General features: G+C 30.8%; 3 protein-coding genes and 1 long non-coding RNA gene across 8 annotated transcripts; 1 reads left to right on the top strand and 3 right to left on the bottom strand.

Annotated features, from left to right (window-relative positions):
• The first annotated feature begins 2,120 nt into the window (after positions 1 to 2,120).
• On the top strand, positions 2,121 to 14,731 carry LOC18428022 (triose phosphate/phosphate translocator, chloroplastic). Of its 4 annotated transcripts, none has more exons than XR_016043283.1 (12): positions 2,121 to 2,987; positions 3,114 to 3,167; positions 4,631 to 4,696; positions 5,373 to 5,451; positions 5,826 to 5,946; positions 6,928 to 7,023; positions 7,144 to 7,256; positions 7,599 to 7,676; positions 7,782 to 7,898; positions 8,023 to 8,445; positions 9,296 to 9,396; positions 14,376 to 14,731. XR_016043283.1 is itself a non-coding variant. In XM_011622804.3 (12 exons), exons 1-12 carry the CDS (start codon positions 2,671 to 2,673, stop codon positions 14,379 to 14,381), a joined length of 1,248 nt encoding a protein of 415 aa, XP_011621106.1. In that variant the 5' UTR covers positions 2,121 to 2,670; the 3' UTR covers positions 14,382 to 14,731. The 4 variants fall into 4 exon arrangements, 2 of the variants coding, with proteins under 2 accessions (XP_011621106.1, XP_006837125.1); XR_016043282.1 differs by lacking the exon at positions 14,376 to 14,731 and adding an exon at positions 9,966 to 10,110; XM_011622804.3 differs by having other exon boundaries at positions 8,346 to 8,445.
• Positions 14,732 to 15,362: 631 nt separating this feature from the next.
• LOC148779983 (uncharacterized) lies at positions 15,363 to 18,565 on the bottom strand. The gene is made up of 2 exons (XR_016043435.1): positions 18,292 to 18,565; positions 15,363 to 15,918 (listed from the first exon to the last, which is right to left on the bottom strand). It is a non-coding gene; the product is annotated as an uncharacterized LOC148779983 (long non-coding RNA).
• Positions 18,566 to 20,498: 1,933 nt separating this feature from the next.
• LOC105420177 (NAC transcription factor 56-like) lies at positions 20,499 to 27,950 on the bottom strand. 2 transcript variants are annotated; one of them, XM_020663515.2, is made up of 4 exons: positions 27,599 to 27,950; positions 25,947 to 26,153; positions 22,476 to 22,774; positions 20,499 to 20,755 (listed from the first exon to the last, which is right to left on the bottom strand). In XM_020663515.2, exons 2-4 carry the CDS (start codon positions 26,131 to 26,133, stop codon positions 20,699 to 20,701), a joined length of 543 nt encoding a protein of 180 aa, XP_020519174.1. In that variant the 5' UTR covers positions 26,134 to 26,153; positions 27,599 to 27,950; the 3' UTR covers positions 20,499 to 20,698. The 2 variants fall into 2 exon arrangements, with proteins under 2 accessions (XP_020519174.1, XP_088706433.1); XM_088850307.1 differs by lacking the exon at positions 27,599 to 27,950 and adding an exon at positions 26,739 to 27,591.
• Positions 27,951 to 42,059: 14,109 nt separating this feature from the next.
• LOC148779982 (F-box protein At5g49610-like) lies at positions 42,060 to 43,251 on the bottom strand. Its single transcript, XM_088849566.1, has one exon. The coding sequence runs from the start codon at positions 43,228 to 43,230 to the stop codon at positions 42,106 to 42,108; it is 1,125 nt and encodes a 374-aa protein (XP_088705692.1). The 5' UTR covers positions 43,231 to 43,251; the 3' UTR covers positions 42,060 to 42,105.
• Positions 43,252 to 60,948: the final 17,697 nt, after the last annotated feature.

The following is a 60,948-nucleotide window of genomic DNA, read 5'->3' as shown; positions in this document are numbered from 1 at the left end:
AACCCTATTAAACTAGTAAAGCCTCACCTTAAAACCTACCAAAAATTGTGGTTATGGTGTTAGAAAACCTTCAAATTGATCATCTCAACCTTTACAATTATAGTTAAAAAAATAAGAATTCAAAACCCTAAAAATAGTGTATATTATAACACATTATCTAGATCGTCTATTTCGCTGTAAAAATAAATATTTACATGTCCGTAATATTTATACCATTTTGAGCTTCAAATTTTATAGTAGATTTTAAAAATCAATTTTATGGCATTACGGAAAGGGAAAAGTTTCTATAAGGATGCAACTTTAAAATGTAGAATTACAGATGCACCTCAAAAATCTATTGCAAAAGTTGTTTTAATGTTGAAAAGCCCTCTAGTTGATCATCTCGGCATCGAGATGTATGAATATAAAAATAATAATAATTTAAATCTCAGAAATAGTGCATCTTCCAACACATTATCTAGGGCGTCCATTTTCAAGATTTTCATATGTTTATAGATCTCCTTGATTTTAACTATTTTTGGAGTTTAAAAGATTCTAATTAGATATGAAAATAGATTTTAAGATAATCCTAATAATTTTTTACAACAAAATTACATGTATGATAAATTTTGGAGGTGCGTCTTAATTGGATTGTTTAAGGTTGCAACCTTATAGAAACTGCACCGTTACAGAAATTCTCGATACTCAAAGTACTTTCTGGATATGGATTCAAGGTCAAGATTTACTTTGTTTTCCTAAAACTTAAGACTTATAGAAACTACACTTTTTTTCTAAAAAAAAGGAAGAAAAAAGAAGCATGTTTGGGTACTCACACATATGAGTATTCTATTGATGTATTTATCTTTTTTTAGACACTTATATACTTGTTTTATAATATAAATATATTTAATAGAGAAAAATTTTATAATTAAGAAAGGTAAGATAGATATTTCTATAGAAATATAGTTATAGCTATTAGTGGTTAAGAAGTTATTATTGCTCTATGTGGATGATGTCATGATACTATTATTCTTTATAAATAATAAAAATAATGTCATTCTCTACTATAGATAACAAATTTTGTTTGTTTGTTTGTTTTATAAGAATTTCAAATTTATCTCTGTTTAATTACCTAAAAATACCTCTAAGCAAAAAGTTACTACACGGTGGAGTACAAATATTGAAAGTAAAAAATGTTAAGTACATTATATAAAGAAAAAGTTTATACAAGGTTGCAACCTTAAAATGTAGAATTCCAGATGCACCTCAAAAATCTATCGAAAATGTTGTTTTAATGTTGAAAGCCCTCTAATTGATCATTTCGACTTCGAGATGTATGAATATGAAAAAAAAATGTATCTTGCTACACATTATCCATACCATCCATTGTTTATAGATCTACTTGATTTTAACTATTTTTGGAGTTTAATTTTTTTTAATTATATATAAAAATATATTTTAAGATAATCCTAATATTTTTTTACAACAAAATTACATGTTATGATAAATTTTGGAGGTGCATCTTAATTAAATTGTTTAAGGTTGCAACCTTATAAAAACCACACCCTTAAATAGGTACTCATATTTAATCAAGGAAAATTGTTTCATGCGGCCTAGATCGCATTTCTACACATGCGGTCCAGAAAGTGTAAAGCATTCATTTTAGAGATGGATGCAAGTAGGTATTTCATCTAAAAACAATAGAAACTAACAGTCCAAATGTTTTTTTATTAGAATTATTATTTTTAATTTTTAAATATTATTTTATTTTCATGATCTCCATGTTAGAGATTATATGTCTTTAAAAAGTAAGTCTTAAAATCCATTTAAAAAATAGATTTACTCAATATTTTTTATTAGAATTATTATTTTTAAAATTTAAAATTTATTTTATTTTTATGATATCCATGTTAGAGATTACATGTCTTTAAAAAGTAAAGCTTAAAATCCATTTCAAAAATGGATTTACTAAAAGGCCCGTATTTCTATGTGGGCTTGGCGGTCCTATAATCTATTCTAACATAATCCAAAAAAGGAAAAGATAAATCCTTGATGGGATATATACGTCTTTGATAGGGTTGTCCTGCCCTTTTTGGCTCTATATAAAATGCTTAAAAAAGATGGAATTTAGACATTAGAAAGGAGCCAAAAAAATAAATACGGTTTGGTTTCGCGAAGAATCTCTTTCTCTTCTATGTTCTCTGCAACTCCTCTCTGTAATCTAATTCCTCGGTTCTTCTCTTCCATGAATTACAGGGATTTTCACATGGGTTCCTTTTCTCTCTAAACCTAATTTATCTGTTTTTTTTTTCGGAATTTTTTGGCTCACCATCGTTGAACACAAAGTTGTCTTCAACTTTTTTTTGGCTCAGTCCTGACCAGAGAGCTTCATTCTATCGATCATCGGATTTTTTTTGTTCTTCTAGGATTTCTTGTTCTTGCCTCTGTTTATTCTGTTTTCTGCAGTCTGTATCTTCCTGAAAACTACCCCCTTCGTTTCTGGGTTCCTGGTTTATTTGAGTTGTTATTATTATTTTTTTAAATTATAAAACTTCAGATTTTTCCTTTGAAACTCTCTAATTGCATCTCATATTCTTCCGCAACTTGTTCTATTACCAGTTTTTTTGGCTCCATTAATTCTTAGCCTATTTTTCATCTTATTCTTGGTAACTGTACGCTGCTGGTTCAGTTATGGCTTCTCTCAATTTGTCAGCTTCACTCCAGCCTTCTCAGTTCAAGCTATCTTCCGTTTATATAGCTTCCAGAAGGCAATTCCCTAGAGCTCTGAGCTTAAAACCATATAGGATTAGTGATATTCGGGATCTTTCTTTCTCACCTTTGCCGGAACATCAGAGAACGTACGTACAGTCGAGGTTTCCTTCAAAAACTTGGGGGTGTTCCCTTGATGGTTCTTGGGGTGTTAGGCGCCATGAAAAGGAGTATCAGATTGTGTGCTTGGCCGCTGCTGCTGCAGATGCAGAGGATCACGAAGTTGCTTCTTCTAAAGTGTAAGAACATTCATGGTTTTCTTTACTTTTCCTTTCCCCTAGAATTTCACTTTATTTGGGGTCCTTTATTTTTTTTATTTTATTTTTGAAGGTATTTATTGGCTATCTCTTCTTTTTTTTTTTCAGGGAAAATTCTACACAGAAATCAGCTTTGGTCACTGGCGGCTTTTTCTTCATGTGGTATGTAAATACGTCGTGAAATTAGACTGCTTATTTTTCTTTTTCTATTTTTTGAATAAGAATTCATGGTTAGGGAACTGGAAATTCATGAATAACAAAATAGATATCCTATTTATGAAAAATAATCTAAAAAAGTTATATTTATTTCTTTTTATTTTTACTTGGGTGGTAAATTGAGTGATCCAAAAAACAACCCGCCTAGAACGAAAAGCCCCATGTGGGCATTTTTCCAAAATAAAGGGGAAGGGGAAGGGGAAGGGCAAGGTTTATAAACCTTAAAACTATTTTGAGTGTTAAATTATTTTGATGGTTAAAACCAAAAGAACTAAAGAAAAAACTAAAATTTGAATTTGGATATATTCAACTTCGAAGTTTCTATAAATTGATCCAAATATCATCTTTTTGTTTTGGGTTCAATTTTTTCCATTTTGGACAAACATCATCTTTTTGTTTTGGATTCAACTTCGAATTTGAAGTTTCTAAAAAAAATAGATTCAAAATTTTCCATTTTGGAAGCTTACTAATCGATTGATCCAGGCTGCTCATTGAAGACTAAAGGGTCTTCTCGTCAAGTCTAGATTTGTGGATTATGAAATGGGATTGTATGGACTATGGAGTATGGAATATGGTCTATGGACTATGAATTATGGATTGTGACTGTTATTATATTTTATTTCTGGTTGTGTTAGTAGTCTAGTACTTTGGTTTGGAATTTGGATTATGGAATTTTAATGTGTTATGATTGTGTTAATGTGTTATTTTCATATACTTTTGGATTGGATGTGGCATGACTCCACATAAAAATGTATGAAAAAATGCCAGCCCTTTTTATACAAAATTTGAACTTAAAATAAGATTCATTTTCATGATTTGATCATTTGGTGATTGACTTTAATTAGCAATTGACTTTCTTTGTTTATATTTGTTTATTTTATTCATATTTAAATTTAGATGTTTGAATTTGGGAATTGTTGTTATTCTGAGTTTTCTGTGAGAAAGTTAAAAAATATTTGGGAGTCAGTGTCTATATATTTATTTAGCACTCCGGTTGAATCAGGTAGCACTGTGTGGATGATAGTAGGTCATCCGTTCAAGAATGCATATCTTTTAACTCCAAAGTCCAACTGACTATCTCTTTGACCAATAGCTGCATGAATGTTGAAATGCATGCAGCATAAAACTTGAAAGACATTCAGATATGACATGAACTTTTGACATGCATGCGTACGTGCATACACGTATATGTCCATGTAAACACACGAGCATGCATGCATGCACAGAAGTGTGCATGCATATGCTCTCTTAATACCTGATGAAACTTTTCGATGTAAGTTAATTGAGTATATTCTACTATTTGACCATATCATTACCAAATATCTGTCCATTAATTCTTTTACTGTTTAGGAAGAAAAATATCCAATCTCTTGTTATGTTGATTAATCTCTCCGTTTTGCTCTATGCAGGTACTTCTTGAATGTAATTTTCAATATACTGAACAAGAAGGTTTATAACTATTTTCCATATCCATAGTAAGTTCTCTGTGCTCTATGTAGTTCTATGTTTTCCTGAAAAGGCTTTTTATTTTTATTTTTATTTTTGAAAAGACTGTGTAGTTCTATGATCTTTTGATTCTTTTTTATTATTTTTTCCAGTCTTGTTAGCATTGACTAAAATGTTATCGTTCCTGCTACATATGTATTTACGGTTGGAGTATATTCTTGGGATCTTGTGAAATTTTTATGAACCGATGAGCTCTTGATAGTGAGACCCTGTAATAGGACTTGGAAGTACTTGGATTTCCTTCTTTTGTCTTCTTCCTTTTTTCTTTAACGGTTTTTACTGTGAGTAATTGACGAAGCACAATGCTTTCTGTAGTTCTAAAGGCAACATCAATGGAATCCCCTCTGTAATTGTTTCGACTCTCAATAGTCTATTTGATATTTAATGAAGATTTCAACTGAATCTTTGGTTTTATTTATTTATTTATTTCGAAAGTCCCATGTCTTTAATGCTTATGAGTGTCTACCGAGAAATTTTAACGTAAGTTTGAGTGGGCTCTTAGACTACCATGGTACTAATCCACTTATGAACCCTAGGTTCTTCAGCAAAGGATTTTTGTAGATTGCAGAGCTCTTTTCTCATAGTTCTTGGAGTACTGAGTTATAATTTTGTGTTCCTATTAACTTCTTGGAGTGCTTGCTACAGTTTTGTCTCAGTCGTTCATCTTATGGTGGGGGTTGCTTATTGCCTTGTCTGCTGGTCTGTTGGGCTGCCAAAACGCGCTGTAAGTATAGTTGGATGACATTTGTTATATTGCTTTACATGTGCTCTTATAGTCATATCTATTTACACATGTGTCCTAAAATAGGTCACATTAATACTCTTACATTTGCATGCATCTATAGATGCATATACACTTACATTCGCATGAATGATGTACCTATGCAAATGTTTGTCAAATGAACATTTTGACATGGCATTTTGAGATGATATTTACTCGTAGTGTTCCCATATTGTGATATCAAAGTATATCTTATATTAATCAGCAACTGATCACGAGTCTCATTTTCTGGCCTTTTATTTCTTAGAATACATCTCGTGACTGTTACAACATTATCTAGCTTCTTATGATGTGACTTTGTTTTAACATCCGAGCAGCCAATTGATAAGGAGCTGTTTTTGCTTCTCACTCCTGTGGCGTTTTGTCATGCATTGGGACACGTTATGACGAATGTCTCATTTGCCACTGTTGCCGTCTCTTTCACACACACTATTAAAGGTATGTGTGTTTTTTTTTTCTCTTCATATTAAGTAGGCCTGGATGATGATGATTAAGTAGGCTCTTTGTTTTTTCCTTCTTCTTCTTCTTCTAATTTTAAGTAGTTTTTTTTTTCTTTGTTAGCTATTGAGTCAAAATAATTGAAACTCTGACAATATTGAAGCTCTCATCTGCCATGTGATTTGTGAATTTTAAATCATCATCCAAGCCTTGTCTCAATTATTTGGGGTCGGCTACATGAGTCTTGTTCCTCTATTATAGGTTTAGGATTCATGATAAGATGTGGCAAATTTGTACATTGATTGCTGACCTAACGCAACCCACCTCCTTTGTCGGGGCTTGGGATGTGTTAAGGGAAAGTTTAAGATCCTCACCCTTATTAGACCAATTTTAAATCTAATGCCAAATGGAATTGTGTAGATTGCCTGTCAATGCGTATGGGTTTTCATAGTCATTTGTGATCATCCTGAATTGGGGTGTTCCTTGTGAACCAATTAATGAATTGATAATGAAAGGAAAATTACTGGAAGAATAGAGTGAAGCCCACTTAGAAAAGCCCACGCTTGACGCTATGAAACTCGAATTCGGGCATGAGATTTAATTTTAAATTTTTATCTTTTTAATGAAAGTGGTCTTGAAACTGAAACTTTTTAATAAATTTGGGGAAAATCTGGTTGTTAGAGTTCTCGAACCTTCTTCACAACACTTATTTTCTCAAAGGCCCTTGCTCCTTTGAAGTATTTTATTCTCTAAATCTGCTTATTCCCTTAGTTTTTTTGCTTTGTTTAACATTTCTCAAGAAAAACTCTTCTTTCAATATTGCTAAATAGTTCAAAAAGTATAAATTGCTTATAATATACATTACATAGTTCCTGTTTCTTAGTACTAGCACTTTGTTGAGTAATTCATGACATTATTAGAAGAGTTATGCAATTTTTGTGTTTGCTAATTAAAATCATTATGGTGGCTGCACTTTCATAGCGTTGGAACCTTTCTTCAATGCTGCTGCTTCTCAGTTTGTTTTGGGTCATCAGATCCCCTTTGCCCTTTGGTTATCATTGGCTCCTGTTGTTATTGGTGAGTCATGGTGCTCTATGGCCTTCCTTTTCTCTTTTGGGGTACAAACTACTGGTTTATCTTCCAGCCCTTGCTTTTACAGTCTATAATTCAGATATTTTTCTTCTTCATGTACTCTAGGTGTATCTATGGCTTCTCTTACGGAGCTTTCCTTCAACTGGACTGGGTTCATTAGTGCAATGGTTTCAAATATTGCATTCACCTATAGAAGTATCTACTCAAAGAAGGCTATGGTATGATACATATTTTGATTTTTTTTTTTGAGGTGTAGTTCCATGTCAACTGGGATTATGATATGTGAGAGAGAGAGAGAGAGAGAGAGAGAGAGAGAGTAGAAGCCACCATTGGGGTCATGTCCTGCAATGGTGGTCTCCACACTCCTTCCAGGTCCTTCATTTCATCAGACAGTCAAGGTCGTAATGGAGTATGGTTTTCCATATTCCATTGGACTACTGTATTTTCTTGTCAGCGTGGAAAATGAATCATTCTTACCGGTACAAATATGACTGTAATTGCCCTTTTCTCTGTTTTCATCATCTAACACGTGCTTACCTTGTCTCCAATAATTGAAACAGACTGGCATGGACAGCACAAATGTATACGCTTACATTTCGATAATTGCACTTCTGTTTTGCCTACCTCCTGCCATAATTGTATGTTTCTTTTTTGCTGTTCTTTGATTTTACCTGGGGCACTTGGCTTTGGATATTTTGTTTATTTATGTGTCGCTTATTGCTTTGTATCCAATACTCTTGCAGATTGAGGGGCCCCAACTGGCGCAGCATGGTTTTGCTGATGCAATTGCAAAAGTGGGCCTTTATAAGTTCCTCTCTGACCTATTCTGGATTGGCATGTTCTATCATCTTTATAACCAGGTGTGTGATGCTATAGTTATTTTTTTCATGGGTACATTCACCTTTTTTACCCTCTTTTTTTGGGGTAACTTAAAAGGAGAAGTATATTATTGTTCAATGACTCTGAGAATCATAGTTCATTTAGGCCTTGGCTGTTCGATGAAATAAACTGTGATGGAACGAGTTGGACCAACTGGAACAGGACGTGACCATATGATGCGTCTGAGTCTCAACATCATCATCCATTCATTTCATTGGGCTGTCATGATCACAATGGAATATGATTTCCCACTTGCATTGGGCTACAGCATATTTTCCCTTCTTAGACCAAGAAAACAAGCAAGGAAATATCCGTCTCTAATTCTCTCTAGCTTCATCTCTTTCTTGTTTTAGGTGGTAATAAATCAATTTATCTTCTCACATTGATGGTAAATCTTTATTTATTGGCTTCCAATATTTTGACTGCAGGTCGCTACAAATACTCTTGAACGAGTTGCGCCCCTCACACATGCTGTTGGCAACGTGTTAAAGCGAGTGTTTGTGATAGGATTCTCCATTGTGGCATTTGGTAATTGAAGTCCTCTTTCCTAATCTTTGGAATTGTTTTGTTGTGCTCTGTAATGACAACGTTTGTTAGTCTTGTCTTTTACTTTCTTATAAATTTCTTTTACTTTTCCAAGGCAAGCTGCTTTTTGCATGCTCATCCTTTGTCTTTAAGCTATAAAATAGTATATAAGTATGCAATGATCCTATGCCTTATGGAAATGCATAGTTCATTTGGGACGTCACCTTCTGATGAAATGATGGATGTTGATAGGGAGAATGAATGGGACCCTCCAGAACGTGCGACTCTCTCCATCACTGTCCATCATTGCTTTTGATGGTGATGGCCCCAATGGGTTATGGTTTCCTTCTTCCATTGCATTATGATTACAATCTCATATCCTCCTATCCTATGTATGACCTTTCACACTCAGGTCCAAAATCTTGAACTTCAAACAGTTTTGTCCTGTGGTATTAATTAAAATTTGAGATTTTACGATGCATTTCATCCAAATTTCAGACATATATCGCAAGTACCCAGACAAAAAGGAAAAACACTAAAAAATGAGTACTTAGACGTAAAATGGCTGGAAGGGCTAATAGAAGCCCCGCCGGCTCACTGCTTCCTGGCAATGAAGTAGAGACTTCCCATTTGGCTGTGAATTTGAAGAAGTATATTGTGTTCTTGATTTCTTGGTTTCAAATTTCTTGACGGAAAAATTCAGTTGATTTTCTGGTTTTCTAACCAATCTATGGATTTTTGAATTATACAGATATCTTTTTGTTTACTGTATTTTAAGATTCTCATGCTTGCAATAATTTTTTGATTGTTTTTCTGAATCTAATTTTGGTTGTCTTTTTTAAAACTTATACAGGGAATAAGATCTCTACCCAGACGGGTATTGGTACAGTGATTGCAATTGTAGGTGTCGCGCTCTATTCTCTCATTAAGGCAAACATGGAGGAGCACAAAAAGGTATGTTACTTTAAAGAGAAAATATATATGTTGTACAGAGTATGTTACTTTAGGGAAAATATTAGATGCACTACAAATCTTGCCTGAAAACACAATTCGTGTGGACAAACCTGCAAATTTATTTTCTTGACCTTGATAATCATGGATATGAAGAAAAAATGGATTTCAAGTAACACATTTTTTGGAAAATATCCTCTTGGTCATATATCCGTCAGATTTATACTATTTTTGGAGCTTCAAAATTCCATTATCAAGGGCAAGCCATCACAATTGTTTCTTGCATTAGAACCACATAGTCCACTGGGGTTTTGGGGTGTGGGTTTATCAACTATGGTAAAGCCATGGCCATTTGAAAACCACACGTATAAATTGATTTTCTGTTCTTTTAGGTATATCAGCCTAAATAGTGCAGCAACATTGCGAAATGCAAAACCAGCATCATTCTTTAAGAAAATTTGCGGTTCTTTCTTTGAATGTGAAATACTAGTGCCAATTACCTTCATACCAGTAGCCCTTCTTTCTCTCTCTAACATATTTCTTGTTTTTTTGTTTTCTGATAATTTCAAAAGGCTGCTGCTTCCTGAGGAACTGTAAAATATTTTTGGCGTTTGTATCTATTTTCATTCACTGATGAAGAATTGTGTGAATCCCCCACCAATTATGGCATTCGGGGCATGCTCAATAATGAAAGCCTTTTAACCATTTGCACGGTTATATGGAAAGCTTAGTATTCTTTCTTGGCTAAATGTATGAACGCCTTTAACAAAAATGAGTCTATAAGGCTTATGCGTCATAAAAACAAAATAAAGCCTCCTTGTCTGGAAAATACTTTTGGTGACGACGGCTCTAAAATCAATTTCCAACACCGATAAAAAAAATTGAAATTAAAACATGGTGTAGATCTTGTGGATATGTGAATACTTAGTTTTAAAGCAAAATGGACAGTCTAGATAATTAGTTACAATATCCACTATTTTTATAGCTTGAAATCTTAAATTTTTTTTTTCACAATGGTAATGTTCAAGTCGAGATGATTGATGTAATGGCTTTTGAATGCTTGGCTTGCAATTTCTGATGAGTTATGAAGTGAGGATTTACTTATTTTGATAGGGTTGCAACCCTATCAAACCATTTTCTATTGTCTTAATTATTCATGCTGTAAGTTTTTGGCTTAATGATTGCCCTTTGGCAAATCATCTCATCATAAAAGTTATGGTTTCTCAAAGAAAATAATTTTTTGGCTTAATGATTGCCCTTTGGCTATTCATCGCATCATAAAAGTTATGGTTTCTCAATTCTCAAGAAAATAAAAAACTTGTTTTTGTCAGGTGGAAACCTTTTGGCTTTGATTGTCTAAAAAAAGTACAAAAAAACCTAAAAAAGAGGGAGAATATGTTTAACGTAAAATCAAACAGAATAGGTTAAAAAAATAGTGAAAAAATAGATTTTGAAAAAGTTGATTTATGAGGGGGGAGTTTTAGAATAATAAAAAAGAAGAGAAAATGTAAAGATAAGTATTCAGGCCAAAACACTTTTCAATATTCGTTAAAATGATAGAAAATACAAAAGAGATATTACAAATGAACTTCTTATTTTTTTAAATTTTTTTTTGAACTTTTTCTTTTAATATCCTTGAGTCAGATGATCCAACTCAAGGATACTAAGACTCACCAAGGTGGCGAGTCTAAGTTGGTTCGGCCATGTTTTTGCACACTGGTTGATATCGGGTTTTTCTATTTTCTTGTTTTTTCGATTTTGATACAAAGCACTATATATTAAAAATTTGGGAAAACACCTCAAATCTCAACGAAAATATCGAAAAATGTAGTTGTGGGTCGAAAAGCAAATTCTTCATCTCTACCGCTCATGGATCTTTTCTTTTTTGGACAAGGTTTACAAAATACAATCCTATGGGCAAATAATTGTCGATTACAAATTTAGAAGCATTCATGCCTAACTTTGCAAGAATGAGCTATAGCCATATCATTCGCCTCTCTATAAACATGTCAAAAGTCTAGTTCTAGACTAGTAATTTCATCCATTAAGTGGAACCAGAGGCCTTAAGTGCCGTGGTGGTTTCCAAATCTTTTTACACCAAGCAATACAAAATTGGCCACCACATCGCTCTTTAACTACTCGAATGCCATGGAATAAAGCATTAACTTTGCATTATTTGTTGTTCTTGTCAAAAGAGGAGTTCATACTCTCTCTGTTGGTTATTTTATTTATGTAATCTTGTATTTTTGCTCGAACATCTTGTATTTTATGTATGAATTAATGATAAGTCGTACGTTACCGTTCAAAAAAAAAAAAAAAAAAAAAAAAAAAGAAAAAAAAAACTTAACGTTATTTGCTGTCTCTGTTCTACATGGCCCATAGTAACAACACCCATCAAAGTTGAGCACGCATTCTTGAAGTGGTGGTTTCCATCTTTCTTTAGCTCTTGACAAAGAGTTAGCTTGCCACATAAGTCTCTCAAATTTAAAATAATATCAACCTTTAATACGCCTGCTACCCTCTTTTGTTATTGAGAACCATAATCATACTGTATGCATAATCTTTTCTTGGATTCATTGAAAAGGCAGTACATCTCCTCCAAAGTTCCTTCGATTATATTCCAACATTTTCTCGCAAAGCAATGATCCTTTAAAAATATTCCAAATAACTTCCCCCCTTGTTGGAAGTCTTGAAATACATATAACTTCCCCTCTCTTTGGAAGTCTTAAAAGACACAGATTTTCTATAATCACCATATGGCCTTGTGGTAGAATTAGGGGTTTCTTATCAAAGACAGGACCACTTCAAGAGACTACTTGAAAGGGCAATGAAGGAAAAGATGTTTGACAATAAAATTTCCCCTTTTTCTCATATTATCTACTGTTAGAGTTATGCAACATAGGATTCAAATAAAAATCCTAACCTTATTCGGAATAGCCCATTTTCAAATCCTATAAATTCTCCTGTCACTCCATCTTAAACGATCATGAAATAACCTTATATATACATATTTGATCGAGAAAAACTCTATCACTTTCCTCCTCCCAAACCACCTCATCATCTCCCTCTCTAGAAACATGCATCTCTTGCAATGAATTTAACGGCTCAGATCTCTAGAAACATGCATCTCTTGCAATGAATTTAACAACTCAATCAATTGGGATGTGATCCTATTTGACTGAAAAAAACACTATTGCGATTTTGTCGGAGGATATATTTTTTTATTTTTTTTATTTTCATTATTTTTATTTTCTTTTGGCAAAGATCACTTACATGTAGTCTTATTACAATAACTCTTGCTTCAAAGAAAATAAAACTAAAAAATCCAAGATCTTAAAAACCTTGATGTCTTTAAACCAATTTTCTTTTAAACAAAAAAAATATCCATATTTCTTATGCTCGGGAATATAAAGACAATAAATATGACAAGAAACAAAATAGAGTGCTGGAGATTACTTCAATCGAGATTATTACACTCACATCGAGTCACCACCATCCGATGGCAAGGGATCAATGATCAATCTTCAATCTCAACCGGGAAAGCAAGTTTAGGACAAACCTTCTAATGGAATTATGAACTCCTTTATCACAAAAATCAAACCCTTAAGTGAATCCCCTAACAACTTAGTTTGAGAGATATGCTTCTCTTTTCTACCACAACCCTATAGTTTAAAAACCCTAATTACAGATGAGAGATTATGAGAGAGCTAGGAGAACTACCATGAGAGAGATATCAAATATGAGAGAGTGGGGCATACCCTTTTGGGTCTCTTGAGAGAGAGAGACTTTCTTAACAGAGAAGAGAGAAATTTTAAGTGGGGCTACCTCTTTGTGGGATAAAAGAGATCTATGGGAATTAGGTGTAAGAGATAATGTGCAGAGATTTTGCGTAGAGACAATTCATTTTTATAGGCTTTGAATAAGATTAGGGTTTTTTAGAGTTTTTCTTGACTTGCCTCTACTTGTGATATTGAATACGAACCATTGGTCTTGGGTGACTTGTGGGGTAAAAGTTTTGAGCCATTCATTTCATAGATGGGCCATCAACATTATGAAGGTGCTAGAACTTTTATCTTCCATTCCTAAATCATTTTTCCATCAATAAAAATTCAATAAATAATTCTATTCATTATATAGTGCTTACCAAAATTATGCACAAGCTTTCTCATGCTTTCAAAAAATCCTTTGAAAGCTTCCTCAAGGTAAAATCTTTCCAAAACACGTCAAAACTTTCTCTTCAAGCCACATCTTGAAATAACACAAGGAAAATTTTATTAGGGTGAGGTGTACCACCCTAGGTGGTACTTCATGGGCCCCACCCACATGCAATGGTTGAACCATTAACATATTGGGCTTCCCATGCAATATTAAAATTATTAAAATTAATTATATGATTTTTAAAAATCTATAAAATCAAATTTGAGTATTTAAATCAATCTAAAATCAATATATCTGTTTTTATAAATCCAAATTTGATAAATAAAATAACTAGAGATCTAGAAAAATTCAAACAATAATTCTAAAAATCATATATCATATCATATATCATTAAAACAAATACAATTAAATTCATTAGATGGAAAAATGATCCATATGGTTTAGGAATTAAATAAATAAACGTTAAGGCACTTCACCTTCAACTGTGGACTACGGTCCACACTTACTTTATCAAACCGACCCAACGTTTTTCATGACTTACTGTCTATATAGGGGCTCATTACAGTCCAAATGTTTGAAAATATGCCCCACGCATTTGATTCCATTTTTGTCTTGATTCAGCAATTCTTTTCATACTTTGACGATTAAATTTTGGATCAAGTGAATGATTTATTGTTATTTTCAGTATAATAATTATCTGATGATAGGAAAGGCCGGAGTAACGGTTTTGTTTATTTGATGATTTTTTGTTCTTTTCATAGCTAAAGGATTAAATTCTATTGAGTAATGGTTTTATTTGTTTGATCTATTCTCTGCCTTGCTAGACTTGAAGAATTAGGATCGAGAATTGGGAGATTCACAGCTTACTCTGCGTATTTTGAATGGGGAACTGTATGGGGCAGTGAGAGTAGAGGCTCTGGTTTGAAGTTTTGTGATGAAGATATTTGGTTCAAAGCAATAAAGTAGAAGTCATGAGAGCTTCTCGCTCATGTATTTTCAAGGCCAAAAAATATTCTTCATAGAGAGAGAGAGAGAGATGAAACAATGTTGTAATCATATAATTCGAATTTGAATTTTATGCAAGCAATGCTAATGGAGATCTCACTCTCTCTCTCTTAAATTTCAAAACAATTGATGTATTTTATCTTGTGCCTACATGAGTAAAGTTTTTCTTATTCAATGGGAAGTGTTTTGGCCCTCTCTCTCTCTCTCTCTCTCTTTATATGCCTTGTATATGTTATTGGTTATGAATAACATTTGATACGAAAATGGGCCTAAGAATAACTTGATGGAAAAAATTACTAATTTTATTGTAATTTTTCTCTCTCTATATATATATATACACACACATATCTTATGTCCATGTAAATTAATATGAATTTCTTATGAATATAGCATATGGTTATCTTCTTGCAGCTGCATGAGTCTAATGGAATGTAAAAAGAGAAAGATAGCATATAGCTGCATGAGTCTCAATAGAAGCACATCTTATGCCTTCTTACAGCTGCATGAATTTCTTAGGAATATACCTTATAGCATTTGTGCTTGGGTATCGTCCAAGAAACATACAATGCTTAAATCTTGGTATTTTAGGGGTGCCCTTATGATCATGTGAGTTTAAGAATCTAAACATTGCTCCAGTTGTGCCTGCCATACCTCAATATCAAATTGGAAAATGCAGTCCCTGCCCCAACACATTCACAAGGAACAAAGAGTGATGCTTTGCTTGAAATCCTATTCAATGACTTATATGTGTGAATTGCAATTGAAAGCATAACTTGCTTTCCCTCCAACCTCTATTAGAACAATAATTAGCAAAAGATAGAGCATGTAATCAAGTAAAAATATGTTTGTTACATTTGATGCACACCTTCAATATTGCATCCACATTTAAGCCTTCCAATAACTTCTCAACAAAATCACTAGGACAATAATCATTATGTACAACTCCAAAATTATATATACAAAGTTGTCACATGTAAATGCTAAAAAATCTTGTAAGTAAAGTAGTCATTTCTAGCCCCAAAATTGTGTCAACACCACACCAAGAATGGTGTTCTCTAACATATAATCATAATGATTGTGTAAATTATCGAATGTTACAACACGCCAATATGAAATATCCGACTCCATGACTTCTGTGACGCTCATATGTGCTCCACAATTGCATCTTCTCAATGATTGATATCCGACTGCATGACTTCTCTGACGCTCATATGTGCTCCACAATTGCATCTTCTCAATGATCGATCTCTTTCTCCTTTATTTTCAGACAACTCTTTGTTTGTTAAGTGGCTGCCCTATGGCAAACATAATATCTTCTACTTGTGTACCCGTAAAAAAGTACTCAAGTTTGATTTTGAGTACCTGCAAAAAAATGACTCAAATAGATAATATTGATACAATAGAGATTTTTGGGGCTTGTTCATTAAAAATTATAATGGCTATGTAAATCAAAGCCACAAGGACTTCCATTTGGGCCAAAACTGGCTGAATTCAAGCAAATATAATTCCAGTCATACAAACAAAAAGAAACCTAAATCTGATCCTGCGTCTAGAATTTAATGATGACAAAAAGTTAAACATGAAGTTAACTGATCCTGTGTTGACGAGAGCATTTAGGGGATATATTCATAACAGGTAATATATTCATCATTCCTGGGTGCAACAACTAGCCTAAAAGTCTGTCAAATTTAGATTTAAATGACATTAGCAAATTTAGACAGTTTCTATGAGAGATATCAGCAGCATTTTGCAACTTGCAACTTGAATGTTAATTTAAAGATGCCAAATATAAATATTTAATGTCCATGAAAGGGAAAGAGCAAAGTATAGATGGGACTGAAATTGATTTAGCTCACTATGGCACCTTTGGATGGAAGGCCTTGCATCCAAACCTTGTGGTATATTCACCTTGCAAGGACTTGTACCTGTGTTCGTGATGCACACAGGTATGGGGCATCAGATTCACCTTGCTGTGATAAACAGGATTTGGCCATGCGATTGTATTATTAAGAGACAACAAAGTCCAACACTAGTTACTAATATCCATTTGATGATTGAGTAGCCAAAAAATGAATAATGACTTAGTTGGCTGAATGTGTCTACTGAAGCAAAACAGAAGATCAAGTCGCAATCAATTTAGTGAATGGTTAGTGAACAAGATGAAGAGTTCAGAAGAATCTGTGCTAGTATGGGTGATATGTCTAACACAGGTATGACATCCAAACAGAATCATCCATGTAACATAGAAAACAAAGAATACCTCCTGCCCCTGTTCTTAGGCATACAGTATTCAAAATTAAGTTTCATTGTTCTCTATGTCAGTCCAATCCAGACCTTTGCATATTAGGACCCAAAAGAGCAACCAAATTCTAGGCTCTCAATAGGAGGTTCACCACCCAAACACAGTAGCTCCTCATGACTGTGGTCTAAAAGGAATAAGAACCAGCCACATCCCCTAATCCTCTCCTGAATGACCAATGCTCTCTACCTGCCTGCCTCAAAAATGGCAGCAATTATGCTTGTCTCATATACACCAGAATATAGGAATGCTACATAAATTTCACAAAGGAGAGGCCCTTGTTGCCAACATGTCAAAAATGGCCCTACTGTATAGGGCATCACCATCTCCAAACCAAAAAGATGCAGGACGTAAATATCAAATGACATAGGCATACACAAAATGGATGACATGATTGTATTATCCATAAAGTACAACTACCTTCAATGGATATGACAACTACATTTAATCAGTTCCATGCGAACTAGAGTGATATTAGAAGAGTTTTTCCAATTAACATAGGGATTCAACGTCACTTTCGCACACTGCAACAGAGTGTAAATCTCTCTCTCCATTATAAACCATTTAAGGGAAAAGCATGAACGATTAACAAACTAGCCTAACCAATATTCTAAGCCTCACATCCTTTCTCCAATGCCATTGGAAAGGCCAATCATAAGACTTAAACCCCCATTTTCTAAGTCAAAACAATAACAACAAATGAAATATGTAAAATGCTTGGATGCATAAGAGTGCTTCAATATGGGTAACCTGAAATCCTAGTATGCAAAATACTGAAACTGTATATTTAGTGTTGCTGCCAAAGAAAACTCAGGAAAGTAGGCCCCAATTCCAAAGAAGGTGATCAAGAGGAGGCCTCATTTCAGAATAAAAATAAAAGAGAACCCCAAGTAGGCCTTGATTTCGAAAAGATAATCACAACAAAAGTTCTCGGATTTCAGGAAGAATTCCAAGGGAGAACTTCTTAAACAGAGCAAAGGAAACAAAACCGAAAAGAAAAACAAAAGAAAACACAAGATTGTCGAAGTTGAATTCAAGCAAAACCTCAAAACAATAGCATTTTTCTTGGGCACTTGAACTAGAGTGAATTTATTGATCTACGGGATTTAAAACACACAAATCACAGAAACCGAACAAAACCCACGTCCCCAAATCCATAGAGAAAAACATGCTATGAAGAAAAACCCACAAAATTCTGAAGTTGAATCCTACCTAAAACAGAAAAAACCTAATTGTAATGTATACAATTTCGCTTTTGCAAAGTAAAAAACCTATATAGAAAATCACACCAACCGAGACAACGCATTTACAACCAATCCATGGGTTCTCAGAAATGGTAAGAGTACACTTGAATTTTACAGATTATTCCCATCATTTTGCTTATAAAAAATGAATTGAGAGAGAGAGAGAGAATGGCAATCATAAGATATTCTTACCTGGTTTGAATGGAGATCTCCTGGCTGGCTTTTACAAGGCATGAGCTGGGTCCACATCCATGGCTGGAAGGGCGAAAATTAGGGCTTTCTCGAGTTGAAAACCAAGGTCTCGAGCTTTCTGTCGATGGAGGGAGAAAGACGGGAGGGAGTCTTAGGCGAGGTTAAAATTTTAAAAGTTGTTCGCTTTTTATTATTGTGAAAATAATTGTCACAATAAAATATAAGGGCTGAGTAAAAATGTGGTCACCAGGGGTCTTTGAATTGGGGTCGTTAACATCCCAAATCTCATATATATATATATATATATATATATATATGCGAAAATAAGGAGCGATTTCATCTATCTTCATCACCATCAAAAGTTTATCGTACAGTTACAATTATCTAATAGTGTCTCATTTTTTATTTATTTTTTCTACAAATCAGAATGTCTTCGAATTTTGTATTAATAAAAAAGAGGTGAATTTACGGAAAATATAAAAAAAATATTTTACATAAAAAAAATTGATCAAAATACCCTCCAAAAGTTTCAAAGGTATTTTTGTTATTTATTTTTTATAAATTTTTTTTTTATATATTTTTATTAGGTGCGCTTTACTAAGATGTTTATACATTCTAAATTTCAAGTAATTCTGATTTATAGAAAAAAAGAAAAGAAAAATATGACCGTGCGATGAACTTTGGACGGTGATAGAGTAGGTAAAATTACTGTTTATTTTGTTAATAGGCGTTGGGAAGAGTTTTCCTATATATATATATATATATATATATATATATATATATATAATCATAGATCCACCTAAAAAATCTATCAAAAACGTTGTTTTAATTTTGAAAAAGCCCTCTAATCAATCATCTTGACATTGAGATCTATGACTATGAAAAAAAAAAGTTTTTGAATATCAGAAATAGTGCATCGTGCAACATATTATCTAGACCGTCCATTTTCAAGATTCTCATATATTTATAGGTCTACTTGATTTCAAGTTTTTGTATAAGGTTGTGACCTATAGAAATCACACTCAAGTTTTTGTATAAGGTTGTGACCTATAGAAATCACACTCATATATCTATATATATATATATATATATATATATATATATATATATATATATATATATATATATATATATATATATATATATATATATATATATATATATATATATATATATATATATATGTGTGTGTGTGTGTGTGTGGTTTGTATAGAACCGAGGCTCTAAACAATCAAATTAGAGCTTACCTTTAAATAATGTCAAGAAATGTGGTTTCAATACTAGAAATCTTTGTGATAGTCTTAAAATATATTTTCATATTTATTTATAAAGTTTAAAGCTTCAAAAATAGTGTAGATCGACAAATCTATGAAAACTTAAAAATCTTGAAAATTGACGGTCTAAAAATACCTATTTCCAAATCTTGAAATCCATTTTTTTCTCATATCCATGCATCTTGATGTCGAGATGCTCAATTTGAAGATATTTGGGCATCAAAATAACCTCTTCCAATAAATTTTTTGAGGTAGGGTCAAATTTGATCCTTTAGAGCCTCGGTTCTATATAAACTTTTCCCGCCTTGTATGAAAAAGTTCATATAAGGTTGCAACCTTAAAATGTAGAATTAATGTGCACCTCAATAATCCATTAGAAAAAGCTATTTTCATGTTGAAACACCTTTTGATTGATGATGATCTCGACATCGAATTGTATGAATATGAAAAGAAAAAAAGATTTTGAGTTCCAAGAATAGGGCATCTTGCAACACATTATCTGTACCGTCTATTTTCAAAATTTTAATGTGTTTATAGATCAACCTGATTAAAATCATTTTTGGAATTCAAAATTTATAATTAAATATGAAAATGGATTCTCATGCTATCCGGATAATTTTTTACACCAAAATTACTTTTCATGATAAAATTTGGACGTGCCCCTGCTATTGAAAGGGGCAATTTAATTTCAAAAATTTTGACTGTTTTGAATTGGGGGGTTAAAAGCAAGAAAAAGCATCATTGGGTTGTGAGTGTAAAAGTCTTTTAGAAGTCGAGAATGTCTACAAAGCTCACTTTTGGGGGGAGGAGGTGGTAAACCCTACGGTGAGAAGTAGCAATGCAATGTAAAATTGTAAAAAAAAAAAAACAAATGGAGAAACCAATTAAATAAGAACAACAAAAAGAATAATAATCAAACTCACAGAAAGCTTCACTACACAAAACCAATAACCATTCATTTCATTGATAACCAAAATATCTTCTACTTAGAAATAAAGCAGTATTCCCCATGTCAATATATGCTTTATGATGATATCTATTCCTCTAATCTGATTAAAAAATCAATTTCCTATATTCAAATTCCTTCAAGCTCCAATCAAATGCAGTGATGGGAAGTCTGATACTCTCTGGCTTTAATCGCCATCGTTTTCGTCCTCGTCCTCGTCCTTGTAGATTTTGCATATCACCCACTGATTCAACAAAATAACATGGGTATTGGTTTAGATGTAGAAGTGATAAAATTACAGTTATCATGTTCTATCAAGGTTTAGAAACTTGTCTCGGCTAAGCTACTCGGCCTTTCTCCCAAGTAACTAGGCTTGAGTCTTGGCTTCAGCTAAGGTACCTGCCCTTCTTCCAAGTAACTAGGCTTGTGTCTTGACTTGAGTTTGAGTTGTACACCCAAAAAACGTTAAAAAGGGTAAATGTTTAAAAATAGTTAAAAATAAAGAGATTATAAAAAGGAAAAAGTTTATATAAAGCCGAGGCTCATGAACAATAAAATTAGAGCTTACCTCAAAAATTTTACTAGAAGAGGTTGTTTTGATACTCGAATATCTTCAAATTGATCATCTCGACATCAGGATGCATGGACATTAGAAAAAAATGGATTTCATGTATTGAAAATAGTGCATTTTCTAATATATTTTTCGACCATCAATTTTCAAAAATTTCAAGTTGTCATAGATATGTCGATCTACACTATTTTTTAAGCTTTAAAATTTATAAATAAAGATGAAAAAATATTTTAAGGCTATCACAAAGATTTTCAGTATTAAAACATAATTTGAAGGTAGGCTCTAATTTGATATGTATTGAAAATAGTGCATTTTCTAACACATTTTTTGAACATCAAATTTCAAAAATTTCAAGTTGTCATAGATATGTCGATCTACACTATTTTTTAAGCTTTAAAATTAGATGAAAAAATATTTGAAGGCTATCACAAAGATTTTCAGTATTTAAAACTTAATTTGAAGGTAGGCTCTAGTTTGATTGTTTAGAGCTTAGGCTCTATACAAACCGCACCCTATAAAAAATATCCTTTTTTTTTGGTTATTGGAAAAAAACCTCAAATCTTCTAAAATGTCATTCATACCCCTTTCATAAGTTATGTTGACTAACATACCCTTCACGGTAGTGTTAGATACATGAAGGTCATCATGGTTATCTCAGGGCCATGATAGTTATAGAGGGCTCAAACCCTCTTCGTGTTGGGTTTAAGTCATCACGGCTATTTTACCTTCTAAATCATTACGGTACTTGTAGAAACATGATGGTTGAATAGAGGCAAAGCCAACACGGTTCTCTTACATCCGTGATGGTTAAAAGTTTATCGTCACCTTCAATTACCATCATGGTTCTGAGATAACCATGATGATCTTCATGGACCTAACACTATGGTTCTGAGATAACCATGATGATCTTCATGGACCTAACACTCCATTGAATGGCATTTTAATCAAAATAATGCAAACAATGAAGAAAAGGAGTATGAATGAGGTTTTAGAATTTATAAAAAAATATGCATTATAGAAAAATTTGACATAAATTTTGAATATTTGAGAAAAATTTTAAAAAGGAAAAATATGCAAGTTCTCAAATCATCTTTAAAACTACCAAAATCATCTAAAAATTTATTTCCAACAAATACAATGGTGTTTCATACGATGAATTGTATATAATAAGTTCATTGACTTTTAGTGTAAGGAGGTCATAATCACTCTTAATAATCAATCCGACAAATTGGGTGTGTCGCAAAATTCGAAATCTTTTTTTCCGACTTTACGCCTGATCAATGATACACATCCAACCACTCAATTTCTTATCAAATAGTCAACAATAAATATGACCTGATCATACCAAAAGTAAATGTTCTTACTATGAAACAACATATATCAACACACTTACCACTGTGTCAGTTTTTTCCTCATTGTTTTGGTGGTGTTCACATGTTTGCTTGTGACCCTCATGCTGTCCTATTAGAAAGTGCTCATCCAAACACCAATCGGTCATTGTTTCATTGGGATCTCTGAGAAAATGGACCAGTGTGTTCTTTGTGCCAACCAAATTTCCATTGCTGTCATGGATGGGTTGATCAGTTTCAATTGCCCTCCAGCATCCTGTGGTTGTATCACACTCGTTGGGCTTCTTATCACTTGTTGAGGTTGAATAGAAGTACCACTCATTCTCTTCAAAAAGATCTCTATCTATTCAAGTTTCATCAGTAATCATAAAAATTAAATCACAATACATCAGTAGATCAAGTTTCATCAGTAATCACAAAAATTAAATCACAATACATCAGTAGATCAAGTTTCATCAGTAATCATAAAAATTAAATCACAATACATCAGTAGATTAACGTGCGTTGCACATATAAATGTAATGAGATAGAAGAATGACAAAGACACTTGAAAGAGAAAAATAAATCATATATTTTGATATAAAATATAAACACATGAAAAGCAAAAATAAATTAAAAGAACAAAAGAAATGAAATACCCTTTAAACCAATATTATTTGCTTTCGAGTGGCAATATTTGTCACATTAGTATCATCTCTAATGGAACATGAAATTCGTTCTTGTGATGGCTATGCATGGTATTTCCGATCGTGACTTCCATTCGTATGAATATCAAATTCCAAAGTTTATCTTGTCACGGGCCAAACCAAACAAGAAAACTTAGAATCTTTTCCCTTTTTACTTACCTTACCCCGATAGACAAAAAAGGAGATAATTTTCCATTTTTTTGTCCCTGTACCCATTTGTCATGAAACAAGTAGCTCATAAATCGAAATTGGAATTGGCTCAATTTGCACAGTTAGAAACCTTTACACGATTCACTTCTGATCTCGATAAAGCTACTCAAAATCAATTGGCTCTCTCTCGTACAATAATGTTTCATATTTTTAATGTTATCTCTATACATATTAGGAACATATGTCTTGCTAAAATCTCTTTCTCTCTCAACCCCCGCACAAATGAAATTTTATATTTTTAAAATTTTAACTAAAATAAGTAAAAATGTTTAGAAAAAAGCCAATGAAAAGAAAATTAACCAAAATGCCCCAAAAAAAAAATTCATTGATAAAAAATAAACAAAAAATAAAATAAAAATAAAAATAAAAATAAATAAAAGAAATAAAAAAAATTAAAAAAATAAAAAATAAAAAATAAAAAATAAAAAAAAATAAAAAAAATAAAAAAAAAAATAAACAAAATAAAAGAAATAAAAAATAAAAAATAAAAAAATAAAAGAAATAAAAAATAAAAAATAAAAAATAAAAAATAAAGAATAAAGAATAAAGAATAAAAAATAAAAAATAATGAATAAAGAATAAAAAATAAAGAATAAAGAATAAAGAATAAAAAATAAAAAATAAAGAATAAAAAATAAAAAATAAAGAATAAAGAATAAAAAATAAAGAATAAAAATAAAAAATAAAATAAAAATAAATAAAAAAAATAAAATAAAAAAAAATAAATAAATAAAAGAAATAAAAAATAAAAAATAAAAGAAATAAAAAATAAAAAAAATAAAATAAAATAAAATAAAAAAATAAAAAAATAAAAAAATAAAAAAATAAAAAAATAAAAAAATAAAAAAAAAAATAAAAAAAAAAAGTAAAAAGTAATAAGTAAAAAGTAATAAATAAAAAATAAAAAGTAAAAAGTAAAAAATAAAAAGTAAAAAGTAAAAAGTAAAAAATAAAAAAAAAAAATAAAAAAAAAATAAAAAATAAAAAATAAAAATAAAAAATAAAAAATAAAAAATAAAAAAAAAATAAAAAAAAAAAAAAAAAATAAAAATAAAAAATAAAAAATAAAAACTAAAAAATAAAAAACAAAAACTAAAAAATAATAAAAAAAATTAAAAAATAAAAAATAAAAAAAAAAAAAAAAAAATAAATAAAAAAAATAAAAAAAAAAAATAAAAAAAAATAAAAAATAAAAAATAAAGAATAAAAAATAAAGAATAAAAAAAAATGAATAAAAAATAAAAAATAAAAAATAAAAAATAAAAAATAAAAAATAAAAAATAAAAAATAAAAAATAAAAAATAAGAAGTAAAAAATAAAAAATAAAAAATAAAAAATAAAAAATAAAAAAAACGAAGAAATCGAAAAAAACGAAAAAAACGAAAAAAACGAAAAAAATGAAAAACACGAAAAAAACGAAAAAAACGAAAAAAAGGAAAAAATGAAAAAATGAAAAAAATGAAAAAATGAAAAAATGAAAAAATGAAAAAATGAAAAAATGAAAAAATGAAAAAATGAAAAAATGAAAAAATGAAAAAATGAAAAAATGAAAAAATGAAAAAATGAAAAAATGGAAAAAATGGAAAAAATGGAAAAAATGGAAAAAATGAAAAAAATGAAAAAATGAAAAAATGAAAAAAATGAAAAAATGAAAAAATGAAAAAATGAAAAAATGAAAAAATGAAAAAATGAAAAAATGAAAAAATGAAAAAATGAAAAAATGAAAAAATGAAAAAATGAAAAAATGAAAAAATGAAAAAATGAAAAAATGAAAAAATGAAAAAATGAAAAAATGAAAAATTGAAAAAATGAAAAAATGAAAAAATGAAAAAATGAAAAAATGGAAAAAATGGAAAAAATGGAAAAAAATGGAAAAAATGGAAAAAATGGAAAAAATGGAAAAAATGGAAAAAATGGAAAAAATGGAAAAAATGGAAAAAATGAAAAAATGAAAAAATGAAAAAATGAAAAATTGAAAAAATGAAAAAAATGGAAGAAATGGAAAAAATGGAAAAAATGAAAAAATGGAAAAAATGGAAAAAATGGAAAAAATTTAAAAATGAAAAAATGAAAAAAAAAAAAGAAAAAAAAAAAAAAAGAAAAAAAAAAACTAAAAAATTAAAAATAACTAAATGAGGCAATGTAGATTACCACATTCTTACTTCTCTAAATGGGACAATGTAGATTACCACATTCTTACTTCTCTAAATAAAATCTATTCCGCATGTTCTTGATGAAAACTATTGAAAGATATAATTGGAAGAACCAGTAAATCATACCTGTGGAAATTGTCTTCTATGTGGCTATCTCCAATTGAATTGGAGAATATAGATTATTATTATCTTACTTCTAATGTAAAAAAAGCAGAATCTATATTATTTGTTTTATGATGAAAATTATTGAAAGATATACCTTGAAAAACCCATAGATCATAACTATAGAGATTATCATCTATGATAGAATCAATTGGTAGCGGCTTCGAGGCTTGTTTTTTAGTTATAACTTATCTACACCGTAAAACTGAATTGGACGATATAGATAACTACAACCTTACTTCTGTATGTAAAAAAAGTGGTATCGATATGCCATTTTAATTATGAAAACTATTAAAAGACATACCAGGAAGAACCCATGGATCATAACTATATAGATTGTCATCTATGATATAATCAATTGGAAGGTGCTCTGAGGCTTGTTTCTTAGTGAGGAAATAGGTAACGAGCTGTTCATCTGTTGGAATGAATCGAAATCCTTGGGGAAATCTCACTTTTGGTAGCCATCGATCAGGAATCTGCATCTTAGCCATTCAATCGACGAGAATCCCTCCTAAATCACCAATATGCAAAAAAATCAATATCTTCCATTTTCTCAAACAAACCCAACAGATATAAACCACAGTAAATTTACTTTACGAATTACAGACAGTCTAGTGGGTGGGAACCCAAGCTCACCTGGTTCCCACTGGTTTATTTCTTCATATTATTCTTTTTTGTTTTCTTTCTAATAATTTTTCATAGAAAATCGACATTTTGGTTCCGTTGCGGTCCGGGTTTTACAACATTGTCCTCAAATGAGGGAGATATACAATACTACATCATGTTAGGGACTCCCAAAACCGATCAGAATATGTGAACCTACCCTATCTGGTTCTTTGAGGAAATGTTATATTGAACCTAAATAATAAACCAAAGAAAAATCTATCAAAATACCCATAAAAAAAGAACTTTTTATCATTCTATCTATTTATTCCAACTCAAGGTAATCTGTTTTTTATGAGTATTTTGAAATTAAATCAGAAGACACAGGTAAGGGATTAAATTGTTAATCTCTCATGGATAATATGATAAAATTTCCTAAATTGAAAAAAAATAGAACTAATGAAAATCGAGCGAGTCCGTGGGGTCTATTCACCCGAATCGATATCCCAATGGTTTCCTTTTGAACAGGGCGATCAGCCATTGGAAATTCCTTATTCGACTGGATTGTTGTCTGCCATAACAAAAAATAGTTCACCTCAAACACTTGTTTTTGTCTGCAGTAATCCTCGATTCACCAATCCAGATCGGCAATTCACCCATCCGTGTTGATGTATACATACAACTAAAATTAAAAAATTGAACACCAGTGGAATCAGGCAATTATGGGCTTCCAAGGCCCCAATAACCCGGCTTACCGACCCGGTCCCGAGCCAAACCCATCCATATTGGGACTGGCTGGTTCTATAACCAAAATTTCTACAGGCAAAAAAAAATAATAAAAAATAAATGGTGGGAAAGTTTTCTACAGGCACCACAAAAGAAAGACAAGAAAGTTTTCTCCATAATCAAAATAAAAAAAGTAAAAAAGAAATGAAAACTACAGAAAGCATGTACAAAAGTTACCAACAAAAACGTAAAAACAAGAAAACATTGCATTCAGGAAAAAAACAAAAGAAGAGTAAAAGAGTGATCTATATAATAAAAAGAAGAAAAAAAAAAGATAAAACAAATAAGATAAAAGGGGGTGAGGTACAATACCTAGAGTCTTGAAAGTTTTCTACAGGCACCACAAAAGAAAGACAAGAAAGTTTTCTCCATAATCAAAATAAAAAAGTAAAAAAGAAATGAAAACTACAGAAAGCATGTACAAAAGTTACCAACAATAATGTTAAAACAAGAAAACATAGCATTCAAAAAAACAAAAAAAAGAAGAGGAAAAGAGTGATCTATATAATAAAAAGAAAAAAAAAAAAAGATAAAACAAATAAGATAAAAGGGGGAGAGGTACAATACCTAGAATCTTGAACTGGTTATATAATTGTTTGAAAAGGTTGGAATCTCTTTGCAGAAAATAGACTTGATCTGATCTTGAGGGTTACGTTTCAGGGCTATATATAATGCATGCCATTCATGTTTAAAATATAAATTTTAGAGAGAGAAAGTTATGGAGAAGAGAGATATCCATTCCTAAGTTGATTAGAACACCTACTCCCAATACGAATAGGAGGAGAGAGAGAGAGAACGAATCTTGATAGGAATAGGAGAGAGAGAGATGTAGTTCTAGATTGACTCGGAATCGTTAGAGAGAGAGAGGAAGAGAGATGTAGAGAGAGAAAAATGTAGAGAGAGAGAACTGTAATCCCAAGTGGACTAGGATTCCTAGTCCTGTTGGAAAGGAAAAGGAGGAGAGAGAATGGGATTCTACTCCTATTGATCAGACGAAAGAGATTCTTCTTTGTAATTTTTTTTTAGTGTGGTTTGTATAGGGCCTAGGTTCTAAACAATCAAATTACAGCCTACCTTCAAATAGTATCGAGAAATGTAATTTTAATATTGTAAATCTTTATGATAGCTTTAAAATATATATTCATATTTATTTATAAAGTTTAAAGCTTTAAAAATAGTATAGATCTACAGATCTATAAAAACTTGAAAATATTAAAAATTGACAGTCCAAAAATATGTTACAAATACATTATTTCCAAAACTTGAAATACATTTTTTCTCATGTCTATGCATATTGATGTTGAGATATCGATTTGAAGATATTTGAGCATCAAAACAACCTCTTCTAGTAAAATTTTTGTTGTAGGCTCAAATCAAATTTGATTGTTTAGAGCTTCCTGTAAACCTTTGGCTTTTTTTTAGGGAAAAGTTTATATAGAGCTGAAGCTCTAAACAATCAATTAGAGCCTACTTCAAAATTTCCATTAGAAGAGGTTGTTTTGATACCTAAATATCCTCAAATAGATCATCTCGACATCAAGATGCATGGACATGAGAAAAAAAATGGATTTCAAGTTTTTGAAATGGTGTATTTTGTAACCGTATTTTTTGAGCGTCAATTTTCAAGATTTCCTAGTTTTCATAGATCTGTCGCTCTACAATATTTTTTAAGTTTTAAACTTTATAAATAGAGATAAAAATATATTTTAAAGTTATCACAAATATTTTCAATATTAAAATTACATTTTTCGATACTATTTGAAGCTCGGTGATTGTTTAGAGCCTTGGCCCCATCCAAACCGCACTTTCTTTTTTTTAATAAGAATTCATTGCTAACATTTGCAAACAAAAAAAAAAGAAAAAGAAAAGAGGAGAGAGAAATTCAATAGGAAGGAGTAAACGACAAAAGCTATCCTAGGTTTCCAAAAAAAAATTCTTACTTTTTTAAATCAGTTAATAATAACTCTAAGTTTTAAAAAAGGGTACAGTTTGTATTGAGCCTAGGCTATAAACAATAAAATTAGAACGTCCTTCAAATAGTATCGAGAAATATGGTTTCAATACTGAAAATCTTTGTGATAGCCTTAAAACATATTTTCATATTTATTTATTAAGTTTAAAGGTTAAAAAATAGTGTAGATTGATAGATCTATGAAAACTTGAAAATTGACGGTCCAAAAATGCGTCATAAAATACACAATTTCCAAAACTTGAAATCCATTTTTTTCTCATGTCCATGCATCTTGATGTCGAGATGATCAATTTGAACATATTTGAGCATCAAAACAACCTCTTCTAGTGAAAGTTTTGAAGTAGGCTCAAATTTGATTGTTTAGAGCCTCGGCTCTATATAAACTTTTCCCATTTAAAAAGGACCTGGTTTCTATGGTTTCTATGCGGCCAAGCCCGTGGGACTCTTAATAAATCTATTTAAGGAGGTTTAATCTCGAACATGGAGATCACGGATATGAATAAATAAATAAATAAATTTTAAAAATTAAAAATAATAATTCTAGTACAAAAACATTTGAACTGTTAGTTTCTATTGTTTTTGATAGAACATCTACTTACATCCATCTTTAAGATGGATGTTTTACACTTTCTGGTTCACATATATAGAATTGCGGTCCAGCCAACATGAAACAAATTTTTTTAAAAAAATATCTTCAAAAACCTTTTTTTTTTTTAAAATTTTTTTTTAAAAAAAACTGATAGAAATCTACGTTTTATATTTTAAATTGTTTTTGAAAAAAACTACTTCCCTATGAATCTATTTACTTATTAACTTAATATTATTGATTTTTGGTTTAAATATAAGTACATTCTCATTAATTGTAAAATCAAGAATATTGATTTATACATTCAGAAAAATTATAGGCGTGACACCAATACGCAATAAGATGAGACAGAGTAAACTTAAGTGGATTGGTCATTAGGAGTAGCAATAGATCTGGACCCGACCCCGGACCCGACATCCAGACCGGACATAGGTCTGGGTATGGGTCAAAAAATTGGACTCGGTGGGTGAGGTCCAGGTCCATGTGAACCCGAATCGGACAATAATATTTCATTAATATTTAAATAAATATAACTATAGTCTTAATTATAATATTTAAATAATACATGCACATATTTAACATAATATTTAAATATATTTAAATGTTTTTTATTTTATTTTTTGGATCGGGTCTGGTTTTAGTCGAGTTTGGGTCGGATCTGACATGGCCTGTTGCCATCCTTACTGACCATGTATGGTGCAGACCCAGTTCAACACATGTTAGGAAGTGCGAGTTAGTTCAAGTGGAAGGTTTAAAAAAGAGCAAGGAATAGTCCCTAAACGACATGGTTGGAAGTAGTGGAAAAATATATAGGAACTTATGGCCTTACCGAGGGTATGACCCTTGATAGAGTAGAATGATGGACCAGGATTCGCATAGCTGACCCTAATTAATTGAGAAAAAATTTGACGATAATGATTTAACAAAAAAATGTCACAATAATTTTCACCAAGTAGTTCCCTAAAAAAAAGTTTAATACAAGTAATATGTTCCCCAAAAATAAGATATCAAAACAAGTAATGTGTATCAAAAGGGTGTGGTTTGTATAGAGCCTAGGCTATAAACAATCAAATTAGAGCCTACCATGAAATAATATAAAGAAATGTGGTTTCAATATTGGAAATCAGTGTGATAGCCTTAAAATATATTTTTATATTTATTTATAAAGTTTAAAGTTTCAAAAATAGTGTAGATTGACTGATCTATGAAAACTTGAAAATCTTGAAAATTGATGGTTCAAAAATGGGTTACAAAATACACTATTTTCAAAACTTGAAATCCATTTTTTTCTCATGTCCATGTGTCTTGATATCGAGATGATCAATTTGAATATATTTGGGCATCAAAACAACCTCTTCTACTGAAACTTTTGAAGTAGGCTCAAATTTGATTGTTTAGAGCCTTGGCTAAACTTTTCCCATATCAAAATAATAGGTAGAGTTAGAAGAGGAACCCAATGAAATTTTTTTCTCTTTAAACCCAGAGCGTTCTTATAAAGAGCAAGAGAGATCCGATAATGCTAAAGAATTAGGCAACTAAGGATTCAATGTGAGATTCGAATATTCGTAGTCATTTTGTTGCTTTTCATTATGCATAGATAAGTTTGATTAATTTTATATTTATAATTTTTATTTCATTGGAGTATATAACGTAGCATTTTTAATGGACTATATTATTTTAAATGTTTGAATCTTTGTGTTTTTTTAGTTAACTGCAATCTTATGCTAATGATCTTTTGTGTTTTTTTGTTTGAACAATAATCCTATACCTTGGTTTAATATTCTTATTTATTTAGTAATTCAGTTCTAGTGTTTAGTGTGGTCGTTTCTATTTCATTTTATACTTCCAATAAATTTGTGATATCTTTTATATTATTGTGACAAAAAAGTAAGTAATGTTGTTGGATTTATTGAAAGTTTAGACAAAAAATTGTCAGGTATTATTCTAATGACACAAAGTTGGGCCAATAAATTATTGTTCAATGATTTTGTATTTATACAATAACTGTAAATCATAATCCTATATTCTATCATCTCTACATATCTGATTTTTTCACTATATTTTCTTTGAGCTAAATTTAAAATTTGTACTATTCTACAACTTATATATATATATATATATATATATATATATATATATATATATATATATATTAATGATGTGTATTTTTATTCTATTTTTTCTTTTGACTTTTTGAAATAAAATTGAGTTATTATTGACGTTTTGGTTTGCCGATATATTATTATTATTTCCCAACTTGTTAACTATGGATCAAGTAATATATTTATTATTTAATCCCTTGGGCCAAAATACCTACCCTAGGATTTTGTCAAAAGAAAGTTACAGCATCAAGCGATGTCGATGCTGAAAATGTGCAAAAGCGACCCATTCAATGGCATAGATTAAAATAAAAGAAATGAACAAGTAGGATTCTATATTGCTTTTAATTTAGTTTTTAATTTTTGTACAAGTTGAATTGAAATTAAGTTTAAGGTATTATATACTATGAGACCAATCATTTTTTGTACAAGAAGGTTACAAATTTTCTTAGCCATTGGATATGAAATCTAATATATTCAATATCTCACAACTTTCGAAAAAATTTATTTCAGACTTTGTGCTAAATTTATTCCATCTGATTTCACATCAAATGGTTGACAATTATTGTGACTTTCTTGTATCAAGTGTAAATAATCTCATCATATATTTCCTAAATCTAAATGATTTTTGAATTTTTTTTTGATCAATTTCCCCTTCAGTTTGGGTCGGGTACTTGTGCACTTTTTCAAGGTCAATGATAATTTTAAAAAATTTATATAAGGTTGCATACCTCTAAAATCTGTTGGGAAAGGTTGTTTTAACGTTGAAAAATCCTCTAATTGATTACTCGACATTGATAGGGATGAATATAAAAAAGAACAATATTTTGAGTCCCAAAAAATAGTGCATCTTACAACACATTATCTATACTATCCATTTTAAAGATTTTCATATGCTTATAGATCTATTTGATTTTAACCAGTTTTGGAGTTTAAAATTTTATAACGAGATATAAAAATAGATTTTTAGATAATCCTAAGAATTATTTATACCAAAATTACATGTTATGATAAAATTTAGAGGTGCGTCTTAATTAGGTTGTTTTAAGTTTCAAACCACACCCATGATAATAATATTTTTTTTCAATCTCAAATTTTAGAATCTACTATTATTTTTTAGAAGGGTCGAATTGGGGTTGGAGTTTTTGCTAAATCCGTTCATCTAAATATTGGACGGTTTGATCTTTTACAATTGGACGGTGGCGGTTGAATATTAGGGCTGAAGTCTTTTTGGGAAGGCAGCATGTTGTGCTTAAAATTTTATTTTATTCTTTGGGAGGCTTTATATCCGAACTCGGCTTCGTAATCCCGTTCCCTGAAAATAAAAATCCTAAATTCCTTAATTTACTATATATATTTTTATCACTACAATTACACAATTAAATATGTAAAAATAATTTTAATTTAATCATAACAACAATAAAGACAACAACAATAACAACAACAACAATAAAAAGAGAAATTTATGAAAATATCCCTTTAAAAATTTAAATTAGGAAAATTCCCCAATTTTGTTGTATATTATGCGCATACCTTTTTGTCTATTTTTTTTTCCCTCACTTCGGAGATTGAAAATCCAAAATTACCATTCATCTTTTTTTTTAAGTGATTTTCCATTTTGGATATTGAAAATCTGAAGTTACATGTTTTGGATTTTAATTATCTAAGGTTGCAATGACATCTCAATTACAATGTAACTTCAGATATTAAAAATTTGAAGTCAAGTGACTTCATATTTTCAACATCCGAAGTGGTTTTCGTGTTTTTCCCTAAAAATGACTTTTAAAAATAAAAATATGACTACGGATATATAGAATCTGAAGTCATTTGTGACTTCGGAAAGTGAATTTTCTAAGTCAAACGGTAAACTTGAGAAAAAAATAAATGATTAACAAAAGGGACGTGGGAGTAATATACAAAAATTAAAAAGGATTTTTATAAGGGATTGTATATAGACCCTCCCACACTCATGTGTGTAGGACCTTAATTGATCACCATTACATTTGGCACTAATCTCTCTGAAAATTATTACATGAGTGTGGGACTTGCGTTTTCTAGAGATATGTGCTAAATTTAATAGTGATCCTTTGGGGTCCTAGACACATGGGTGTGGGAGGGTCTCACAAGTTCATTTTCCTTGTATATAATGAAACCATTTACTGTTTATACAAATATGTCACAACTACTTACAACTATCCAATGTGAAATCTGATGGCTTAGGTGTATCATAAAATGCGAAAAAATTTATTTTGACGTTGGAGCTTGGTCAATGGAATAAATGTAACAATCTAATTTTATAACTAATGGTCAACGACCACTTTGTACGAAAGATAAAAAGTCTCATTGTATTGTTTTCCTTTTTATAATTACAATTTTTAAATGAGATATATGGGTACATTTTTCTTTAAATTAAAAAATCCCTTTGAAAATTTGAAAATTACACTCAGTACTATAGTTTTTTCCCAAACGGCCCTTACTTTAGATTTTCAAAAATGAAAACCAAAGTTCTATATGCCTACAAGCCCTTGTAACCTCGGATTTTTACAATATGAATGTTTAGAGAACTTCAGATCCTCAAAATCCTAAATATTTTTAGCCTTATAGTTAACTAAAAAGAGGTCCAATTGTTTTATTACACATGTTAAAATTTAGACCTTCAAGATCGAGATTAGGGGGTAATGTCATATCTAAAAAAAATAAAAAAACAAAAAAATTGGAATGAACATAATAATATAAAAAATTAAAGGATTTCTTAGGACGTGCGTAAATTACTCAAATTGAAATAGTAAGAGTACCAACAACAACAACAATAGTCAACATTTTGCTATTAAACACAAATAATTAATGGCATGATGGATCATTTCCCCTACACAATATTAGGGTAATCAATTACTAATTAGTTTATCCAAAAAATGGTAACTGGTGTGTTTTATACTTTTCTATACATGTGTTTAACACAAAAAATATTAAATATCATTTATAAATATTATCATGAATATTGTATATATAAAAAGTAATATACTAAATAGTATGGTTTAAGTATTCCTATAGTGTATAGAAAATCGATTTGTCCAAGGTACTCGGAATGTGGTTACTCAAGCGAATCTGAGTAACTAGTTTGACTTCTTCTCCATTTAAAGAATAATAATAAATACAAAAACAATATATATTATATAGCCTAACCCTTTCTTACATCAAGGATGTGTTTGATAAAAGGAAGGTAAGGGAAGAAAGAAAGAACTTCTTCATTATTGTACAACTTATGTATTCGATGCACGTACCTTATACAATAAAGAAATTTCCCCTGTAACTTCCTTACTACCATGTGCTTAAGTAAAACAGTTCCATCTAAATTGATGGAACTTAAAATAAGAACTTGACCTTTCAAGATGGTTTCTTTCTTAAACCCTATTTTACGTCCCTCATTATATTATTTATATATTATTATATATTATACATATTACATATTCTATCTTATTGTAGCTTTTAATTACAACCTCATTTAACCAATGGAAAAGTATTTGGTGAGTTGACCGATTCATGTGTAAACTTTTGTTTCAAATGAATTTAAGGTCCTAAATGCATTTCAAATCATTGTATACCAATTTCTGCTTTAGACCCACGAAATTTGGTACTCCAGAAATAACACATATCTTATGACTTTTCAGGAACCAAAATCACTAACAAAAAAAAGTGTTATTTTTGGTGGCTCCTTTTCCCCTTATAACGGATGTACAATGCTCTTGTCGGGTATAATGTATATGTACATTTTCCTTAAGAATCACTAGATAATTATTCTAAAAAAAAAAAAAATTGACATTTTGAGTTTCTAACACTTAGATCTTACTATCTAATAATTGAATGATCCCTCTTCAATCTTAAGCCATTAATTTTTTAAGTACAAATAATTTGTAATTAGGAAATGTTTTTAATTGAGGTTAATCCATGGCTTGAAGTTGTTAATTCCTCAAAATTTGGGACCTTGGCACATTTGGTTCGTATGAAAATGTATCCAGGGAAGTATTTTCAAGTGAAAAATTTTAGTTAAGTGCGAGAATATTTTCACACCATTTGATCCCAATGCATCTTTTCACACCATTTAATTGGTGTGAAAATCTTTCCACACCTAGCCACATAAAAATTTTTTTTCATATGAAAATATTTCATGTAAACTAAATGTGTCTTAAAATTGACCCTAAATAAACTTCTACCAGGGGGTAATTGTACAGCACCCTCCCCGGGAGCATAATATCATTTGAAGTTCTTATGAAATTGAAAGCGTTCTTTACGACGAAGACTCCTGAGATTCTCAAATTTAATAAATGAAAAAGTTTCTCATGCATTCCACCCTACTTTCCTGTATTCAGAAGCATTAGCAGTAGGAATTCTTCTATATAAGAGTGAGGCTCTAAACAATCAAATGAAAGCGGACCTAAAAAATTCACTAGAAGAGGTTTTTCGATATTAAAAAACCCTCAAATCGATTGTCTTGACCTCAAGATGTATGGACATAAGAAAAAATAGATTTCAAGTCTTGGAAATAATACATCTTGTAATATATTATTTAGACCGTCACTTTTCAAGATTTTCAAGTATCCATATATCTAATCGATTTGCACTATTTTTTAGCTTCTAAATTTTATAATTAGATATGAAAATAAAATTTCAGGTTATCATAAAGATTTCTGATATTGAAACAACATATTTCGACACAATTTTAGGTGCGCCTTACTTTGAATGGTTGAGGCCTCAACCTTATACAAACCACGCCCTTATCTATTTATACAACTGAAGCAAAATGTATTTCCATTTCTTCTATGCCATACCATTAATTTAGATAAACCTTCTAAATCTCTTATTACTCTACCATGTTCATCAATAGTTGTAATTTATTTCGAAATAGGGTAAATTTCAACGAAGCAAGTCTCTGGCACTGTTTATGGTCATTATCATCAATAGATCCTTATCCCAATTAATTATAGTCGATTTTATGAATCTTGTTCTGCTATGCTGCTCTATCAAATGCGATACCCTTAATCAAAATTATTATATCTTTCTTCACTACTTTCATCCATGTCTTTTTGGGCTTTCTCTCGGCCTTTTAGAAGCTTTCAGTCTCGTGACACTGTTTATATTAGTTCTTTATGAAAAAAAAAAAAGCCCCAATCTATAATAATTTTCTTAATCTTCCTACAACGAATAGCCATTTGTTATATTTGATTTAGCAACCGCCATTCCCAACACATCAAAGATTATCTTCTTGCTCACTGATCTTACCGTATAAAGTCTCCAAAATTATTTCGGTTTTCTTACTCCTTATAAAGTTGAGATAAATAAGGTTTCATCTGAGTATTTAGAAAATTTTAGTTTTCAAGCAGAAGTTATAAGTACGACACATTTTTTCTTTTTTTCTCTTATTATATAATTAGAAATATGTTTTCTATTTTTTATTTTTCTGCGTCAAAATAAGGAATTAAAAAATATTATACTTACACAACAGGGTCCTAAGAAATGAGATTTCTTTGCATATACATGGAATCAAATTATTTGGACTTCCTTAATATATTTATTTTCCTTAAAAATAAGGAATATGAAACTTTTTTATTTTAAATTTTTATTAAAAAAATTATTATTTATGAAGTACCACTTGAGCTTCAGCTACCGGTCTAGGTTTCTATTCTTACTGATGCGTTCGAAAACAACTAATTATTTATAAAATGGGCATGGGCATGTATTCCCCACTAATCTACCAAAAAAAAAAAAAAAAAACAATAAGGCTCTTTAACCAATAAAAAAAGAATTATATATTATGAGATCATTTACTTTTGATATAAGGAGGGCACAATTACTTACAAGTTAGAGGGAAATCCGGTAACTTAGGTGTGTCACAAAGTTCGAGAAAATCCTATTCTTTTGTAAATTTAAAAACATCCTACTTTTGTTAAAAACATATAATGTATTTTAATTTTATTTATTTCTCTACAGGCCGATTAAGATCAAATTTTGAACATACATGCTTGTGATCTTCAAACACCTCTGAAAAATACAAAATAAAGAATCTAAAATCAATTAAGTTCACCAACATGCACATGATTATTGATTCCTATTATTGAATTGAACTATTGTTTTTATAAATTTTTACATGTACATATGATGGTTAGAAGTCCGTTCCCGCTTGCCCTCTAAAAAAAAAAAAGAAGAAGATTAATGTAATATCTTAAAAAATAATAATTAATGTAATATCTTAGAAAAAAATTAAAATACAGTATATTATCTCAAAAAGTGGGACCATAAAATATGAAAGAAAAAGTTTATATAAGGTTGCAACCTTATAATATAGTAGGTATACCTCAAAAATATAATAGAAAATAGTGTTATGAAGTTGAGAACCTTCCAATTGATCATTTTGACCTTGATATTGATCATTTTGACCTTGATATGTATGGATATAAAGAAATAAAAGAATTTCAAATCCTAAAAATAGTAAATTTTGTAACAAGTAATATAGACCGTCTATTTTCAAGATTTTCAAGTGCTTATAAAATTGCTCAATTTGCATCCTAAAATTTCATAACTAGATAATTATTCTAAAAAAAAAAATTGGCATTTTAAGTTTCTAACACTTAGATCTTACTATCTAATAATTGAATGATCCCTCTTCAATCTTAAGCCATTAATTTTTTAATTACAATTAATTTGAAATTAGGAAATGTTTTTAATTGAGGTTAATCCATGGCTTGAAGTTGTTAATTCCTCAAAATTTGGGACCTTGGCACATTTGGTTCGTATGAAAATGTATCCAGGGAAGTATTTTCAAGTGAAAAATTTTAGTTAAGTGTGAGAATATTTTCACACTATTTGATCCCAATGCATCTTTTCACACCATTTAATTGGTGTGAAAATCTTTCCACACCTAATCACATAGAAAATTTTTTTCATATGAAAATATTTCATGTAACTAAATGTGTCTTAAAATTGACCCTAAATAAGCTTCTACCAAGGGGTAATTGTACAGCACGCTCCCCGGGAGCATAATATCATTTGAAGTTCTTATGAAATTGAAAGCGTTCTTGAAGACGAAGACTCCTGAAATTGTCAAATTTAATAAATGAAAAAGTTTCTCATGCATTCCACCCTACTTTCCTGTATTCAGTAGCTGTAGCAGTAGAAATTCTTCTACACAATCCACATAATCCTAAGTGCATAACATTAAATTGTGCTATATTCTTTGGAATCCTAAGTGCATAACATTGAATTGTGCTATAATCTTGGGAAATATTTTGTATAAGAGTGAGGCTCTAAACAATCAAATGAAAGCGGACCTAAAAAATTCACTAGAAGAGGTTTTTCGATATTAAAAAACCCTCAAATCGATTGTCATGACCTCAAGATGTATGGACATAAGAAAAAATAGATTTTAAGTCTTGGAAATAATACATCTCATAATATATTATTTAGACCGTCACTTTTCAAGATTTTCAAGTATCCATATATCTAATCGATTTGCACTGTTTTTTAGCTTCTAAATTTTATAATTAGATATGAAAATAAAATTTCAAGTTATCATAAAGATTTCTGATATTGAAACAACATATTTCGACACAATTTTAGGTGCGCCTTACTTTGAATGGTTGAGGCCTCAGCCTTTTACAAACCACGCCTTTATCTATTTATACAACTGAAGCAAAATGTATTTCCATTTCTTCTATTCCATACCATTAATTTAGATAAACCTTCTAAATCTCTTATTACTCTACCATGTCATCAATAGTTGTAATTTATTTCGAAATAGGGTAAATTTCAACGAAGCAAGTCTCTGGCACTGTTTATGGTCATTATCATCAATAGATCCTTATCCCAATTAATTATAGTCGATTTTATGAATCTTGTTCTGCTATTCTGCTCTATCAAATGCGATACCCTTAATCAAAATTATTATATCTTTCTTCACTACTTTCATTCATGTCTTTTTGGGCTTTCTCTCGGCATTTTTAGAAGCTTTCAGTCTCGTGACACTGTTTATATTAGTTCTTTATGAAAAAAAAAAAAAGCCCCAATCTATAATAATTTTCTTAATCTTCCTACAACGAATAGCCATTTGTTATATTTGATTTAGCAACCGCCATTCCCAACACATCAAAGATTATTTTCTTGCTCACTGATCTTACCGTATAAAGTCTCCAAAATTATTTCGGTTTTCTTACTCCTTATAAAGTTGAGATAAATAAGGTTTCATCTGAGTATTTAGAAAATTTTAGTTTTCAAGCAAAAGTTATAAGTACGACACATTTTTACTTTTTTTCGCTTATTTTATAATTAGAAAATATGTTTTCTATTTTTTATTTTTCTGCGTCAAAATAAGGAATTAAAAAATATTATACTTACACAACAGGGTCCTAAGAAATGAGATTTCTTCGCATATACATGGAATCAAATTATTTGGACTTCCTTAATATATTTATTTTCCTTAAAAATAAGGAATATGAAACATTTTTATTTTAAATTTTTATTAAAAAAATTATTATTTATGAAGTACCACTTGAGCTTCAGCTACCGGTCTAGGTTTCTATTCTTACTGATGCGTTCGAAAACAACTAATTATTTATAAAATGGGCAGGGGCATGTATTAACCAATAAAAAAAGAATTGTATATTATGAGATCATTTACTTTTGATATAAGGAGGGCACAATTACTTACAAGTTAGAACTATCCCATGTGAAATCCGGTAACTTAGGTGTGTCACAAAGTTCGAGAAAATCCTATTCTTTTGTAAATTTAAAAACATCCTACTTTTTTTAAAAACATATAATGTATTTTAATTTTATTTATTTCTCTACAAGCCGATTAAGATCAAATTTTGAACATACATGCTTGTGATCTTCAAACACCTCTGAAAAATACAAAATAAAGAATCTAAAATCAATTAAGTTCACCAACATGCACATGATTATTGATTCCTATTATTGAATTGAACTATTGTTTTTATAAATTTTTACATGTACATATGATGGTTAGAAGTACGTTCCCGCTTGCCCTCTAAAAAAAAAAAAAGAAGATTAATGTAATATCTTAAAAAAAAAAAAAAAATGTAATATCTTAGAAAAAAATTAAAATACAGTATATAATCTCAAAAAGTGGGACCATAAAATATGAAAGAAAAAGTTTATATAAGGTTGCAACCTTATAATATAGTAGGTATAGCTCAAAAATATAATAGAAAATAGTGTTATGAAGTTGAGAACCTTCCAATTGATCATTTTGACCTTGATATGTATGGATATAAAGAAATAAAAGAATTTCAAGTCCTAAAAATAGTAAATTTTGTAACAAGTAATATAGACCGTCTATTTTCAAGATTTTCAAGTGTTTATAAAATTGCTCAATTTGCATCCTAAAATTTCATAACTAGGGTTGAACATGGATTTTCAAGCCATTGTAAGGTTTTTGACACCTAAGCTACATCTTCCAATAAAATTTAGAGGTGCGCCTTACTTGTATAGTATAAGGGTGTAGTTTGTATAGAGCTGAGGTTCTAATCTATCAAAGTAAAGTACCCCTTCAAATAGTGTGGAAAAATGTGATTTCAATAGTGGAAATCTTTGTGATAGCCTTAAATATATTTTCGTATCTAATTATAAAATTTAAAGCTTAAAAAATAGTGTAGATCGAGCACATCTATGAAAAATTGAAACTCTTGAAAATTGACGGTCCAAAACCCTCATCCAAATATGAATATAGAGAATTTTTTTTTAAAAAATTGTCAATAATTTGTTTGATATCGCATATGCCATATGCATATCAATGGCTGTGGTAGTCAGTCACTACGGGCTGGTTATAGCCCGGGCTTGGACCTGGGCCAAGCCAACACGTATGAAAAGGGGCTACTTCTAATTTCTATAGGATGCTTACAATCTAAGAGAAAGAAAGACCTACTATATATCACCATATTTCCTTCCTCAAGCCCCTCGTCATCTCAACCCTACAAGAGATAGATAAGTTTCCAATATGAAACTATATATGAATATGAGAGGGAGAGTTACCTTTTTTATAGTGTCCCTTTTTTAGGATGTTGCTTAGTATTTTAAACCCAAAATTTTCCTTTGGCATGTTACTTAATATTGTAACTCAAAATTATCAAGACCTTATAGTAGTTTACATTGAGGAATCCAAGTTTTAGCATGTGGAATTCCCTTTAATCAAATCAAATACTCAATGTTAGATAAAGCACTAAAGCCTGCCCAGTTTTTAACTTTTTATTTGCACGCAATGGTCACAAAACAAATTTAAAAATAGATACAGAGAGAGGCAAAAAAAAAGGTCAGAGAGATAAAAGAACCATCAATTAAGCATAAATTGCAGCCAAAGTTCCCCTACAAATTCAACTCGAATGGAGCATTAAAAAAAAAAAACAACCAACTAAAAATTGTGCAGTCCTTCACCAAGATATAATTCATTCTCACTTAGACATGAAGGAAGATATCTTGTTCTCTTTGCATTTGGACATGAAGGCTCCTCTTCTTCATACTCCCAAGATAATAGAGTGGGTTTGCAAGATATGTAATCACCAAGATATAATTCATTCTCACTTAGTGACAAAGCATTCAATCTCCCACTCTCAATCCCATAACTTATTATTTGACTACCAAAAGCCATCAATATATCATTCCCAACCACAACCTCTGGATATGGATAACCAGTCTCACCGCCCCTTCTAAGTCTCAATTCCCCCAAATCTGCATCTACCACCTTCTCCCATGTCTTCTCTTTTCTTAGAGCCCACAACCTTAGTTCCAAACTATGGCTGACAACTGCTATTGAAATACAGCCATCCCATTCCAACACTGCAACAAGATCATTCCACTCTTTTTGTATTGGTGCTGGTATAATCTCTAACTCCTCTTTCACCATGTCGAAAGCAATCAGATCTACGGTGTGGAAGCGGTTGTAGATATAACATGTGCGTCCGATGGATATGAGTTCTTGCAAGCCAGATAATCGAGCTTCGATTGGCTCTACCCATTTTCTGATTGTTGAGTCAAAGACCTTGTGAACTGATATAACTCTTTGAATTTGCACTGCGATCACCTTGAATTTGTGATTTTGGGGGTCGAAATAGAATCCGAAATGCATTACAGGCATCCCATGAATATGCGGAAGGTGGGTGGATTGGCCGGTTGCAGGGTTCACAATGTAGAAGGTACCGCCGTATGTTAATATGCAAAGTATGCCATTGCTGCATTTTACCATTTTTGGCATGAATGAAGAGCTATGGGGTAGTTCACGGAGTTGAATGATGCGTTCATGGTGTTTGAGGGAGACAGTGAAAATACGATGCCTTCTGTCGAAGAATGGATGGAAGAGTATAAATGGTTGGGTTGGAGAATGATAAGTGAGAGAGTGGAGGTGTAGAAAGCAAGGAGAGGAGAGGAGGTTAAACCAAGATTTGGAGACCCTTTTGAAATTAAGGATGGAAGGTATGGATAAGTTTACAAGGATTTCTTCAAGTAGCTCATCAGGCAATTTGTTAGATAGAGAGCCCATCTTTTGAGAGATAAAAAATTGTACCTGTTAGCCTGTTGGAATAAAGAATGAACATATCAGTTATAAGAGAGGGAGAGAGGGAGCTAATGTAATGTAGAGCCAGAGAGTGCAATTTAGAGAGAAAGAGAGAGAGAGCTGATGTATTTTAGAAAGACAAAGTTAATTTAATTTCGAGAGAGAGAGAGAGAGAGAGTTAAGATCTTACAATCTCTCTTGCCCAAAATCAAATTAAGAAGAAGAATGGTTAAACAATTACACAAAGAAACAGTTGAAAACGCAGAATTTACCTGATTTAATTGTTAGCAGAATTTACATAATAACAGCACAGATTGAACCAGCAAAGAGATTATGGAAAACATTTTAATAATCCAGAACAATTGAGAAGAAAGATGAAAGCATAATTCCATACGTACAGAGAACTATTTAATAATCCTGAACAACTGAGAAGAAAAGTTTAATTTCGAAAGAGAGAGAGAGAGTTAAGATCTTAAAATCTCCCTCGCCCAAAATCAAATTAAGAAAAAGAATGGTTAAACAATTACACAAAGAAACAGTTGAAAACGCAGAATTTACATGAGATTTAATTGTTAACAGAATTTACATAATAACAGCACGGATTGAACCAGCAAAGAGATTATGGAAAACATTTTAATAATCCAGAACAATTGAGAAGAAAGAAAGCATAATTCCATACATACAGAGAACTATTTAATAATCCTGAACAACTGAGAAGAAAATAAAGTATAATTCCAAAAGAAAGCATAATTCCATACATACAGAGAACTAAAGCTACAAGGAGAATTCACCTAACGCAAATGACGTTTCCTATGTCCGTTTTTCTCTCTATAACCCTTCCCCTCTCTCTCTCTCTCTCTCTCTCTAAATTCTGATGTGACTTCTTTCTCTCTAAATTCTTGTATGGTTTCTTTATGAGAAAAAGAAGAAAAAACACGTACCCCTATATATAAGTTTTGATATGAGTTGAACTTTTAATTTCATCTGAATATTTTATCTGAATTCGAGAGAGAAAGATAATTAATGGCGAGATTCAGATAAATTTGATCGTAAAATCTAGAGAAAGAATACGCCTACTCGATCAGGTTGAGATTTATGTCAAACGATTTAAAAAAATAAAGATAAAGATATATATATATTTAAACTTTAACCAATAAAGATCTTGTGTTAGGAAGTGCTTATATATTTTCTTATTGATAATTTCCCTAATTTCTAATGAATTCAAAAAAACTTTGGGTTGGTTCTCTAGTATATAACTATCATTATACGATAACGACAATTATTGTCCAATTATATTTACAAATTGCATAATTTAATATATTTATATGGACCTAATATGAATTATAGCATTAAAATATATTTCGTTATCATAAATTTAGTTATAACGTGGATATACATACACTTATTCTTATAGATTTTAAAGATGGGCACTAATTTTAAAGAAAATATTTCTTTAAAAGTAAAATTTCTAATTTAATTTAAATGTCTAGAAAGGTTTTCATACCAAGTAATAATACTTTCAAATAATAGAAAAAAATTTGGAATTTTTATATCGCTTAAAGTTAAAAGTTATAGAGATAAATAGGGATATAATTTTGGGGAAATTAATTATTATTATTATTATTTTATTTTTTCAGATCCCTCTATAAGAGTATTTTTAATATTTTCCTGTAGAGACATTGATGAGAATTTAATTAGATGGCATTTATCTTTCTTTGGAAGTTTTTGAAGAATGCATGAGATTTAAGGGAAAATTTTTAATGGATTTGTTTGAAATTATAGTGATAAGATTTAAAAGATCTTAACTCTTAAGAGATAAAGATTTGATTTAGTGATATATATATCGATAGATAAAAGGATAAAACAATAATAATTAATAAAAGCGTGGGAAACAGAAGAGAGTTCTTGAGGTAGATATACAGTACTATATCATGTTAGGGACTAGCAAAACCGAACCAATCAGAATATGTGAATACCTTATCTGGTTCTTTGGGGAAAAGTTATATTGAACCTAAATAATAAAATAAAAGAAAATCTATCAAAATATCCATTAGAGAAACTATTTAACATTCTATCTATTATTCCAACCCACGGTAATCTGCTGTTTTACGAGTATTTTGAAATTAAATTGTTAATCTCTCAGGGATAATATGATAAAATTTCTTAAATTGAGAAAAATAAAACAATAAATCCGAGAGGTCAATATACCCGGATCGATATCCGAGTGGTTTCCTTTTCGAGTGCATTGTTGTCTGCCACACCAAAAAATAGTTCACCTCAAACACTTGTTTTAATCTGCAGTAATCCTCGATTCACCAATCCAGATCGGAAATTCACCCATCCGTATTGATGTACACATACAACTAAAATTAAAAAATTGAAAACCAGTGGAATCACGCAATTATGGGCTTCCGAGGCCCCGATGACCCGGCTTACTGAACCAGTCCCGATTGGGACTGTCTGGTTCTATAACCAAAATTCCTATAGGCATAAAAAATAAATAAAAAAATAAATGGTGGGAAAGTTTTCTACGGCACCACAAAAGAAAGACAAGAAAGTTTTCTCCATAATCAAAATAAAAAAAGTAAAAAAGAAATGAAAACTACAGAAAGCATGTACAAAAGTTACCAACAATAATATAAAAACAAAATAAACAGGAAAACATAACATTCAAAAAACAAAAGAAAAACAAATATGATAAAAGGGGGTGAGGTACAATACCTAGAGTCTTGATCTGGTTATATAATTGTTTGAAAAGGTTGGAATCTCTTCTCTTTGTTAAAAGTAGACTCGATCTGATCTTGAGAGTTACGTTTCAGGGCTATATATAATGCACTTCATTCATGTTTAAAATATAAATTTTAGAGAGAGAAAGGAGAGAGATATCCATTCTTAAGTTGATTAGAACACCTACTCTCAATAGGAATAGGAGAAGAAAGAGTTGATTAGAGCAAGTACTCTCAATAGGAATTGGAGAAGAAAGAGCGGGAAACGAACTTAAGTTGATAGGAAATTATTTGGTTGAGCCGTAATAATAGAAATCGATATATTAATGTAATTTTTTTAAAAAAAATTTTACTTTTTGAAATTAGTTAATAATAATTTTTTAAGTTTTTAAGAAGGACCGTGGTTTCTATGCGGCCAAGCATGTGGGCCTCTTAATAAATCTATTTTTTGGATGGATTTTAAGACTTAATTTTTAAAGAGATGTAATCTTTAACATGGAGATCATGAATATGAATAAATAAATAAATTTTAAAAATTAAAAATAATAATTCTAGTAAAAAAACACCGGTAGTTTTTATTGTTTTTTTTATGGAACACCTACTTACATCCATCTTTAATATTGATGTTTTACACTTTCTGGTCCACATATGTAGAATTGCGGTCCAGCCCGCATGAAACAATTTTCCTTTTAAAAATCTCTTCAAAAACTGTTTTTCTTTTTAATTAAAAAAAACAAAATTGATATAAATCTATATTTTTTATTTTTTTAAAAACAAATTCATAAAAACTTATTCCCTATGAAACTATTTATTTATTAACTTAATATTATTGAATTTTGGTTTAAATGTAAGTACATTTTCATTAATTGTAAAATTAAACATTCAGAAAAATTATAGATGTGACACCAATACGCAATAAGATGAGAGGAAGTAAACTCAGGTGGGTGGGCCATTAGGAGTAGCAATGGAGTCGGACCCAATGTTCAGACCGGACACAGGTTTGGGTATGGGTCAAAAAATTGGACCTGGTGGGTGAGGTCTAGGTCCATGTGAACCTAACTCGGATAATAATATTTGATTAATATTTAAATAAATATAACTATAGTTTTAGTTATAATATTTAAATAATACATGTATATATTTAACATAATATTTAAATATATTTATTTTATTTTATTTTTTGAATCAAGCCTGGTTCTAGTCGGGTTTGAGTCGGATCTGACCTAGCCCGTTGCCACCCCTACTGGCTATGTGTGGTGCAGACTAAGTTCAACACATGTTACAAGGTCCAAGTTAGTTCAAGTGGAATATTTAAAAAAGAGCAAGAGGTAGGCCCAAAAGGACATGGTTGGAAGTAGTGAAAAAAAATACAGGGACTTATGGCTTCACTGAGTCTATGACCTTTAATAGAGCAGAATGACAAACCAGGATTCTCGTAGCTGACTTTAATTAGTTGAGAAAAGGTTTTGACGATGATGATCTAACAAAAAATTCCATAATAATTTTTACCAACAAGTACCCTTAAATAAAGTTAATGAAAAAATACAAGTAATATATTCCCCAAAAATAAGATATCAAAACAAGTCATGTATATCAAAATAATAGGTAGAGTTAGAAGAGGAACCAAATGAAAAAAAAAATTTCTTTAAATCCAGAGTGTTTTTATAAAGAGCTAGAGAGATCCAATAATATTAAATTATTTAGGCAACTAGCGATCCAATGTGAGATTCGAATTTGCTTAGGCATTTTATTGCTTTTCTTTATGCATAGATAAATTTGATTAATTTTATATTTATTATTACTATTTCCCAACTTGCTAACTAGGATCTAGCTATATATTTATTATTTAATCCCTTGGGCCAAAATGCCTACCCCAGGATTTTGTCAAAGAAAATTACAGTATCAAGCGATGTCAATGCTGGAAAGGTGCAAAGGGACCTATTTAATGGCTCAGATTAAAATAAAAGAAGATTCTATATTTTTTTTAATGTTTATAGAAGTTGAATTGAAATTAAATTTAAAGTACTATATACTATGAGACCAATCATTTTTTTTGTACAAGAAAGTCACAACTTTCCTTATATATTTGAATATAAGGATGTGAAATCTAATATATTCAAATATATCACAACTTTCGAGAAAATTTATTTCAGTCTTTCAGCAAAATTTATTCCATCTGATTTTACATCAAATGGTTGACAATTATTGGGACCTTCTTGTATCAAGAGCAAATAATCTCATCATGTCTTTCCTAAATTTAAATGATTTGTGAAATTTGTTTTGACCAATTTACCTTTCAGTTCGGGTCTTGTGCACTTTTTCAGGGTCAATGATAATAGGAAAAACTTTATATAAGGTTGCAACACCTCAAAAATCTATTGGGAAATGTTGTTTTACGGATGAAAATTCCTCTAATTGATCATCTCGACATCGATATGGATGAATATGAAAAAAAGTGCATCTTGCAACACATTATTTATACCATCCATTTTCATAATTTTCGTATGCTTATAGATTTATTTGACTTTAACCATTTTTGGAGTTTAAAAGTTTATAACTAGATATAAAAATAGATTTTTAAATAATCCTAAGAATTATTTAAATAATCCTAAGAATTATTTACACCAAAATTACATGTTACGATAAAATTTAAAGGTGTGTCTTAATTTGATTGTTTAAAGTTGCAACCTCATAGAAACCATACCCATGATAATAAACTTTTTTTTTCAATCTCAAATTTTAGAATCTACTATTTGTTTTTAAAAGGGTCAAATTGGGTTTGGAGTTTTTGCTAAATCCGTTCATCGAAATATTGGACGGTTTGATCTTCCAAAATTTGACGGTGGCCGTTGAATATTAGGCCCGTAATTCTTTTTGGGAAGGCAGCATGATGTGCTTAAAATTTTATTTTGTTCTTTGAGAGGCTTTATATTCGAACTCGGCTTCTTAATCCCACTCCCTGAAAATAAAAATCCTAAAATCCTTAATTTACTACTTTTTTTTTTTTATCACAACAATTACACAATCAAATATGTAAAAATAATTTTAATTTAATCATAACAACAACAATAATATCAACAACAATAGAAGGAAAAATTTACGACAGTATCCCTTTATATTAGAAAAATTTACTTGTATATCCTATTTAAAAATTTAAATTATAAAAATTCTCTAATTTTGTTGTATATTATGCACATACCCTTTTGTCGATCTTTTTTTTTCCCTCACTTTGGAGATTGAAAATCCAAAATTACTATTCATCTTTCTTTTTTTTAAGTGATTTTCTACTTTGGATATTGAAAATCTGATGTCACACTTTTCGGATTTTAATTATCTTATGTTGCAATGACATCTCAATTACAATGTAACTTCAGATATTAAAAATTTGAAATCAAGGGACTTTATATTTTCAACATCCGAAGTAGTTTTCGTTTTTTCCCTAAAAATGACTTTTAAAAAAGAAAAAGACTACGGATATAAAGAATCCGAAGTCATTTGTGACTTCGGATAGTGAATTTGCTGAGTCAAACGGTAAACTTGAGTAAAAAATAAATGATGAACAAAAAGGATGTGGGAGTAATATACAAAAATAAAAAAGGATTTTTATAAAAGATTGTATATAATGAGACCGTTTACTTTTTATACAAGAATGTTACAACTACTTACAACCATCCGATGTGAAATCTGATGCCTTAGGCATATCACAAAATTCGAAAAAATTTATTTTGAATTTTGATCTTGGTCAATGGAATAAATGCAACAATTTAATTTTATAACTAATGGTCAACGACCACCTTTTACGAAAGATAAAAGGTCTCATTGTATACTTTTTTTATTTTAATTACAATTTTAAATGGGATATATGGATAAATTTTTCTTTAAATTAAAAAATCCATTTGAAAATTACGCTCATCACTATAGTTTTTTCCCAAACGGCCCTTACTTTAGATTTTCAAAAATGAAAAGCAAAGTTCTATCTGGCTCCTACAAGCCCTCAAAACTTCGGATTTTTACAATTGGATGTTTAGAGAACTTCAGATCCTCAAAATTCTAAGTATTTTTAGCCTTATAATTAACTAAAAAGAGGTCCAATTGTTTTACACATCAAGGTTTAGACCTCCAAGATCGAGACTAGGGGCCATGTCATATTAAAAATAAAATAAAATGGAGCGAACATAATAATATAAAAAATTCAAGGATTTCTTAGGACATGCGTAAATTACTCAAATTGAAATAGTAAGAATACCAACAACAACAATAATAGTCAACATTTTGCTATTAGACATAAATAATTAATTGCATGATGGATCATTTCCCCTACACAATATTAGGGTAATCAATTACTAATTATTTTATCCTAAAAATGGTAACTGATGTGTTTTATACTTTTCTGTACATGTGTTTAACACAAAAAATATTAGATATCATTCATAAATATTATCATGAATATTGTACATATAAAAAATAATTTACTATGGTTGGGTACGTTACATATTATATTATAACTATATTATAATACAATAGGACAAGCTTTCTATGCTTTTTCTACAGCATAAAACTTATATACTCCTCCTTATTCAACCATCCATTCTAAATGGAGTTCTAAGATTGCTCCAATCACAATATCACATCTCTACACCATTTTATTTTTAATGTTTTTTTTTCTATAAACTATTTTGACACCAAATTTTTGATATCCATTCCTCTATTAAACTTGTACTAGCGAAAAATATAAAAAAAATATTTTCAATAAATAAAATGGCTAAAATACCCCTGAAATATTCAAAAGGTATTTTGGTCATTATATTTTATCGAAAAAATATTTTTAATATTTTTTATAAGTGCACCCCAATGAGAATATGGCACGTACGAAATTTCATATTCATACAATTTGTATAAAAAAAAATTTAAAATAAAAGTCTTTGAGACATCGGATCTAAGATCAAACGGTGAGTGGCTCTCTTGATCAAAATTGGACGGCTGGATGGTAGGGGGAGGATAGAACTTCTATGCTGCAGGGGAAGTATAGAAATCTTTCTCAATACCATATAATAATATAGTATGGTTTAAGTATTCCTATAGTGTATAGAAAATCGACTTGGCCAAGGTACGCAGTCTTTTGCTGAAGCAAGTTACTTCAGCGAAACCGAGTAACTAGTTTGACTTGATCTACTTAAAAAATAAAAATAAATACAAAAACAATATATATTATATAGCCTCCCCTTTCTTACATCAAGGACGTGTTTGATAACAGGAAGATAAGGGGAGAGAGAAGGAACTTCTCCATTATTGTACAACTTATGTGTTTGATGCACGTGACTAATACAATAAAGAAGTTCCTCCATAACTTCTTTACTCCTTTGAGCTTAAGAAAAAAAGTTCCACCTAAAATGATGAAACTTAAAATCGGAACGTAACCCTCCAACTTCAAACCCTATTCTACCTCCCTCATTATATTATTTATATTATATTATATATTATGCATATTACATGTTCTACCTTTTAATTTACAATACTCATTAACCAATGGAAAAGTATTTGGTGAGTCGACCGATTCATGTGTCAACTTCTGTTTCAAATGAATTTAGGGTCCTAAATGCATTTCAAGTCATTGTAAACCAATTTCCGCTTATATCCATGAAATTTGGTAATCCAAAAATAACATATATCTTATGACTTTTCAGGAATCAAAATAATTGAAAAAAAAAAAAAAGTATATTCTTTTGGTGGGTTCTTTTTCCCTTATAGCGGATGCACATTGCTCTTGTGGGGTATAGAATCACTAGATGATTATTCTAACAAAAAAAAAAAAAAATTGATATTTTGAGTTTCTAACACTTAGATCTCACTATCTAATGATTGGATGATCCCTCTTCAATCTTAAGCCATTAATTTTTTTTAAGTACAGATCATTTGTAATTAGGAAATATTTTTAATTGAGGTTAATCCATGGCTTGAAGTTGTTACTTCCTCAAAATTTGGGACCTTGGCACATTTGGTTCGCATGAAAATGTGTTTTCATAAGTATTTTCACGTGATAAATTCTGGTTAAGTGTGAGAATATTTTCACACTAATTGGTCCCAATACATATTTTCACACCATTTGACAATTAATTGGTGTGAAAATCTTTCCACACCTAACTACATAAGAAAATTTTTTTATATGAAAATATTTTCACGTGAACTAAATATGTCGTAAAATTGACCCAAAATAGGCTTCTACCGGGGGTTAATTGTATAGCACCCTCCTCCGGGAGCATAATATCCAAATGCCTCTCACCCAAATTGACAAGTCTAACATCATCTGAGCCTAAGAAATAAGTTCTTATGAAATTGAAAGCGTTCTTGATGACGAAGACTCCTGAAAATGTCAAATTTAATAAATGAAAAAGTTTCTCATGCATTACACCCTACTTTCCTATATTTAGTAGCAGTAGAAATTCTTCTACAAAATCCACAGAATCCTAAGTGCATAACATTAAATTGTGCTATAATTTTTGGAAAAAGGCTATATAAGAGTGAGGTGCCAAACAATCAAATGAAAGCGGACCTAAAAATTTCACTAGATGAGGTTTTTCGATGCTAAGAAACCCTTCAATCGATTGTCTTGACCTCAAGATGTATGGACAGGAGAAAAATAGATTTCAAATCTTGGAAATAATACATCTTGTAATATATTATTTAGACAGTCATTTCAAGATTTTCAAGCATTCATAGATCTAATCGATTTGCACTGTTTTTTAACCTTTAAATTTTATAATTAGATAAGAAAATAAAATTATCTTGAAGATTTTTATAGTAAACAACATATTTCGGCACTATTTTAGGTGCACCTTACTTTGAATTGTTGAGGCCTCAGTCTTATACAAACCACGCCCTTATCTACCTATACAACAAGCAAAATATATTTCCATTTCTTATGCTCCATACCATTAATTTAGATAAACATTCTAAATCTCTTATTACCATGTTCATTAATTTGTTTCGAAATAGGGTAGATTTCAGCGAAGCGAGTCTCTGACACTGTTTATGGTCATTATCATCAATAGATCCTTATCCCAATTAATTAGAGTCGATTACAAGAATCTTGTTCCGATATTATACTCTATCAAACGCCATACCTTTAATCATAATTATTATATCTTTCCTCACTACTTTCATCTCTGTCTTCTTGGACCTTCTTTTAGTTTTTAGAAGAGACACGATTTATATTAATTATTTACAAAAAAAAAAAAAAAAGAAGAAGAAAAAAGTCCAATCTATATTAATTTTCTCAATCATCCTACAATAAATAGCCATTTTTTATATTTGATTTTAGCAACCGCCATTCCCTATACATCAAAGAATATCTTCTTGCTCATTAATCTTACCATATAAGGTTTCCAAAATTATTTCGGCTTTCTTACTCCTTATAAAGTTGAGATAAATTTCTGATTTTTTGGAAAATTTTAGTTTTCAAGCAAAAGTTATAAGTATGACACTTTTTTTCTTTTTTTTCTCTTATTTTATAATTAGAAAATGTGTTTTTTTATTTTTCTGCGTCAAAATAAGGAATTAGAAAATATTATACTTACACAGCAGGGTCCTCAGAAATGAGATTTCTTTGCATATACATGGTATCAAATTATTTGGACTTCCTTAATATATTTATTTTCCTTTAAAAATAAGGAATATGATACATTTTTATTAAAAAATGTATTATTTATGGAGTACCATTTGAGCCTCAGCTACCGGTTTAGGTTTCTATTCCCACTTACGCATTCGAAAACAAATAATTATTTCTAAAAACGGGCATGGGCCTGTATTCCTCAATGATCTACCAAAAAAAGAAAAAAAAAACAACAATACTCTTTAAGTAAAAAAAAAACCGATTTGTATACTATGATATCATTTACTTTTGATATAAGGGGAACACAATTACTTACAAGTTACAACTATCCGATGTGAAATCTGATACTTTAGGTATGTCACAAAGTTCAAGAAAATCCTATTCTTTTATAAAAGCATATGTTTGTATTTTAAAAGCATATGTTTGTATGTTTGAAAACATCCTACTTTTAAAAGCATATGTTTGTATGTTTGAAAACATCCTACTTTTCTTAAAAGCATATGTTTGTATTTTAATTTTATTTATTTATCTATAGGTCCGATTATGCTCAAAATTTGAACATACATACTTGTGATCATCAAACACCTCTGAAAAATACAAATAAAGAATTTGAAACCAATAAAGTTCACCAAAATGCACATGATTATTGATTTTTATTATTGAACTATTGTTTCACATGTACATATGATGGTTAGAAGTACGTTCCCCCTTGCCCTCTCAAAAGAAAGAAAAAAAAAAAACAATAGAAAAAGAAAAGATTAATGCAATATCTTAAAAAATATATTAAAATACAATATATTATCTCAAAAAGTGGGACCATAAAATATAAAAAACAAAGTTCATATAAGGTTGCAACCGTATAATATAGAAGTAGGTATACCTCATAAATCTAATCGAAAATAGTGTTATGAAGTTGGGAACTATCCAATTGATCATTTTTGACCTTGAGATGTATAGATATAAATAAATAAAAAAATTTGAAGTCCTAAACATACTGCATTTTGTAACAAGTAATATGCACCGTCTATTTTCAAGATTTTCAAGTGTTTATAGAATTGCTCAATTTGCATCCTAAAATTTCATAACTAGGATTGAAGATGAATTTTCAAGCTATTATAAGGTTTTTGACACCTAGGTCGTTTGGATACCTGGAAATATATTGTTGTAGAATATATTACTGGTGTAATACATTACTGCATAATATATAATACATTACTGCGTAATACATTACATGCAAGTGGATTGTTATTGTTTGGGTACTATTTAGATGCAACAGGGGAAACTTGATTACACGTTTTAATATAGAATTGTCTATCTTGCACCTTAAATTTGCTCTTACTATATAACAATTTAATATGGAATTATCTACAAAAAGACCATTTATCTTTTGTACGAACAATCATTCTTTGTCCTTTAAATTTCAAAATAGGTGGCTGTATTAGTGTCATTTAATAAATACAAATTTTCAAAAAAAAAAAATCACTTCATGGATCACCTCAAGCCATCCAATTTGACATCTAATATTTGAGAATGATTGTGACCTCCATTATAAATGGTCTCTTTGTAGGCATTCCTATTTAATATTGAAATGCACATGTATAGATAGCATGCTTGTCATGCCTCAAAGAATAATAACTTAATGGTGTGAATTAATATTGGCCATAAACATTGATTGAACTATTTTAGTCACAACCTTTAAATATCGTTAATTTGTAGTATAAATAGTAAATGGTGATGTTTTTTTTTTTGTGTGTGCAATGGTAAAGCATTTTACAAATTAGATTGAGATATTGGAGGAGGCCAATGTGAAAAAAATAATAATACTGCTAATATATTGTAAATAATTTATTGTATCTAAACACTAATCCCAAAAAATCCTTTATATGAGAAACCATCAGTAATTTAGTGTATCTAAATCCTATTCCCAAAAAATCCTTTATATGAGAGCTGATGGGTTCATATGAGTGTATCTAAATCCTAATCCCAAAAAATCTTTTCTATGAGAGCTGATGGCTTCATATGAGTGCTATAACACAAATGGGGAATAGATGGAGGTAGAAATGGATGTGCGGACCGAAATTGGGGATAGAGGATGTAGCAATAGATGTGCACAGAGGATGTAGAAATGGATGTGCACAGTATGTGCAAACACTTATAAGTGATGTTTAGAGTGAATGCGGCGCAAGTTGTACAAACACTTATAAATGATGTTTAGAGTGAGAAAGTAGAGCTGATCGTAATGAAATTAGGGATGTACAAACACTTATAAATGAGGTTTAGAGTAAGAAAGTAGAGCTGATCGTACCGAAATTAGGGATGTACAAACACTTATAAATGAGGTTTAGAGTGAGAAAGTAGAGCTGATCGTACCGAAATTAGGGATATAGGGATGTAGAATTGGATGTGTACAGAAGAGTGTAGAAATAGATGTGCGCTTATAATTGGAGTTTAGAAAATGGGGTTGAAAATGGGGTTTAGAAAGAGAAAAAGTAGGGATGGAGGGATAGGTTTAGAGTGAGAAAGTAGAGCTGATCGTACCGAAATTAGGGATATAGGGATGTACAAACACTTATAAATGAGGTTTAGAGTGAGAAAGTAGAGCTGATTGTACCGAAATTAGGGATATAGGGATGTAGAATTGGATGTGTACAGAAGAGTGTAGAAATAGATGTGTGCTTATAATTGGAGTTTAGAAAATGGGGTTTAGAAAGAGAAAAAGTAGGGATGGAGGGATAGGTTTAGAGTGAGAAAGTAGAGCTGATCGTACCGAAATTAGGGATATAGGGATGTACAAACACTTCTAAATGAGGTTTAGAGTGAGAAAGTAGAGCTGATCGTACCGAAGTTAGGGATATAGGGATGTAGAATTGGATGTGTACAGGAGAGTGTAGAAATAGATGTGCGCTTATAATTGGAGTTTAGAAAATGGAGTTTAGAAAGAGAAAAAGTGGGGATAGAGGGATAGGTTTAGAGTGATAAAGTAGAGCTGATTGTACCGAAATTAGAGATATAGGGATGTACAAACACTTATAAATGAGGTTTAGAGTGAGAAAGTAGAGCTGATCGTACCGAAATTAGGGATACAGGAATGTAGAATTGGATGTGTACAGGAGAGTGTAGAAATAGATGTGTGCTTATAATTGGAGTTTAGAAAATGGGGTTTAGAAAGAAAAAAAGTGGGGATAGAGGGATAGGTTTAGAGTAAGAAAGTAGAGCTGATCGTACCGAAATTAGGGATATAGGGATGTACAAACACTTATAAATGAGGTTTAAAGTGAGAAAGTGGAGCTGATCGTACCGAAATTAGGGATATAGGGACGTAGAATTGGATGTGTACAGGAGAGTGTAGAAATAGATGTACGCTTATAATTGGAGTTTATAAAATGGGGTTGAAAATGGGGTCTAGAAAGAGAAAAAGTGGGGATAGAGGGATTTATTAGGGATATAGGGATGTAGAATTGGATGTGTAGAGGAGTGTAGAAATAGATGTGCGCTAATAATTGGAGTTTAGAAAATGGGATTGAAAATGGGGTTTAGAAAGAGAAAAAATGGGGATAGAGGGATATGGAATTGGATGTGTACAGGAGAGTGTAGAAATGGATGTGGACAAGGAAAATTTAGAGAATGGAGTTTAGAAAAAGAAAAAATAGAAATAGATGTGCGCTATCGAAGAGTAGCCAAATTAGGAATAGAGGGATGTAGAAATGGATATGGAGAGTGTTTATAAATGGAGTTTAGAGAGAGAAAGTAGAAATGGATGTGCATAGGAGAGAGAAGGAGGAGAATAGATGTGCACATGAGAGAGAAGCATAAGAATAGATGTGTACAAGAGAAAAAGAGAATCGCATGAGATAAAAGATTTTTTGGAAAATTTCATATAAAACTCTAATTCCTTATATTATTTCATGGTACACTTCCTTTCCATTTTTTCTTTCAAGCAGCTTAAGAAGATCCTCAAGGATTTCATTGTATCTCTTATCTCCCACTTTTGACTATAAAAATTAGCCCCAACAAATTTTTTTATACCATTTTATCCCAAAAACATTTTTAACCATCTTTTGCCCTTTCCACTTATTAAAAAATGTTTTTGGGTTGAAATAGTATAAAAATATTTATTGGGCTAATTTTTGTGATCAAAAGTCAATAACAGAGAGATATAAGAGATGAGGGGGTATGGTGAAATATTTAGGGGTTTCCTTATGCCACTTCAAAAAAAACGGCCGAGAGTCTACAATGAAATAATATGAGGAATTAGGGTTCTAGACAAAATTTTCCCAAGACTTTTTGGTAAGCACGTAATCGATTGCAAAACTATTAATAAATTTCTCATATTTTTGGAAAATCTTCCAATAGTGCATTTTGTATAGAGATGAGGCTCTAAACAATCAAAGTAAAGCACACCTTCAAATAGTGTGGAGAATTGTAGTTTCAATAGTGGAAATCTTTGTGATAGCCTTAAAATATATTTTCGTATCTAATTATAAAATTTAAAGCTTAAAAAATAGTGTAGATCGAGCACATCTATGAAAAATTGAAAATCTTGAAAATTGACGGTCCAAAAATATGAGTTACAAGATGCACTATTTCCAAAAATTGAAATCCATTTTTTTCTCACGTCCATGCATCTTGGTGTCGAGATGATCAATTTGAGGATATTTGAGCATCCAAGCAACCTCTAGTGAAATTTTTTAGGCGGGCTCTAATTTGATTGTTTAGAGCCTCGGCTCTATATAAATCGTTTTCTATAGTAAAATAGACACCTGATACAAATCTCATCCAAATATGAATATAGAGAATTTTTTTAAAAAAATAATCAATAATTTGGTTGATATTACATATGCATATCAATTGCTGGCCAAGCCACCACGTATGAAAAGGGAGGGGCTACTTCTTAATTTCTTGACTATAACTTCTATAGGATTCTTAAAATCTGGGTTAAGAGAGACCTCTTAATATTTTAAACCCAAAATTTTCCTTTGGCATGTTGTTTAATATTGTAACGCAAAATTATCAAGACCTTATGGGAGTTTACATTAAGGAATCCAAGTTTTAACACGTGGAATTCCTTTTAATCAAATCAAGACTCAATGTTAGATAAAGCACTAAAGCCTGGCCAATTTTTAACTTTTTATTTGCACGCAATGGGCACAAAACAAATTAAAAAAATAGATAGAGAGAGTGACAAGCAAGAAGAGAGAGATAAAGAACCATCAATTAAACTTATAATGGAGTAAAAATTACAGCCAAAGTTCCCTATAAATTCAGCTCAATGATAAAAATAGAAATGATTTTTTTTTTTTTTACAAAAAACCAACTAAAAATTGTGCAGTCCCTCACCAAGCCCAACTCAAACAACCATATTAGATGAGTCTAACCTAGACAACCATATTATATGAGTCTAACCAAGCCCAATTCAGACAACCATATTACATGAATCTAACCATGAGAACAACCAAACCATATTAAAAACCATATTACATGTTGAAAACTATGGTGAGTCATGTGATGGAAGATATCTTCTTCTCTTTGCACTTAGGCATGATTGAACAAGGCTCCTCTTCTTCATACTCCCAAGATAATAAAGTGGGTTTATAAGATATATAATCACCAAGACATAATTCCTCCTTACTTAGTGACAAAGCATTCAATCTCCCACTCTCAATCCCATAACTTACTTGTTGACGACAAAAAACCATCAATATATCCTTCCCGACAACAACCTTTGGATATGGATAACCAGTATCACTTTCACTTCTAAGTCTCAAATTCCCCAAATCTCCATCTACCACCTTCTCCCATGTCTTCTCTTTTCTTAGAGCCCACAACCTTAGTTCCAAACTATGGCCGACAACTGCCATTGAAATACAGCCATCCCATTCCAACACTCCAACAAAATCATTCCACCCTCTTTGTGGTGGTGCTGGTATGATCTTTAACTCCTCTTTCACCATGTTGAAAGCAATCAGATCTAGGGTGTGAAGCGGTTGTAGATATAACATGTGTGTCCGATGGATATGAGTTGAAAGCAATCAGATCTAGGGTGTTGAAGCGGTTGTAGATATAACATGTGTGTCCGATGGATATGAGTTCTCGCAAGCTAGAGATTAGAGCTTCAATTAGTTCTACCCATTTTCTGATCGTTGAGTCGAATACCTTGTGTACTCTTTGAATTTGCACTGCCAACACCTTGAATTTGCCATTTTGGGGGTCGAAATAGAAACCAAAATGCACTACAGGCGGCCCACAGATATGAGGAAGGCGGATGGATTGGCCGGTTGCAGGGTTGACAATGCAGAAGGTACCCTTGTATGTTAATATGCAAAGTATGCCATTGCAACTTTTTTTGGCATCCATGAAGAACTATGGGGGTAGTTCACATAGATGAATTATGTGTTCTTGGCGTTTAAGGGAGTCGGTGAAAATACCAGGCCTTTCGTGGGAGAATGGAGGGAGAATGAGGAGTGAGAGAGTGGAGGTGTAGAAGGCAAGGAGAAGAGAGGAGGTTATACCAAGATTTGGAGACTCTTTTGAAATTAAGGATGGAAGGTACGGACAAGTTTACTCAGATTTTTTAAACTAGCTCATCAGGCAAATTGTTAGATAGAGAGCCCATCTTTTGAGAGAAAAAAAATTGTACCTGTTAGCCGGTTGGAATAAAGAATGAACATATCAGTTATAAGACAGGGACATAGGGAGCTAATGTAATGTAGAGCGAGAGAGTGCAATTTAGAGAGACAAAGTTAATGTAGACAGTGATAGTTAAGGTCTTACTTACAATCTCTCTCTCACCCAAAATCAAATTAAGAAGAAGAATGGTTAAACAATTACACAAAAAAAACAATTGAAAAGACAGAATTTACATGATTTACTTATTAACAGGATTTACAGAATAGCAGCACGGATTGAACCAGCAAAGAGATTACGAGAAGCATTTTAATAATCCTGAACAACTGAGAAAGAAGAAAGAAAGCATAATTCCATACATACACATACAGAGAACTAAAGCTACGAGGAGAACTCACCTTATGCAAATAACTCTTCCTATGTCCGTTTTCTCTCTACAACCCTTCCTCTCTCCCTAAATTCTCATATCCGTTTTTCTCTCTCTTTAAATTTTCATATCCGTTTTTCTCTCTATAACCCTTCCTCTCCCAAAAATCTCATATCCGTTTTCCTCTCTCTTTAAATTTTCATATCCGTTTTTCTCTCTATAACCCTTCCTCTCTTTTTAAATTCTGATATTGACTTCTTTCTCTCTAAATATTCTTGTATGATTTCTTTCCTAGAAAGAGAAGAAAAAAACATGTATCTACATATATAGGTTTCGATATGAGTTGGTCTTTTAATTTCATCTGACTTCTAGAGAGA

This window comes from Amborella trichopoda, chromosome 10 (genome assembly GCF_054954075.1).
Source record: "Amborella trichopoda isolate Santa Cruz 75 chromosome 10, AtrichopodaSantaCruz75HAP2 v2.0, whole genome shotgun sequence".
NCBI lineage: Eukaryota > Viridiplantae > Streptophyta > Magnoliopsida > Amborellales > Amborellaceae > Amborella > Amborella trichopoda.
The sequence above is the reverse complement of the archived record's forward strand: the minus strand, read 5'-3'. Positions and strand labels throughout refer to the sequence as shown.

Excerpts from the sequence above, each read along its gene's own strand:
- LOC105420177 (XM_020663515.2), bottom strand. The coding sequence starts at position 26,133 with ATGGCTAAGATGCAGATTCCTGATCGATGGCTACCAAAAGTGAGATTT. Across the intron at positions 22,775-25,946 it reads TGATCCATGGGTTCTTCCTG|ATAGAGATCTTTTTGAAGAG; the intron begins GTATGTCTTTTA and ends AAACTTGAATAG. Across the intron at positions 20,756-22,475 it reads AGGAAAAAACTGACACAGTG|TGGGTGATATGCAAAATCTA; the intron begins GTAAGTGTGTTG and ends TTGTTGAATCAG.
- LOC148779982 (XM_088849566.1), bottom strand. The coding sequence starts at position 43,230 with ATGGGCTCTCTATCTAACAAATTGCCTGATGAGCTACTTGAAGAAATC.
- LOC18428022 (XM_006837062.4), top strand. The coding sequence starts at position 2,671 with ATGGCTTCTCTCAATTTGTCAGCTTCACTCCAGCCTTCTCAGTTCAAG. Across the intron at positions 4,697-5,372 it reads AACTATTTTCCATATCCATA|TTTTGTCTCAGTCGTTCATC; the intron begins GTAAGTTCTCTG and ends TGCTTGCTACAG. Across the intron at positions 5,452-5,825 it reads TTGGGCTGCCAAAACGCGCT|CCAATTGATAAGGAGCTGTT; the intron begins GTAAGTATAGTT and ends ACATCCGAGCAG.